Source organism: Panicum virgatum, chromosome 9N, assembly GCF_016808335.1.
Source record: "Panicum virgatum strain AP13 chromosome 9N, P.virgatum_v5, whole genome shotgun sequence".
In the NCBI taxonomy this organism is placed as follows: Eukaryota; Viridiplantae; Streptophyta; class Magnoliopsida; order Poales; family Poaceae; genus Panicum; species Panicum virgatum.
In genome coordinates, this window is record NC_053153.1 from 64713702 (window position 1) to 64783356 (window position 69655).

General features: G+C 45.7%; 5 protein-coding genes, 3 long non-coding RNA genes and 2 other non-coding genes across 20 annotated transcripts in view; 6 read left to right on the forward strand and 4 right to left on the reverse strand.

Annotated features, from left to right (window-relative positions):
• Positions 1-1534: 1534 nt before the first annotated feature.
• TRNAG-CCC lies at positions 1535-1605 on the forward strand. Its single transcript has one exon. It is a non-coding gene; the product is annotated as a tRNA-Gly (tRNA).
• Positions 1606-1826: 221 nt separating this feature from the next.
• Positions 1827-3932, forward strand: LOC120693272. 6 transcript variants are annotated; one of them, XR_005682946.1, is made up of 4 exons: positions 1828-2155; positions 2283-2389; positions 3285-3407; positions 3611-3932. It is a non-coding gene; the product is annotated as an uncharacterized LOC120693272 (long non-coding RNA). The 6 variants fall into 6 exon arrangements; XR_005682950.1 differs by having other exon boundaries at positions 1829-2155; positions 2283-2331; XR_005682947.1 differs by lacking the exon at positions 3611-3932 and having other exon boundaries at positions 1827-2155; positions 3282-3604.
• Positions 3933-15605: 11673 nt separating this feature from the next.
• LOC120692485 lies at positions 15606-17577 on the forward strand. Its single transcript, XM_039975798.1, has 4 exons — positions 15606-15825; positions 16048-16179; positions 16633-16815; positions 16927-17577. The coding sequence occupies exons 1-4, from the start codon at positions 15739-15741 to the stop codon at positions 17026-17028; spliced, it is 504 nt and encodes a 167-aa protein (XP_039831732.1). The 5' UTR covers positions 15606-15738; the 3' UTR covers positions 17029-17577.
• A 1787-nt stretch (positions 17578-19364) lies between these two features.
• LOC120690160 (putative tRNA pseudouridine synthase) lies at positions 19365-23731 on the reverse strand. Of its 2 annotated transcripts, XM_039972700.1 has the most exons (7): positions 23425-23731; positions 23309-23344; positions 22691-22803; positions 22442-22590; positions 22199-22343; positions 20666-21082; positions 19365-20253 (listed from the first exon to the last, which is right to left on the reverse strand). In XM_039972700.1, exons 1-7 carry the CDS (start codon positions 23681-23683, stop codon positions 19807-19809), a joined length of 1566 nt encoding a protein of 521 aa, XP_039828634.1. In that variant the 5' UTR covers positions 23684-23731; the 3' UTR covers positions 19365-19806. The 2 variants fall into 2 exon arrangements, with proteins under 2 accessions (XP_039828634.1, XP_039828635.1); XM_039972701.1 differs by lacking the exons at positions 23309-23344; positions 23425-23731 and adding an exon at positions 22949-23295.
• Positions 23732-24285: 554 nt separating this feature from the next.
• On the reverse strand, positions 24286-25878 carry LOC120690161 (peroxidase P7-like). The gene is made up of 3 exons (XM_039972702.1): positions 25527-25878; positions 25210-25404; positions 24286-25110 (listed from the first exon to the last, which is right to left on the reverse strand). Exons 1-3 carry the CDS (start codon positions 25752-25754, stop codon positions 24541-24543), a joined length of 993 nt encoding a protein of 330 aa, XP_039828636.1. The 5' UTR covers positions 25755-25878; the 3' UTR covers positions 24286-24540.
• Positions 25879-29552: 3674 nt separating this feature from the next.
• Positions 29553-43094, forward strand: LOC120687991. 3 transcript variants are annotated; one of them, XR_005680937.1, is made up of 6 exons: positions 29561-29807; positions 30139-31859; positions 39135-39188; positions 39292-39459; positions 40456-40510; positions 42776-43094. It is a non-coding gene; the product is annotated as an uncharacterized LOC120687991 (long non-coding RNA). The 3 variants fall into 3 exon arrangements; XR_005680936.1 differs by lacking the exon at positions 42776-43094 and having other exon boundaries at positions 40456-40738; XR_005680935.1 differs by lacking the exon at positions 42776-43094 and having other exon boundaries at positions 29553-29807; positions 30139-39459; positions 40456-40738.
• A 2825-nt stretch (positions 43095-45919) lies between these two features.
• LOC120690770 (WEB family protein At2g38370-like) lies at positions 45920-48642 on the forward strand. The gene is made up of 2 exons (XM_039973573.1): positions 45920-46208; positions 46783-48642. The coding sequence occupies exons 1-2, from the start codon at positions 46065-46067 to the stop codon at positions 48322-48324; spliced, it is 1686 nt and encodes a 561-aa protein (XP_039829507.1). The 5' UTR covers positions 45920-46064; the 3' UTR covers positions 48325-48642.
• A 2545-nt stretch (positions 48643-51187) lies between these two features.
• Positions 51188-51269, forward strand: TRNAS-UGA. Its single transcript has one exon. It is a non-coding gene; the product is annotated as a tRNA-Ser (tRNA).
• Positions 51270-53196: 1927 nt separating this feature from the next.
• On the reverse strand, positions 53197-56981 carry LOC120687796 (CBL-interacting protein kinase 10-like). 2 transcript variants are annotated; one of them, XM_039969812.1, is made up of 3 exons: positions 56753-56978; positions 55663-55698; positions 53197-55044 (listed from the first exon to the last, which is right to left on the reverse strand). In XM_039969812.1, exon 3 carries the CDS (start codon positions 54696-54698, stop codon positions 53355-53357), a length of 1344 nt encoding a protein of 447 aa, XP_039825746.1. In that variant the 5' UTR covers positions 54699-55044; positions 55663-55698; positions 56753-56978; the 3' UTR covers positions 53197-53354. The 2 variants fall into 2 exon arrangements, with proteins under 2 accessions (XP_039825746.1, XP_039825745.1); XM_039969811.1 differs by lacking the exon at positions 55663-55698 and having other exon boundaries at positions 56753-56981.
• An 11875-nt stretch (positions 56982-68856) lies between these two features.
• LOC120690311 overlaps positions 68857-69655 on the reverse strand; it is a 2235-nt gene continuing 1436 nt past the window's right edge. Inside the window, exons 1-2 of one of the 2 annotated variants that reach the window (XR_005681701.1) lie at positions 69462-69655; positions 68857-69150 (exon numbers count right to left, since the gene is read on the reverse strand). The exon at positions 69462-69655 is cut by the window's right edge and continues 1436 nt beyond it. This is a non-coding gene — a long non-coding RNA (uncharacterized LOC120690311). The remainder of the gene's footprint in view (positions 69151-69461) is intronic. The other variant, XR_005681700.1, reaches the window with a different exon arrangement.

The window sequence follows — 69655 nt, forward strand, 5'->3', positions numbered from 1 at the left end:
CTCCGGTCCCAGCTGCCCTTCACCGCCGTCCACCGCACGGTCCATCGGCCACAGCACCTCCACTGCAGCTCACCGTCGACACTTGACGCCCGTGTACCTGCAATCCAAAGACCAAGCACACGATCACACCGCACGGTTGACAATTCGCTCATCACAAGCAGGATAGAGTACTCTCATTCCTCATTAGCATTATTGGTTCAGGGGGTGGTGCATTATTTGGTTCTGGCGTCAGGACTCAAGAGTAGTGTCTAGTGTGTGCTTGCTTCCTAGTTGACTTCACTACAATATGAAGTCCTTTATCTGATGACAGAGTAGCTGGTAAGCATTCTTTGTATAATCTTTCCTTGGAGATGTGATCAAGAAAACAACCACATTGCTTGCTCAGACATCACTAGCCTTTTCCTAACATGTCAGTTTGCATCACTAGTCACAAACACACCCACACCCACACCCACACACACACCACTTCCCTTCCTCCCACTCTCAGACCCTGGCATAGAACCAAAGTACATTGAATGTGGACGCAATACACATTATATGCATCCCGTTCATCTAAGGCAAAAGGCAATGCTCATAAGCTAGGCTTATCACCTACTACTAAAGCCAGGATCGTCACGTCATCATCGGTCATCGACACCTCCATAATCATATCAAATATATCTAGGCGCGGCGAGACGACAGCAGAACCGGGCAGCAGCTGCACCCGTGTCTACCGTCTAGTCGCCGTCTTCCATTTCCCTTTCCTTGGACGCTGTCCGACCCAGTACTACTTGATGAGCTAAGATAAGTTATTAGAAAGAGAAGGCCACATCAATTGGGTATTTGGCCGGCTTGTGCTGTCCACGGCGCCGCTGCGTATAGATGATTAGCAGATCTGAACGCCGCTTTAAGCCGGCGTCAGTTGATGGTGACAATCAAGGAGCAAGTTTAATCAGCATGCTGTCAGCCTGTCAGGTGTGTGGGTGATTAATCTTTTTTTAGGAGCAAGTTTAATCAGCACGCTGTCAGGTGTGTGTGTGATTAATCTTCTTTTTTTCTCCTGCTCCTCGTAGTAGGCCGTGATGATAAGGACGCACTAGCGCAAAGTTAGCGTGGCCATTTATTTAGCATGTATGTGCGTGATGATGCGGAGGTGTTTACTTGGGTTAGTCGACAGGGGATTGGTGCTTGTTGGCAAATGTCGATCGAGCAGGGAGAGATCAGTACTGACAAGCTGATGATCAAGGAGGTTTGGTGGTACGGTGCTCCTCGCTTTCTTTCGTGGTCATCAGTTGTTGGTGAAGGAGATGGGATCCTAATGTTAGGCCAGGATGGGATGGGATCACTCATTCTCAACAAATGGAAGCACGGCGTAGGGGCTCCTGATGAGGATCTCCACATACTAACGCAAAGCGCCAATTACATATGATTAAAGTGGCAGTGCAAGAGCTGGGACATTTCCGATCAAACTTTTGGCAACGGTACTGGTTGAGATGAGCTAGTTAGATGTTCTGATCGTTACGAATAAAGATATCTGTTGAATCCGAAACGTCAAGCGCATCTGGTGTAGTGGTATCATAGTACCCTCCCACGGTACTGACCGGGGTTCGATTCCCCGGATGCGCAAATGTTTTGTTTTGCAACTCAATCTACATAGTTTCGAACGGTTGAGTTCCAATCATCTCTATCTCTACTACTAAAAAAAGAATGATTGGGAGAAAAAATCTTGGTGCGACCCTAGCCCCCTTCCGGTGGTGGCTCTGCCATGCGACAGGCTCGGCCGTCCGACCGGAAACAACCCAAATCCGTGCGTCCGTCGCCCACGCGCTCCGCGTAACCCGCCCGAGTCGTCGCACTCGCCCCGCCCCCGCCCTCCGCCCCCGCTGTGTCAGACGGCGCCTCCCCAACTCTGGTCCGCTGCGCGTGCGGCTGGATTCCTCGGACTTCTGGGCGCGCGCCCTCTAGGCCCGTCCCCGCGCAGCCGTCCGATTCCGTGTCCGCCGCACTGAGTCCACCCCTTCCCCCTGCTCGCACCATGAAGCAGCGTGTGCAGGAGGTCGCGGTGTAGATCTTCGACGCCGCCGCAGCCAAGATCTCCTTGGTGACGTCGTGGGATGGGACGCGAAGCTGATGCCCTCCTTTTCTGCCGCTGATCCATCAAGGGCGCCGTCACCAGGTGATTTTTTTTGTTTCTCTCATTTTCCCCTGCCGTTGATAAGAGCCATGCTTGCACCGTTGCACGTACTCGTTGCATCACACCAGTCGCATGTTTAGACCTTGCGTCACTCTTGTCCTTCCTGCAGTCAATACATATCTGCGTCCTACATGCATATGGAATCAAATCAAACCAAGGTGATTCCGATTCTTTAAAGGAAAATGATCTCAGTTGTATCTGTGCTGGCATAATCAGGTTTCAACTGAGCATTTTCTTGTCCCATGTTGATCTTTTCAGATACAATGTGATATGTCTCTTCACCTTCTTTACAGTAGTCGAATCATTCACAACATGCCTTAGTTTCTAATTTCACCGATCAGGTATTCAAGTTAGCTTCATAAATAACACAACGTAAAATAAATTAAGCTTAGCAGACTGAGCTTCATCTACAGTTGTGAAACTGTGGACTTCATTCTCAACTCATTGATATTGGATTTGCATTACCTTAGTTGTGAATTACTTACTTTAATGTAGTCTCAACCTTACATCCACTGGAGTCTATGTTTTTTTTCTATAACTTGTAGCTATCTGTTGGCTAAACCACTTTTAAGATTAAGGAATTTGTTTGGTTAACATTTCAAGATATCAGGTTACTTTGGTCTGATCCTTGATATAGAATCATGTATATTTCTCACTCCAAAATGCCTGCATTTAATAATAACAATGCCAGCCATAAGCATTGGGTCGGTCTTCCATGTATGCCACTTTTACATTTTATATAGAAATTCCAAGGTCTAATAAAATATCGTCAAGGTCAACTGAAGAATTATTTCATGCATCTGGCATGTTATTATTCTTGTTAAAATACCATGAACTTGCTACTGTACATCAACTACAATATATATATATATATATATATATAACAATTTTACATCATTCCGCCATATTCAAAATAAATTAGGTCAATTTATTTTCTACTTACCTTGTCACAAGCATTGCGTTGATGATTTCTGAGCTGAATAATTTTCTGACCGCCTGAACCTTGTAACTAGGATTTTCTTGTAGTAGCTTCTTGGTTGTAGATGATTGGACACTATGGGATGGAAGTAGGAGTACCGTAAACATGATATATTCCATTGTTCCTCAGCAGGGACCATTGTTCCTCAGCAGGGAGGCAGAATTCGGAAAGATTGAACCCATACTTATTCCATTGTTCAAAATGCAGTATGGTTCAATTGGATGGTTCAATACATTGATGATGCAAAGCTTCCAGGTAACTTCATTGCCTGATTAAATATCTGTTGCGCTTTCTACAATTTGAGGGATGATGGCTTGATTATGATGTGATCCTGGTAATTGATGCACGATGGCTTGATTCTAATGTGACACCTGATTAGATTCTAATAATTTGTGAAAGCTCTATAATGGTTATACAGTCTGATGATTTGTAGTTTGATACTTTCCCACGTCTTTCAGGTTTTAGTATAGTGCCCAAGGAGGACTAGCGGAGCTGTACAGTGTTTCTTGTCATGTTGAATGATTAAGAAGTTAAGAAATTCCATTCGTAATTTTTTGGGCAGCATTAATCGATTGTTGCCATATATTTTTTCAGCAAGCAAATAATAGAGGATCAAATTTTGTGGGGCCAGATATATTAAGAAATAAATTTAAATAGGATTTCTTTTAGGATTTTCCTTGAGTAGATAAAATTAAGGACTTGTGGTAAACATGGATCATGTGACTAACATATATGGCGTGTTCAAAAAAGCAGATATGCACTTAGGTGCTTTGTGTTTGAGCTCATTTTGTTTGTTATATCACCGCCATATCGCTCATGTTCTGTGTATTGCTTTGAAATTTTTTTCTTCCCGTAGCAACGTACGGGCACGGACCTAGTAATCTACACAGTTTTGAGGGCTTCAACAACCATATTCTTTTTCTGTGTCGCCGACGTGTTCAGAAACTCTTAGGTGCAGTGTCCGTTCTTTCTGGTCACTGTACGCTTGGCCAAAGCGAACGGCCGAACCAGGTTTCCGCTCCTATGTTGTACTTCTGCACCAGCCTGAAGGAAATGGAGGGAATACCCAGGAATTATGAATTCGTCTTGTGTTGATCGGTGGTCTGCCAAAAACTTCTTCCACGTGATGCATCTCTGCTTCTTCTTCTTTTTCTTTTTGTCTGCTGGGCTGTTGCGTCAACGGGGAGGGGTTAAAAGAAAAGAGATCAGCATGTTTTTTTTTGAGGGGGAAAAGGTCAGCATGTTTTTTTTTTTCTGAGGGTGAAGAGATCAGCATGCTTGGGCCGATATACCCGTGGGCCTTCTGTCACACTGCTTTACTCCGTATGGGCCTGGGCTCCTCTCTTTTCGTGCTTGGGCCTTGGGGAGACAGTAGGCCCGTAGCATACCCCTAAACCAAAAGGTAAGCCCGTAGCATTGCCGTTATCCTTCACTATCATTCATGGAGGGAAGTATGCAGAGAGAGTCCAGTGCCAATGTACTCAGTAGTAGCATCGTAAGTCCCCTAAAAAAAGTAGTCGCATCGTAAGTTCCTAATAGATTTTTTTCCTTAAAAACTGTGCACGCGTATATATATGCTCATAGTCATATATATATATATATATATATATATATATATATATATATATATATATATATATATATATATATATATATATTGTGTATATATATGTATATGTATATATATGTATATGTATATATATGTATATGTATATATATGTGTATATATATGTATATATATATATATATGCATGTCATGTATATCCAATTGCCAAACCGTACCAACGCACGTAACGAACACCTACCACTATAAGCATGCAGCATGTATAGCCATTCCCACACGTACGTACCCATACGCTGTATGCGTAGAGAGAGATCAGCCAGTCCAGCACACAGCAGCTGGTAGCTTATTATTAGCTACTACACCTATAGGAAAGCAGCAGACCGAGGCAGTGCATGTCATCAGTCATCACACCCTACGGGAAAAGCCAACGCAGGCTAGTTACCAGCACCTCTAGCTAGATCATATGCGCGCGGGCGACGCACGGCAGCAGCAGGCTCCCGTCCAAAACAACCCCTGCCGCCGCTTGTCCCCGGGCGAGCGCCTGCACGCTGCTGCCATGCACATATCGCGTCACTGATCTCATCAGCCAGCCGCCATGCGACCCACGAGATATTTCACCGGCCCGCCCCTGCCTGCCGCCTGCGTGATCCAGCTCCAGCAGGTAGCTAGCGCTCCAAGCATCCAGGCATGCACGAGACGGGAGGCACGCAGAGACCGGCCGGGGGTCGGTGCAGATAGCTAGACGGATGGACGCCGACGTGTCGCCTGTGCCTAATGTCTCCAGCTCGCTGGCCACGCGCGCACACCCAGCACGGGCACATCCCTCGGCCACTGATCGATCTGAGCTTACGCGCTTGAGCTTTGACGCCTTGACGTACACCATCGATCGTCCATCAGCGGCAGCAGCATGCATGCATGCATGCATGCATGCGTCTACGTTCTGCCAATGGCATGTGAGTGTACTTCCCGAAGCAAGCAAGCGCGAGACCTCACTTGCGTTGGGCATGCATGCAGAGGGGCGGCTCGGCCTCGGCTGATCGCCGGCGTCACGTGAGGTTTGGGAGCTAGCTTCTTGCCGGCCCGGCCTGCGGAATCCTAGACGACCACCGTAACGTACAGTACAACGCCGCGCGTGCACGTACGTGACGCCGGCCTCGATCCTGATCGTGTGTGTACAGTGGTGGTGGTGGTATATGTCGTCGTGCCGTGGCCAAAGACCAAAGACGACGGCGTTGCCATACAGATACTGACATACATACACCGAACGAACGTTAGAGCATGGCTCGAAAAGAAGCCGGGGACGTTTCTACTTTGGACAGGGCGGGCACGCGCGCGTATGCGTACACGAGATGCGTTGGCCCAAGAAGACAGTACTGTATGTTGGGGTGGGCCTAGTTTTATGATCAGGTAGCAGCTATAGGGTGCCCTAGGCGCCTCGCCACCATACAGTAGTAGTTCAATTATTCAAGAGGACGATGACGGGCTCTCTGGTTATTACTGGTGGTGAGAGGATAATTAAGGATCATGAAAGGAAACTTCAGCTGCCTTTGCCTTAATAAGCACGCATGCGGCAATGCAGCATAGGCTACACATGTATGTACTTATTAGCGAATAGATTATCACGTAATTAAACTAGTAATTTTTCTGCAATATAATGTGACCTTATCAGCTTATCAAGAGTTCGTTCGTTCCTGCAGGTGACTGCATCGCAAATCACAAGAAACCAATAGTATAGATCGATATATAAAAACAAGACAACAAAGCAAGTCCATTTCATGCAAGGCAGTGCAAGACAAAAGGTCAGGCTTGCGGAGATATGGGCCAAATGCGAGTAATTGCCAATCTGTGCGCATACACAACAAAAGCCCCAGCAACAGTCCGAGTTCACGAGATGTTTGTCAAAATTCCATGCGGCCAAACATCAGGCCAGAACCCTGCTAGCTTCGTTCTCTGCCACGGCCTGCGCGCCTGCCCCGACTCTGTCCACAAAGGTGTTGCATGCCACAGTGTCCGCACTGTAACCGAATTGGATACCACCAATAGCGACCTTCTCTTTGGGAGACAGTTATCGCCAATGCATTTACATTGTACAGGGCTATGACGCATTTCTACCGCCAGCTGATTACTGATGATCCACACGCGCTTGGTCGAAGCATCTCTAATAATGATCCAATGATTTTTTTTTTAAAGCAAACAAGGCTCCAATTTCTACGATCGACTCTTGGATGCACAAGAGCTCATTAGTCTATTACTACCTCTGATGTTAGCCTAAACATTAAACGGCGAACGGTCGGTCACCCATCGTTTAGCAAATAGTCGGAATACACGGTCGTTTAAACGGTCGCTACGGTTTTACACGACCTTACACGGCTAATCGGCCTACACGGTTACCCATCGAGTAGTGTTTACATGCCGTGTAAACGACCTTGTAGGCAAACAGTGCCTCTGATAATCGCTTATAAGTATTTCAGGACACAGGCAACATGCATGGTTGAAGGTTCATTTGTCAGACAATTTTAATCACATATAATTTAGGGGATGATCAAATATATACTAATAGGCCATAGGTATTCATATACCCTCCATTTCTTTTTATAAGGTGACTTCAGAAACTCGCGCAAATATATACACACCGATGAGATTCATATTAGTTGCTATGAACCAATACCCTACTGAAAGATATGTTGCATCTATTCTACACACAGCTAGAAAATAGCTTATTAGTACCGGTCATGGGGATGGCTTTGTACCGGTTGTTTCAACCGGTACTGGCCGGCCGGTACTATCCATTTAGTACCGGTCGCACCAACCGGTACTAAAGACAGACAATAAAGACGAAAAAATGCATGCAATTTTGAGGAATCGAACCCACAACTTCAGTCTTCACGCGGAGCTTCTTTTACCATCCCACCTATGCATCACATGTGACTATGTGCGAGATGCTTTCCTTTTGAAGTATCCGTGGAGGCCTATTTAGTACCGGGCCAAAACCATCGACCGGTACTAAATGTCACCCTTTAGTACCGGTCCGTGTCATTGGCCGGTACTAAATGGCCGCGCCATTTTAGTACCGGACCAAAACGGCTCCGGGGGCTCTTAAATTTGGAACCGGTACTAAAATAGCTCCGTGCCAACTTTAGTACCGGACGAAATTACGACCGGTACTAAATATACTAAATTTGGTTACAGTTTGAATAGTTAATATTAATAGGCCCCATATTTATATTATTAAAAAATGAAGGATGTATGTATCTTATTATGACAGTACCTACTAATAAACTGCTTCAAAGTTGATAGAAGATGCTCAAGATAACAAAATCAAGTTGCAAACTGCTCACAACCTCATCTGTAATGGTCCATATATAGCTGAACATCATGTTGGTACCGTTACTTGCATATTCATTCAGAGGTGATAAGGTTTATTAATCAGGATTATATATATATATTATTTCTGCTTGAGAGTTTTGATTAACCTGCTGTGACCACTGCATGCATGATGGTCCACTTAACGGACTGCATGCTGATCAGTAATAACTAACAAACTCCAATATGCTGTACGTGGGAGACTAGGAAGAAGCTTATAATCGAGCTAGCATGCATATATCTAGGCGGGCTTCTTAGAGTGGGACCAAAGCAGCATATCACAGCTCAGCGCGCGGCAACACACATTATTCCCTGCACTAGCAAGAGGAGGATACATGACGTTTGCCCAATAAACTAGGGGGAATGTGTGGAATGTTGCCGTCACTAGAGACAGATCGATAGGGGAAAATAAAGTCAGGTTGATGGATGTGAAATCTCTCTCTCTCTCTCTCTCTCTCTCTCTCTCTCTCTCTCTCTCTCTCTCTCTCTCTCTCTCTCTCTGTGTGCGTGCGTGTGTGTGTGTGTGGAGGAGAGGGAAAGGGAAGGTGGAGCTCAGGAGCTGCTACTATCACATTCTCTCTTCTATCTCCCCTACACAAACTTTCCGGCACGTAGGACAGCGTCCTCATTGTCCACTTATGCGACGAGGGCAGCAGTCAAATCAGGCAATGGAATCTTCTGTGAGCCCGTAGTAGCTACATAGTTACAATGTAATTCAGTCAAGACTTTAGGCCTTGTTTAGTTTTCTTCAAAATTCTAAAATTTTACAAGATTCCACGGCACATCAAATCTTTGAATGCATGCACGAAGTATTAAATGTAGCTAAATAAAATAATTAATTACACAGTTTGTCTATAATTTGTGAAACGAATTTTTTGAGCCTAGTTAATCCATGACGGGATAATAATTATCAAATACAAACGAAAGTGCTACAGTGTTTTACAGGCTCACTTTTATGCACCTAAACAAGGCCTTACACGGTAAAGAACTCACTTTATTTATGCTACAATTATTACATTCTTCTTAATTTGTGCATTTTTATTAGCAGCAGCAACAAAACACAACTAGGCAGCTTAATTTGCGTGTATTATTATATTATTATATGGGTTGAGTGCATAATATATATGGATCAGAGTCACGTACGTATATCTATATGGACTTGTGCGTGGTACACATGGCTACCGATTTTGCATGGTTTGTGATTGAGTACTCGCCAGCATTATCAGCACCAATGCAATCATCCGGCCGGGAGGCTACGTGCACGTACGTACACGGACGTGTAATAGTCCGGCCAATTAACGACGACGACCGCGCGCGGCGGCCATGCATGACTAGACGACTAGAGGTCGTACGTACGTAGCGCGCATGCGTGTGAATACTACATGGATTGTACGAAAGGTCGGTACGCGGTACGTGACACGCTCCCGGCCGGCATCCATGGCGACAAGCCAAGGCAACAAGCAGGCCCCGGCCTGGCACGCTAGCTGCTGATCAGTCATAACAGGCGCCATGGTGGGACGCCCACGGCTTGGCAGCGCGCGCCGGGTCGACCGCCGCATGCACCCCGCGCGAGTGTGATGTATAGTTGCGGAACTTGCATTACTATTGTCTATCCCGGTTTGAGTTTCAGCTTAGCACAAGGTGCTCGTATATTTTTCTCGTAACCTTTTCTTTCAGCAGCAAGCGACGTAACCATTAACAACAAGACGTACACATAAATTAAACTAATTCGGGATATGGTACGGTACGTGGTCCGGTTTTTGGAGCTGGCGTTGGAAAGAGTACTAGGATGTACATGCTTCATAGGTGTGACCACGTGTGTCGATCGTAGTCTCAGCAAGTGTGATGTGTTTTTAGAAAAACATAGTTGTACAGCATATCTCGATTTGAAATATTAAAAAGGTTACCAACAATCAGTCAAATTATATTCTTGCTTAGCATGCAAAAGTTGCATCAGTAGATTTTTGTTCTCTAGTATGCATGTTTATGTCTAATTTATTATATAGAGTTAAATCTTTAAACGTTTGATCATTATTAATAGCCAAAAGATTATGTAGGTTGACAAAGGATCATTTATGTAACTAGTTTTATAAAAAAACTTTCATAGTGGTATTTAAAAGGAAAAGGTTCAATTTACTCGCTTCAAGTATAGCCAAAGTATGAATAACCCCCTAAACTATAACTTGGTTCAATTTACCTCATAAACTATGCCATTTAGTTCATTTAACCCCATAATATAACTTTTCTTTTTCATTTCTCCATACAAAGTTGAATTTTAGTTCAAACTTTGCAGGGTAGTAGTGGACATCACAATGCATATTAAAAATATTATAATTTTTCCATCGTTATTTTTTATATAATTTTGAAATCTAATAATTAATTTATTATTAATTATCCTAATCTATCAAAATAATGATAACAAATTTATGATGTATTTTTTATACATGTGTTATAATCTTGTAGAATTTTAATTTAAACTTCACCTATGCATAGAGAAATGAAAAAGGCAAATTGTATTAGAGGGTCATTTGAACCAAAGGGCATATAGTTTGGGTATAAAATGAACCGAACCATAGTTTAGGTAGTCATCTAAAATTTGGCTATAGTAGAGGGGAGTAATTTAGACAAATTACTTTTGGAAAATATAAATATTTGTTACGAGTTATATCTTTTAGCTCTGATCACTACTACATATCAGGTCATTGAAAGTACCCCATCATCGCTGGTTCATTTCGAACCAACAGTGATAGTCTACCATCCCCGATTAGCTTTGAAACCAGCGGTGATAGTAGGTAATAGGTATCACCGTCGATTCGCAATACGAACCGACAGTGATGGGTATAATGGGCATCACCGCTGTGTCGTAACACGAACCGATGGCAATTGCCAATTATCATTGCCGGGTCATTACGACCCGGCGGTGATCCCTATACCACTCAACAGATATTTTTCCCATCCTTGGTCCTTCTCTCCCTCTCATTTTTTATCTTCCCCGCTGCCCCTCGTCTCACTCCCACCACACCTCCCTCCCTCTCCCCGCCGACGCCTCCTAGCTCCCTCTCCCCCGCCGCCACCCCTTCTCCCCTCTCCCCGCCGACACCTCCCACGCCACACCTCCCTTCCCGGGCCCCTTCCTTCCCCTCCTTTCCCCCCGCCCCTCCATCTCTCCCTAGCAGCAGCACGGGGCCGGGGTGAGGGCAGCGCCGAGCAGCAACAATGCGGAGCTCGACCACGGGCGGAGGCCACCGGCTGGCTCGGGACCTCGACCCTAGGCCGAGGCGGGCCACCGACGTGGGAGCTCCACGCGCTGGCGCTGGAGCTCGAGGCGGGGTGGAGGCGGCCCGCTAGTGATGGGAACTCGAGGTGGGAGCCCGTGGCATGGGGCGGCCGGCCGGTGATGGGAGTAGAGGCCACGCGCGGTGTATCGGCAGCCAGCGTGGCGGGCATAGGCGTGTGGGGAGCAGCACTGCCGATTCTTGATCCGGCGGTGATGGACTCTCCCATCATCAACGAGTTAAATGAGAAGGCAAACAATCACCGCAAGTATTTTCATTTTCAAGAAAATTTGTGTCCACAGACATTCAATCTGATTAGACTGCCAGTTCAATTAATCGGCTGTCCCCCATCGCAACACAACAAATGGGCGCTAACTCATGAACAACACCAGTACATTTTTCTTCTGTTCTGCCAGCCATACTCATTGCGATTGGCACGTGTGGGCTGGCGCCAACACGAGGGAAACGGACAAGGCGCGGCGGCAAAATCTCCCCCCGTGAAAGCATTTCCCTTGGAGCCTTGTGTGCTACGAGCCGCTGCATGCACACAGGCCTCATCGCTTGCAAAAGCGAACAAAAGTTTCCCGACTAGTATTATCGAGCTATATGTGTTGAACTCCCATGCTGTTTCCATGGAGTGACAAAAAAGCCAGCTAGCCAAGCATCGATCGAATTCTCTAGAAATAGACCACGGCGACTGGAAAAAAAAAGTCCGAACATAAATAATGCAACAAGATCCTCCAAAATAAAAGCGCATCAAGAATCAGACATGTACTCATACAGTATAATCTCCTCAAAGAAAACTATCTATCATTGGCGTTGGAGCTCCTGAGTCCGGCAAATTCGGACTAAATTAAAGAGTGCTTATATCCATCAAAAGAAATCAAGAGGTGCCACTGATTATGTAACATTTATGAGAGGTACTAGATTAAAATTATTGGGTACTATGAAAAAAAAAGGATGTGTGCTCCAATAGTTTTCCAATACATCTCTTTTTCCCAATAACTATTGGGTTGTTCCAATCCCCAACCTTCTCAAATAAAGGGAGGGTTCATGCTCTCCCAATATATATATTGTTGTATTGGGACAAAATTATTGGGAGACTGCAAAAGTAACTCCCTCAATAATCCTAGAACTGCTATTGAGACATCTTCCAATACCACTTATTGTAAAAAGATTATTAGAGAACTGCTCGAGATGCTCTAACAGACACTGCATCACTTCTCTTTGGGTCAAAGGCCATTCGGTTCCATCTTATATATAGAAAAACACAGTCGTGTATATATAATATTTTATTTCAGCTGCTACATATACATATATTAACCAGAGAACCGAAATCTCGAATCTGATACTCCATGGAATGCTGCCTCAATGTGCCGTGCGTGAGTTGGTCTGGCCCGCACGCCAGCAGAGACTGAGAGCCCCGGTCGATCTGCCTTTGTCGCGCGCGCTCCGATGCTAGCTGCCGCTGCCACTCGGCAACAAGGCGCCGGCGTCGTCGCCCCCCTGCGCGCGCGCGCCCTCCCTCCGGCCGTTCACGAGCAGATTCCTCTTCTCCACGCGATGCCCCACCACCACCACTACCGGATCGACCCGGCCGGCCGGCTGCTCTCTCCTCGCTCGTGCGCGCGCGCGACGACGACGACGTCAGAGATCACAAGCCCGCGCGCGCTCTCGCTCGCTAGCGCTTAGCAGGCAGCCACCACCCACCAGAGCCAGGCCAGGCCGGCCTCAGGGCAAGCTTTTGATCATATCGCCCCACCGGTGACCGTGGCAGATGCATGAGGCGGCGGCGGTCTCACTCGCGGCACCAAATTTTAAGGTTATCTCGCCACGCCCGGCTAGCTCCAAGTTGCAAGGAGCGAACAAGGCCGGCTCGATGCAATGCATGTTCGCGTCCGCGCGTGACCAAAGCACGCAGGGGCAGCTCGCGAGAGCCGGGGCTCTGTAACGCGTGAAGTATACTAGTGCAGTCCGTACACTCGATCGCAAGCTAGCAGCAGTGGTATCCGGCTAGTGTGATAAATGCCGTGGGGCTTCTTCCATTCCTTTCGAGCGCTGCGTGGGGTGAATGTTTGGTGAACGGTGCAGGCAGCATGTTGGTGGTGAATCTACTAGTATCTATCTATCCCTGAGACCCTGACCGGCTACGTCGAGCTAGTTAGCTAGGAAATAATAGTTGGGGCTTATTTAAACGAGCTAGCTACTAGGACCACCCACTGGCGACACGTACTCCCTCATGTCGAAGATAAATATAAGTCGTTTTGTAAATTATTAAAAGGTACTACGGTACAGCCTAATTAAGAGATGAACTGTTTTCAAGTATCGTCCGAGTACGTGTCCATATAAGAATAGTACTCCCTCCATTCTTTTTTGATAGATATATTTCATATTGACACAATGATCGAAACAATTACCTTATTACTTATAGTATCATATAATAGATGCAACACAGACTTTTTTGTTGCTCCTCTAATATTTTAATTGGGAAATACTCGTTACCAGCGCTATTTATTGTCATAGCCCATGCCAATAACAAATATAGTTATCATTTATGAACATTTGATTTTTTGAAATATAGCTATCAAAAGATAATGAAGGGAGTATAAGATTTTGTTGAAACTCTTTTGTTGTAAAACTGGTAACTCCAAGCCGGGCAAAATGGTCTCTGGTCTGAAAACTAAGAGATGAACTTTGACTAACGTTATTATGTGGAAAAAAATTGAGCATGGGAGCTCCTCAAAATGCTGGAGTACGATTTAGCATTATGAAAACATAAGCGGTTACATGCTGTGGGTTTATAAATCTACCATGCATGAATTCTATGTTGCCACACTGAACATGCATGCAGTGACCTAATAAATTCATTATGTATTGATGGTTAAAGTCGAAAATGATTTTGGTGGGTAGGAGCACGATCACTAAAACGACTTACATTCATATGACCATATATGGGAGTATTATTGCAAAGCAATAGGGACTGTTTGAAACAAAGCGCGTTGTCTTGTACCTCGGCTCTTTTCCATTACGGTGAGCATCCGAGGTGTGTCTCTATCTGTCTGTGTGTGTGCCAATCTATATACCATCCACCACCTCAAGTTGCTCCATCTAGTGGTCAGAGCTAGGATAATGATATCGGTTCTTTTATATGGAATGTGAAACGTACGGGATCTTGGCGCGCATGCAGATTCCTTTAACCCAAGCAATGCGAGCACGGCGGATGACGCACACGGGATGCGCTGGGTTGGACTGGCCGAATTATAACCACGTCGATCCGTCATCTCGCTAGCTACAAGCAGAATGACCTTGTCGCCAAACTCTCCTTTCCATCTGCCTTATCTCGATCTCTTGTACCGCAAATAGCAAAACTTCATTGCCAGCTTGCAATAGAATTCTACATATTGGTGGTATATATACAGGCGACCAACTAACACATGAACCTTTTACCGACTAAACAATTGGTTTTTATGGCCGGAAAATAATCACGGAAGAGTAGAAGAGCATGCATGTAATTAATACACGCAATGTCTATATTCATTATTTATTTCTAGCTAGGAAGCATGAGATAAAAAAAACACACTCTAGTGGTTATAAGAGTCTCAGTAGCACTTCCGATTTTAAGTTTGACTCTCCGTGTGAGCGAATATTCCAAGATTTAACGAGTGGTAGGTGATGTTCCTGTCCGGCTCAGTCTTCGAAGATACTTATTAGGGTAGAGTTTGCGTATGTGCATTTTATAGGGGTGAGTGTGCGTGCGTCGTGAGTGCCTGAGTTGTACTATGTAATTGCAAAAAAAATCACAACTTATTACAAAAATCCTTCTCTAATTATTTACAGGATATACACACACATCGTCAGCATATATAGTGATGGCTATATATAATTGAGGCATGCCATAGGGTGGGCAGCTGCCCACTGCCCCTATGCCCATAAAATCCACTCCCTTCGCTCCAACACATCTCGAGTCTTAATTATTTAGGCCTTGATAAATGATGAAATCTGATGACAAATTAAAGCGCGTCCATATATTATTGTCCCAAATATTCTCTTGAATTCTTTTGGCTTTCCATTGTTCCCATTTTTCAAATATACTCCAATCATCCATTCTTCTCAGAGATCAGGAGGAATATACATATGTGCACGAAGCAGCAGGATGGCAACAGAAGAACAATAAGTCACGTGAGTGCCCACTGCCCGTCGTCGGGACCGGGAGACCACCGCTATATAGATATGGGGGGATCGAGTCCTTCGTTCTCGGTCCTCCATTTAAGCTCCACACCTACAACTTCTCTCTCCCTGTCTCTCTCCTGCCTCCATTGGGCAAAGCGCTGCCAGGCCGCGTGGCTAGCCCCGTGGTGTGTGCGCCGGTGAGAGGCATAGAGGGATGATGTCGAGGGAACGCAAGAAGCAGGCGGCAGCCGTTCTTCAGGAGAAGCTGAAGATCCTCCGCTCCATCACCCACTCCCACGCTGTAATCTTCTCTCCTTGCTCAACCTGCTGCTTGGCTCCATCTTCATCTCTTGTTCTTCCAACTCTTTCATTTCACAGCATGCTCTTCAGAATTCTGGATCGATCACTTCTGCACTCTGCTTCTCTCTCATACTTGCCTAGCTTGCCTGCTTTCTGAATCAATAGCTCATGCTCATCGAAAGAAAGTATTCACTTACCATGGCATTAATTAATACACATGCAGCTGAGCGACGCATCCATAATCATGGACGCGTCGGCGTACATCAAGGAGCTGAAGCAGAAGGTGGTGAGGCTGAACCAGGAGATCGCCTGCGCGCAGCAGGACGCGCTGAGACACGGCTCCTCCTACCCGACGGTACCTACCTATCTTGCTCGCATACACTCGATCCGTGCCATGTCATCATGTAGTCCTTGTACTTAGCTAGAGATAGAGACGATGATGCGCGTGCTGGCATGCACAGAACTACACAAGCTAGTTAGGACCCCATACACATGATGCTAATTTGTTCCGTGGCATTAGTACCGGTAGAGAAGGGAAGCGGCTACAGAGGTAGTACTGCACCAGTTCACATGCCTGCCAATCGCCCGGGATTATTCAGTCAGTACTACTCATCAGTATAGTAGGGCCGTATGGTTCACATGCGTCAAGGCTTGTTGTTTCTTCTTCAATCCCATGCCATGCCTGCTGCATGCATTATTCAGCTGAGGCTGAGCTGAGCAGCGCTGATTGATCAATGATGAACGAACGGGTGTCGGGTGGACCGGCCGGATAGATCATTCATTATTTGATTAATTTGTTCGGGTGCAGGTGACCGTGGAAACCCTAGTGGGCGGGCACGGCGGGTTCCTCATCAACGTCTTCTCCGACAAGAGCTGCCCGGGGCTGCTCGTCTCCGTGCTCGAGGCCTTCGACGAGCTGGGGCTCAGCGTCCTCCAGGCCACCGCGTCCTGCGCCGACGACTCCTTCCGCCTCGAGGCCGTGGGTGGGGAGGTAGGAAAATCTTCTTCCCTCCTCTCCGAACACAATCCAGCTGCGGCTTACATATATAGCATGCCGGCCGGCGATCGACGTGCTTGCTAATAATCCTGTTCGGTCCTGCAGAACGTGGCGGAGAACGTGGACGAGCACGTCGTGAAGCAGGCCGTGCTGCAGGCCATCAGGAGCTGCTCCGAGGGCGGCAGCGAGCACGACGACGAGGAGTAGGCGGAGCTATAGCTAGCGCGTAGCGCACACGCCGCCTCGTCGCCCTCCCGTCCTGAAGATGAGCGTCTCATGAAGCCGGGATCGCTTTGCCCGCCCCGTTTCCCTGCTTCCCACTCTACCAGCTGTATTTTTTGGCTTCTACGTTTCGCTGGCGAAACGAGTAGTAGCTAGCTCCCTATCTACTAGTGCTGATGGTCTCGGTGAATAATCCGTAGCAGCAGCACCATTTCCATCCTGTGTGATATAGTATTAATTAGCGCCTTAATTATTTATATTATAAATCTGCCTGTGACGACAATAAGATGATCGATCAGGCATGTAAGAATGGTGGGAGGTTGGAAGCAAAGCTGAACGGAGCTAGCATTCGACCGCCCTTCTTCCATAGTATTAGTATGTATTAATTTGATGCAGGCTGCTGTATGTCCATGCGTATGCATGTCCTCCCTGGCCTCTGCTGAACAATAGATCAGCATCACGAGAGAGAAAAAATCAGTATCCAATGGACTTGTAAAATACACTGATCGTTCATGAAAGGCATGCAGCTGCTAATTAACAGTGTTCCAAGTTTCTAACCAAAGCGTGCCAGTAAACTCTTTTGGCCTTGTTTGGTTTGGTTCTTTCAATGGAATAGTAACACTTTGATCGGTAATTACGGTGTCAAACAAAGTCAGTTTACAAAACTAACTTCAGAACCCTGTGTTAGGAACCCTGAAGATTGAAATGAGGCATTTGACCGCTTGATTTGAGGATGGTCACTGTAGCACCACTGTAGCTAATCATCGATTAATTACCGTCATTAGATTCGTCGCTAAAAATTATACCCATCCTGAAGAGGTTTTGCAAATAGACTTCATTTAGTCCTTCATGCGAAGGCTAGAGTATCCGTTCTAGAAAATCTAGAATGGAACCAAACGGGGCCTTTGTTCCCGGATGAGATTGCTAATTTCAATCAAATCTTATGCACGGGTGCGTTGCTAGGTACAGGTACACCGGCAGCTCTAGCTATCCAGCGAGGCCTGAAACAGTGTGGCACAGTGCCTTTGAAGATGAACATCGGATAGGTGAGATATTTTACAAGCAAGCTGATCCGCCCAGACGCGTGCACGCCGCGTTCAAAACCGGCCGGCAGCAGTCACGGGTTCCCAAAACGCAGGAAGGGCAGCCAATGGGAAGCCCCCATTTCCAGGCGCGGTCATTCCCCGCCCGCCCGCCCGCCCGCCCGCCTTTCCCAACAGACACCGTACCGCGTGCCGGCCGCCGAGGTGGAGCTCGCTACTCGCGACGCGCCCACCGCCACGCCGTCCCAACGATCGCGTCCACCCACCGTGCGGGACGCCGGGACGAGACGGCCGGGGAGATCCAAGCAAGGGGGGAGAATTGAAGCGGTTATTTAAAAGCTGCCGTGCCATTTCTTTAGGGAGCAGCAGGAGCACGGCTCCCCGGCCGCGAGGATCATCAGCGGCAGCAGCAGCCAGCAGGCAGGCGGGGCATCCGTCCATGCCTGATCCCTGGCGGTGGCAGCCGCATCGATCGCTACAACGCGCTCGTGACAGACGCCTCCGCGTCGCCTGTGACCCGCGCGCGCGCCCGGGAGGCCAAGCTAAGGGACAACCTGGCGACGTGGGCGGGGGGCACGGATGGATCGATGGGTGCCCGGGCGCGGCAGCCGGCCGGCAGGCGTCGCGGCGCGCGGGAGGCGGCAGGGGCGTCGTGCCATCCCGCGGCGGCCCGCTAGCCTGCTCGCCTACTACGCCTACGCGGCCTTCGTGGCGACCACAGCCAGCCAGCCAGCCGCCTGCTCGGCGCTCGCTCGCCCCGGGCCAGGGCGCCGTACGCGGCTGGCTTTGTCGCCTCCCCACACGGGCGGGGCGCGCCATGCCCTTGCTTTCACCTGGCCCTGACGAGCGAGCGAACAGAACCAGCAGCGCCGCGCCGCGCAGGCACAGGCTGACAAGGCAGCTAGGCCCGGCAGGTCGCCGCTGCTCCTCCCCCCGGTCCGCCCCTCCTGCGCCTCACGAGAGGGATTCGCGCGCGGGCCGCGCCAGGCTTCAAGTCCGGACGTGCAGCGCGGTCTCTCTGGCAGCTCCGGCCAGGACGCGGGGGAGGATTTGGCCGCACGCAGGCGGCTGCTGCTCGTGAGGCGACAATTAGGGAGCGGCGCGCTGCCGCGCCGGGGTCTCTGCACTAGCCATTGCCCCCGGCCCAAGCCCGGGTAGGATCGGTGCCAGCGGGCATCGTCCGTCCACGTGAAACCGGAGCAGGGAGGGTGCATGTGGGATGGAATTGGAATGGCTCCATGTGAGCACTGAATACTCATCGAGTGAAGAACAGCAAACTGCTTGACGGACGACTGCGTGTATGAATGGATACTATGAAGTGAAGCAGTACAATCCATTGTTCAAAGAAGGTTAAGTGGACCAAAATGGCTTCACAGAAGTGGAGATCAGAGGAAGTGTAGTACTTGCTCACTTTGATAGGTAAGTCTGCAATTCAGCGAAGACAATCTCGCTGTTTTTCAATCCGCGAATTGTCCTGGTAGGGTCAATCAACACTTCAGCCTCTTGCCCATGTTGTCCTGGATTAGAAATGCAACAACGAGGACCTGCTTGGATCGGATTAAACTCAGAGCAGTCTCTAGGAATTATTTAAGATTTGGATTAAACCCCCTCATCAAAACAGGTGGTGACATTGCCAACCTAAAACTCACGTAGATCCAGTATAAGGAACTGCCTGCACAGGAGAAAAATGGTATTCTCTTCAGTGAACGATTCAATTCGATTATTTGTCGACCTTATGAGCAGCTTCAGCACTCTTTCTAGCCATCTTCACTCGGTCATAATCAGCCTTCCATATTCTGTAGGCCTCCCTAACTTCATCCAGCTGTGAATCTTGTATGCTGGCGAACCGGTCCAAGTTCTCAACCCATTCTTTCCACGGCGGCATAGTTGGATCCAAGAATTTCGCTAGCTCAGGCAGAAGAGCCGCCTTGTAGAATTCCTCAACCCCCTTCCTGATTTCTGCCGAATTGTTAATTGACTGGATCCCAGGGCGAACAATTCTCCCTTCCTTATTTTTCGTGCAGAAACTATTATCTCTAAGGATCAGGACTTCTGACGGAGCTATCGGTAGAACGATTCTAGAAAACTTTGCTAGAGACAATTCTATGATATCTTTGGGAAGTAATCCACGCTTCACTGCCACCGCAGTTCCAACCATCTTCCGGATCTGAGGTCAAGAAAAAGAACAGCACAACTACAATCATAACTCCATGTGCTCGTAATATTCAGTGATTGGGTACTAAAAGTTAATTGTGCACATTGAATACTGAGCATTACAGTTCAGGAATAAAAAAAATACTAGTTAATGAACTGCTTAGTTCATGCATACTTCTTCCTTCTCAAGGGACTAGTTCCTTGGCGTGATGTCAACTATCATAATTCAGAAATAGTAATAACATTTAGTGAGCTGGTTTGTAAAGAGTAGTAGATTTGAAAAATCAAGCATATTATTTACAGTTCCCTTGACAATCCCCCAAAATAAACCATAACCCTAGCAAGAAAGTAGAATTTACTTATCCCTGATCGGTTTGGAAAGGGAGTATCACATTAATAATTATTTTGTAATAGATAATACATACCTGATGTAGCATGAAGGATACTCCGCATATGGTCAATTCCACAAATTGAATTCCTGATGAACTCTGCAATTCTCCACAGGAACAGGTGATAATATCTCTGAAATGTGAAGCATTTAGTCTATCACTCTCATCAGGCTCATATAGCCACCTAGCCTGAATCTGCACCCGATTCTCAGAACCTTTGGCAATATCACTCATACAACTGTCTTCACATACACCAGAATCAATCATTGATGAAATATTCAGGTCTTCATCATGTTCTGAAGGGGTGTTCTCTTCAGAAGAGCTTTCTTTCATACCCATTTCAGAGGACATGGACTTCAGTGTCGAACCTGCACCTTTCACCCTTCGCTGTCTTCCCGCAAGAACTTTTCTGTACTTGGCACGAGCAGTGTAATTATGAAATGGATGGTTTCCCTACAAGTTGAGAAAGTTGTGCAAGTGAAGTTTCTGTGCATGAAAAGTAATTGGATAAGCAAAAATATTCTAATAAGCCAGTGTTGCCCTGCCAAAACAAGAAAGGAAGGCTCTCTCCCTAATGTGTTGAATAAATTAATACTCCCTCTGTCCCAAAAAGACTGTTCTTACAGAAAATTTCAGACACAGTACTCATCCTAAGAAATGACCTTATTGCCCCTAATTACTATAGAAATTGTGATTGAAAACATGCTTTTTTTTGTTTTTTAGACCCTCAATAAATGCATATGCATTGGAACTAGAAAAGTAAAATCTACTAAGCATTTGATTGGCTCTATGCGCTTTTCTCTACAATTTTTTCTTTAGTACTTGGCATTGCTTTAATTAGATAGATCTTACTACAAGCTAAACAAACACTCTTTGTGAGACAAATTTTAATAAAGGCTAAAACAACAGCCTTTTTGGGACGGAGGGAGTACTACATAAGCAATAATTTGGTGGTAATTTAGGAACATGTCCGTGTTAGGACTATGTTCGAGATGTATCTTGGGGTGAAAGAGGGTATACATGAAAATTAAATATCTTTAGGATTTAGTTGGGCCGGTTTCGACAAGTTGTCTCTACTTCTTCAGTTCTGTTAGTCCCACCAAGTTCATACTCTGAACCTTCAAATTTAGTGCGACAACTTAAGTTGTTTAACTTCCCACCGAAGCCATCGAGTAGTAAAGTAATTGGAAAAGGACCAACAAAGGAACATGCTTAATTATGCTACTTGCCTAGCTAAGCTTCTTAAGTGTTCCACTAATATGTTCCCAAGTTTCTCTTTTCTATCATCTAATTGAGAGATCACAGACAGACCTAAGCAATTCAGGTATATGCCAGACTAGAATTCAAGATAAGGTTTGCTGGCCAACTGGACGAATTTGGTGACCTCTCATGTAATATACTTATTGAATAAAAACTCATGCTGTCATGCCTCATTCTTAATCAAACATATACGTATGTCCCCCCTAAACACATGAATGTTATTGTACGACTCATAGAAGATGTATCCTACTGTTTTGCAGATACTGCAGAGTTACAAAATGAACGAGATGCATTTAATCAGGCGCATACCTCGAAACCTTTAAGTATGCTGTTGAACTCTGATAAGTGCTGTTGCACTTCTTCAGAGCTACAACCATCTTTAATTCCAATAGTTTCAGCAGGAAGAAGATAGAAGTACTCACGGTATAAGCACTCCCTCCTTACATCAAAACTCCTATAAATCAATGCACCCCAAAACAAACATGGTTATTTAGGTATAATCCTATGAATTATCAGACAGATTATTTCTGTAAAAATAAACGACCCCACTACCTTTGTGCAGGCAAGATACTAAAAACCCTGACATTGCTTGGCAAATTTGAGTTAATAAAACTGGCAAGACATATGCCATCAGGATCATTCTCCCACGCTCTATCAGGGATTTCCATTTTAAGGGAGATCATTGTAGCCAGCGAGTGTACCTGAAATTAGTCCATTCTAAGCATGCATACAAGCCTTTGTTAGCTGAAAAAAGGGGAGAAATCCTTCATAAATTGAAGAGATTATGTGGTTAATGCCTACCCCTTTATCAGTTCGGCTACTCCTCTCCCACCCAACCTTTTGCAGTTTTCCATAATTACTCTCAAGAATGCCCCCCGCCTTGAATATGGCAGATTCCAAGACTGACTCGATGGCTGCAGAACAAGATAGAGGGATTAATCCACATCTCATACTGCTAACCCATCATGCCGATACTTGACAAAAAAGAACCAGGGCAACTACAGAACATCTGTGATTTATTATCCACGTCATACAAGCTCGTGACACAGACAATTATACCCGTACAGTCATAAATGGCATTTTCTCCATGGGTGTGTCCTCTCAGAATCATGCTATTGGATTACAAAGCATTGCTCTGAAAGTTTGAATCCTTCATGGATACACTAAAAGTAACAGCTAGGGACTACGATTGCTCCATGTGTGCTTTCACAACAAATGAACCGGTATTAGAGCTCGAATGAACAGAACGACTAGCAAAAATGCCATGCAACTAGCACGAAAAAAGGTATCCAGTTCTACCAGCCAGCAACGGAGCACCAAATGAAGCTACACTGAGCAACCATCAAACCAGAAAAACTATTTAGTCAAGCAGTAAGAGTTCAAAATACACAAGTGCCAGCATAGAAACTGAAAGCTCACTCGAGTCCACGCTAAGCTCCCGCTGCTTCTGAAGGCCTGCCATGAAAGCACACATCGCGTTCAATCACAACACCACCACTTCCCCTACGGGAAATTAAGAAGGTGACAGGTAAAACCTCGGTACTCGGTGCCGACGTAGCCGACGCGGAGCACCACCCTCTTCTTCCGCGCCGACTCCCATCTCATCCCGCCGCCTCCATCGCTGGCGGATGTGGCAGGCGGAGGCGGAGACGGCGGTGGTGCGGCGGGGGCGGATGCGAAGGAGGAATAGCAGATGGTGTTGCGCAGGATCCTAGGGGTAGCGCGCCTCGCTAGAAGGACGCAGGAGATAGGTCTCCGGAGAAGCCACGACGACGTTGCGGCGGCGGCGGCCATCGGTGGCGGGCGGGACAGCAGGACAGGGCGGCCGACGGGGATGGGCTTGCTAATTGCAGCACTGGGGGATAAGAAGACGACAACCGGTGACCGTGGGCTTCTGGGCCGAACATTGTGATGGGCTTTCTCGTGTTGGGCTACTAAGACTATAAGCCCGGAGGCTCAAAAAAAAAAAGACTATAAGCCCGAACTTCAAACATGGGAAAAAGAAAAATCTTGTCTTGCCTGTCAATATGAACGGCCTTGAAAAAATATACGGTACAGTATGCACTTTTTTTCGAGAGTACAAGGATCATGTGTGTGAACTTATGAAGGTTTGGTTCTGCCGTTGTGCTTACCAGACGATGAACGAGCCAATATGAACGTTTTCTGCTGAAGCACTGATCCTTTGGTCACAAAAAGGAGAGCAAAAACGGAGTCAGAGGCTCATGGCAGAGGTTGTAAAGCTAAGCGACTCGCAGCAACCGCAAAATGCTAGTAGGTCTTTCTTTAAAAAAAAAAAGAAGCTAGTAGGTCCACCAACTGAACACACAAGCAGAAATCCCGTGCAGTTGCTGCAAAAAGGGGGAAAAAGATGATTTCGGCACACCACGACACCAGCATTACCAATAAGATGCAGATCATCCTCCATCTGTCTTAGAAACACCCATGTTTCATCAACCAATGTAACTGAAAAGGCGTAGTACAACACATGATGAAACAAAAATAACCAAAAAAAAAGTTACTAATATCAGGACGTGAATGTAGAAAATGTAACTGAACTTTAACCACTCCGTTTGACGCGACGACAGTTCTGGACTGAACAGTACACTACCGCAAGCTCATCGTGCGCGCGCGCGCGAACGAACACCACTCGCTCAGGAGTAGTTCACCTTCCTGCAGTCGTAGCGGATCTCGCCGCTGGCCCCGGTGAGCGGGCCGAGGCTCGCCATCCTCACCATGGCCTCCGCGAAGTCCCTCCTGAACGCGTCGGGGTTCGCGGCGTAGAACTGCACGAGCGCGTCGGTGGCGCCAAGGCCGCCGGCGAACAGCTGCTGGTCCGAGTGCAGCACGCCCCTGCGCCGCAGCAGCGCGGCGAAGTAGGCGCCGTCGAACCGTGCGGGCGTCGGGTCGAGCGGGGCCAGGTTGTCGTCGCCGCTGCCGGCGGGGCGCGGGCACACGGCCCGGAGCGACGCCGCGAGGGGGCCGTCCAGCGCGGCGGTCTCGTTGTAGAGGCGGCCCCGGAAGTTGGCGCAGCGGGAGAAGCCCAGCGTGTGGCCGCCCGAGAGCACGACGAGGTCCTGGAGGGAGAGGCCGTGCGAGGCGAAGCTGGAGGCGAGGCGGTCGAGGTCGAAGGTCGGCGCCGGGATGCTGTTGTTCGCCGCCGCCTGGCTCGCCGTGCGCGCGTCCCGGCGGCCCAGCGGCACGTTGTACGACGGCCCTCCCAGCTGCACGCACAAGACGAGGATGCATGGACAACCACCTAGTTAGCTGCTGCGTCTGGTGCACGGTTATACGTAAAGGTCAATGGAGGCGCTCGAACGGACCGCGACGACGGAGTCACGTGCCGCGACGGCGACGATGTCGGCGCAGGAGACGACGTTGCCCCTGCAGGCGGCGTTGACGGCGGCCTTGATGCGGTCGATCACGTCGAAGCCGCGGGCCGAGTTGACGTTCGGCGAGGCCTTCTTCTCGCCGGTGAAGAAGGGCGTGTCGTCCAGCAGGATCGACCCGTCGCACCCCTAATCGAGCACAAAACATCAGAACAAACACTGGCGCACAAAAAACACCGGGGAGAGATCCCAAACGCATCCACGGAATTGGAAATTGTAAATGCAAGCGCGCGGCGAAGCGGGGTGCGCACGTTGACGAAGCAGTCGTGGAAGTGGAGGCGCAGGAGCGAGGCGCCCATGCGAGGCTCCGCCGCCACGGCCTCCTCCACCACCCTCCTGATGGTGGGGAGCGCCGCCGGGCACGCCTTGTCGTAGAAGCGCGGGTCCAGCTGCCCGCTGCTGGGCGCTGCCAAGAGCGCGAACGCCACGGCCGCGACGCACGCCGCCGCCACGAATCGGCGAGCCATCGAGGTTGCCATCGCTAGCTAGCTCAATTGCTCGACGGCTCCTGCAACGAGCAGCACGTTAATCAGCTAACTAACTGAGCTATCACTCAACTAATTCACTGATCGATCAAGCTAGCTCGATGGAGTGGACACGGCGCTGCAGGGAGCCCTTTATATAGCCCGTGGAGTTGACCCCGTCGACTGTATTCCACACAAGCAGCTAGCTAGCGAAGCTAATTAACCTAGCGTCGAGCAAAAAGCGTCATCAAAAGCGAGATAGGTTGACTTGGCATGGAAACGCTCAGGGTTTTCAGGCGGTGGGCAGGAAAAATGGGGGCCGATCGACGGGTGGATTGCGGTTAGGCGATGCTGCTCAACGATTTAACTAACCGAGATCGATCTCGTGATGATCCCGTAGTGCATGACGATCGCCGGCAGCTGATCGCGGCGGCGGGGAAGCTGCCTGGATTTGCTCGGCAGGCGGGGCGGGGCGAGATGAGATGAAGGTGATCTAATGGACCTACCCGAACCTAACCGACAGCTGTTAAGCTCGGTTGATCGTACTTGCAGCTTCGTTAGGCGATTTTTTGTAGTCGATCTAGCACCAGGACGATAGCGACAACCACAGGCAAACTCTGTACTGTACTACCCCTGCTACTTGTACCATGCAGCCTCTACTACAATATAATTCTGTCATCTCCTTTCACTTTGGAGTTTGAGAATTTTTTTTTTGACGGTCACGGGGGAGAGCATCCCCACCTGAATATTCTGATAGGTTTTTCGCAAGCCAAAATGTCAGTACATCAGTTACATTTTCAGAGGTTGAGGTTTAAACCTGAGGGTGAAACAACCTTTTGATGCAAGATTTACATTGAAGAGAACGTGGAACACCAGACATCCGCTAAGACACGGTCCGCCACTGGCCACTGTTGGCACCACAGCTGTGCATCCTCTTTGCAAACGGACCAGAACCGCGAGATGGAGGGCGGCACACCATTGAAGACAAGGTTGTTTCGCTGCTTCCACAGTTGCCAACACACCAGGAGGATGTAAACCGAGGAGTGCTTGGCTGGCAGCGTTGCCGGGCAAGGGACAGTCCACAGCCGGGCCACACTGCACCCGCCTGTGTTCACCCCAAGCGCGGACCAGACATCAGCAGCAGCAGGGCAGGTGAAGATGATATGGTCGCAGGCTTCATCCCCTTGGTTGCATAGCTCGCATCGCGCATCGTCGACGATGTTCTTTAGCAGGAGGTTCGTCTTGCACTGAATCTTTTCTTGAACAAGGAGCCAAGCGAAGAATTGAATCCGCGGCGGCGCGTGGTTTTGCCAGACAAAGGTGGAGAACGCACACAGAGGGGGCACCTGTCATCTTCATCAGCATCTTGTAGATGGGGCCGGCGCGCAGCGCGTTCTCCGGCCCGGAGAGTGGCGAGGTTCGCCGGTCGTCCTCCTCGGAGAGCAGTACATCATCAAGGAGCGGGGAGAGCTTGGCAAGCTCCTCCCGCGCGCCGGCAGTCAGGCGCAGCATGAGGTGTGCCCGGATGCCATCACGCAGCACACATGCCACCGACACCTCCGAGCTGATGGCATGGCTGTGGAGTAGGGGAAACACCTCCTTCAACCTCCCGCAATCCAGCCATCGATCTTCCCAGAAGCAGGTTGAGGCCCCATCCCCGACCACGCATGAAGTGACGGCACGGTACAGAGGTAGCAGTTCCGCCAGGTCCCTCCAGTGCGGACCGGCGACATCGCCGGTCAATGTTGCCAAGTCGACGCGCTCCCGCACCCACCGAGCCCACGCAGAGTCGCCGGGGTTGTGCAGCCGGTGTAGGAGTTTGAGCAGCAGACATTTGTTTTCCGCCGCGATGTCCTTAATCCCCATGCCGCCCTGCTCCTTTTCTTGGCACACTTTCTCCCACGCAACCAGGCACTGCGCACCATGCACTTGCTCATCTCCCGACCAGAGGAACGCGCGTCGGTGACGATCCAGGGCGTCCAGTGTCCCTTGCGGCGGGTGCAACACCGACATTGCATAGATCAACTGGCTGTCCAGCACGGTGTTCACCAGCACCGCCCTGCCCATGGGAGTTTGAGAATTATCTAGAGTTTGAGAATTATCTGGAACGTTTAGGGTCGGTTTGAATCTAAGTGTTAATAGGTGAAAGTGATAAATTTGAGCACTAATGTATCCAAAACAAGAGTGTTAATGGGGGTGGGCTATACTTTAGCCAAAACTTAAAAACTATAGCAAAAGTACAGTGCTACTAGGTTCTAAAGTTTAGCACTCACCTTTAGATCCTCCAATCAGACCCTTAGTTTTCTATGCTTGTTTAGTGGAGCTCCTCCTGCTAAAATAATTTTATAGGTCAAATCTTAAATATGAAGTGGTCATGAGCGGAAAGTTAATTAGGAGAAACTACTTTTTTAGCCACCCGTTAGTTAGGACTTGAAGCTAAAAAAATAATTTCTCCTAATTAACTTGAAGCTAAAAAAGTAGTCCTAGCTCGCGAAGCCTGATTTGGAGACTAACTCGTTCGCATTGGCTGAAACAGGTGGCATTGTGCATGAGTTCTAGTGCATGATGGTCTTCGTTTACTGAGTTCAAAATTTTATTTTCTCCTAAAACTTGTAATAGAATTACATATGCTGTTGTAGCGCTTAGTTGTAAATATCCTCAAGGTACTTCCTTGCAGGGGCGGAGCCTATGGTGGGTGGGAGGGACTCTAGCCCTCCTACCATTGCTGAATCTATAAAGCTCCTCTAAATTTTCCCTATTATTTTTCAGATTTCTCCTCCTCAATCGATTGAGGTTTTGTTTTTAGAAAAAGTTTACTTAACCCCCTGAACTATCAGTGGTAGTCTACTTCACCCTCCAACTTTAAAACCATCTATTTTAGCCCCCAAACTATCCAAAACCGGCTAAATAACCCCTCAGGTGGTTTCGGATGGCGGTTCGCTACAGTAACACAATTTTATCTTTTTCTTTTTTATTTATTTTCACTAAATCTTTGAAAAATCATAGTAAATCACAGAAAAATCATAAAATAAAAAATCTAATTTTGTTGGACTCCACATGAGTAGATCTACACAGTGAGCATATAATATGGTATAGTTTTGTACAAAATTTTTGATGTAGCTTTAGATCTATACTTTTCTGTAATTAATTGGAATAATTCATATGTGCAGCTTCTATGGTCCGGGTAAAATTTTTATGGTAGAAAAATTATTGTATGCTTGAACTGTAGTAAAAATTTCATACTCATTAGATCAATTATAAATTAGTTATAGATTTAATAGATTTGGAGCATAGATTTAATGAGCATAAAACTAAATAAATCTATAACTAGATTATACATGGTCCAATGAGTATGAAATTTTTATTACAGTTCAAGCATATAATAATTTTCTTACCATAAAAATTTCACCCCAATTGGACCATAGAAGCTGCACATATGAATTATTCCAATTAATTATAGAAAAATATATATCTAAAGCTACATAAAAAAATTTGTACAAAACTATACCATATTATATGCTCACTGTGTAGATCTACTCATGTAGAGTCCAACAAAATTAGATTTTTCATTTTATGATTTTTCTATAATTTACTATAATTTTTCAAAGATTTAGTAGAAATAAATAAAAAAGATAAAACCGTGCTAATGTAGCAAAACCGCTCTGATAGTTCAGGGATTAAGTAGACTTTTTCCTTTTGTTTTTCCGTGACGACGTGGTGCGTTGGATCTAATAGCGACGGTTGTGAGTGTTTTGTGTGTAATTGTGGAATCGGTTCCGCCAGGTGTACCCGTTTTACTAACATCGGGCTCGTTTGTGTCGCCCGGTTATTTTCCTTCCCTTTCACTTCTCTCTCTTTCGTCTCCCTCTAGCGAGTTCAGCGCGGCGGCGGAGAGCTCCTGTGGCACGTCGGCGCTGGGTTGCGCGGGCTGCAGCATGGATCCTCCATCTGTTCTCCCTCGGCTGGTGATTTGGAGCTATAGCCTGGCTCCAGCTCCTTGCCGGCAACCTGCTCAATGCCCCTTTAGTTCTGTTCTAGGCTGGGTGCTGAGTGTCGTGTCCTCTCCAGGTGAGCATTTTCAGTTTCCTCCTTCCTGGATCTCGTGCGCCCCATATGGATTCCGTGGTTGCATCATATTCCCCCTCTATCTTCTGGAGTTAACACTTTCATTTTCCCTCCTAGATCTCGATTTTTGTTGTTCTAGTGTTTCTGTTGTTACCCCCCTGATAGATGTGTAGTGTGTCTCTGTATGCACTTTTCTAGGATTTCCTCTTGTGTTTAGCTGTGATTTGCACCTGTGCCATGTTGATTTATATAATTAGGCTTCTGAAAATTTAATGATGGCATCTGATGATTGTGATAGAATCGTTGCTTCAATTTTCTTGTGTCATCATGTTAGCTTTTGGCGCACGAGACAAGCAGAGCTGGGCGCTAGTGCAGGGGGTGCCTAGGCAGCGCGCGTACACCAAGGCAACAAGCAGCAGGCATCTAGCGCCAGGTGCAGGAGCAGGCAAGATTTGGTTTTCCCTGTGTTGTCGTTCCTTCCCTTCCCTCTCTGTTCTTGCAGAGCACAAAGGATCTACCGAAACAGCAAGCAGAGCAAGGCAGCCAGCGACACAGCAGGCACGCAGCAGCACCGTGGCGATTTGCAGGATTTGTGGAGCACACAGCCCAGCAGGAGCAGCGAGCGACTAACAGCACCACCTCCACCGTGTAGACAAGGTGTTCGACGGTTTGCCCCAGCAGGTCGAGAAACAAGGTAACAAGCCAGCAGCTGGCAGGTGGCCAACAGGCCTTGCACGGGGACCAAAGAGAGAGCGGGCACGATCAGCCTGGAGAAGCTGTGCAGATCAGGAGCTGTGCAGCCAGGAGAAGGCTCGGTTTGCATTTTTCTCTTTGCTCACATGATTAGACTTGTCAATTAGCTTGTGTTAATTAATCTTTGCTTTTGCTAATGCTTGTTAGCCTTTGCATGCTTTTTAGTAGTAAGCTAATTAACTGAGGTTGCTAGCTCTATTCCTTTTGGAAAAGCTCCATCGGCACTTTAGTAAATCTCTTCCTTTTGGAAAAGCTCGATCGGCACTTTAGTAAATCTCAACTTCCCCTTTGTGCCAAGCTTTCGGTGTTTTGGTCAACCTCGGCTTCTGCTTTGTATTGTGCCTTTCTTGAGTGAATCGCTATCTGCTTACATGCGCTTTGCGTCGAGATTTTCCTAACCGTTCCTAGGGTGAACTCGTCATGTGTTGGCGTGTGTCGCTTTGGCGGTTAGAAGAGAGGTGTGTCGGGTTGAAATCGGGACATAGGCCTCGTTTTCTCGGAGAATTTTTATTGGCTCTCATTCACCCCCCCTCCCCCCTTTTGGTCGCCTGTCCGGTCCTTCAGCTTTTCAGGCAGCCCCCTGTTGCAACCAGCCAGCTAGAAAGTCTGAAAATGAAATATAATCCTAGGAACACTACACCATATCCGTAATGTAAAATCACTATCCCTATTTAAGTAGAAGTTAATGTGAGGTTGAACTTTATAAGCTATTACGTGAGGCAATTTCCAATGAAATATAACCATTTTGACTTTTGTTAGCACGTCTATGCAAAATGTACTGTTAGAGGTTTGAAGTAGGACTGGTTTCTAAATCGTATGATCCCTTTTATGTTGTACATTGCATATGGTGCCTCTATGTAGTGCTTCTACTTTGTCTTATCTTTCTTATCTAAAATTGGGTGTCCATATATTTAGCTAAAATTGACACTGCCTAAAATTTAATTCATAATCTTAATCATAATGAATTCTATCTCTTACCATCTGAGTTTTACTGTCATTTGTGCATAAGAGAACTATGAGATCCTTGATCTGTATTTTTCACAGTATTTATAGTGTTATTTTTTCATTTGTAATTTCAAAGATAATGTATGTGGCCCATTTGCCTGTGCTTCTACTTTCACTATTATTTTTGTGTTGGTGCTGGAAGGGTGTTCGTTTATCCTGCTGGTTCTTATTATAGTTATTATATGTGCCCTTACTTATTGTATTGTGTGTTCCTTTGTTCCTTTTTCACCTAAGTGGAGATACAAAAATCACTCCACCTCCAATGCAAGGGCCAGGTTACTTTCTTTTGCAAGCAAGGTATTTTTCAATTTTGTTTCTTGATTATAGTTTAAACATGTTATAGTTACACATAATTATTTTGTTGTAACTTATGTTCATGCTCGTTGTAAATTTTTATATTGAGGGGTATAATCAATCCTCTTTTATTCAGTATTGGGTAGCATATGTTCATATATGCATCTATGTGGACTTTATGTTTGGTATATAACTCATGCCTTTTCTTAGGATGTGACGATGTGTTGCTCTTTTTTTGGACATTTATCTGTTATTTGTTGTGTGACGCTACTTTGTGGTAGTTGAACTTCTTTTTTATTTCAATTAGAGCTGCTTAATACTATACTTACAACATAGATTTTAGCCTATCTTGTGTATGGTCACTGTAATTTAAAAAAACATGTGTACAACTTATAACAATCCTTTTTATTCATTTTGCAGCAACCATTTCTTGCTACTATGCATCTCTATTGCCACTTCTATGTGGTTTTTCTTTTATACAAATCTGATTTCATATGTCTGTCTTCATGTGTCACATTGGGCTAACTCTGAATATTTTTTTTAAAAAACTCTGAGCATGTTGTTAATTGATTTAGTTCTGAGTTTCTAGTTTCTCCATTTGTTTGTTTGATTAAGTTGAACTCTTGTTTTTGTAGCAACGATAGCCTGCAAGTTAACTTTGTACTAACTACTAAAAATGAGTGGCCAATTGATAAAGCTATTTACAAGGATATGAAACTCATGTTTATCGGCTGGGAATATCTTTGAACCAGTAATGTCAGTTTCAGTTAATAAAGTTGGTAGACCTTTTTTACTTCTCTAGATCTTGGTATTTCTTATAGTCTAAAACAGTAACTGAGCTGGCTCTCAAACATTTGCACTGAACTTTATGCATTAGTTTTCCACCCTACTTTGATTGAGTAGCTCTCTGATAGTCAGTACTCGTGTCGTCAAGAAGTGGGTCTCATGAGGTCACTTAAAAGGCTCAATCTACATGGATCTCCTTCACAGGAGGTCTGTCTCTGATTATTTGGTAACTTGGTTCCGCTAGGCGCTAGGCGGATTCTAGGCGGTGACCTGCAGCCTAGAGCCTAGTCGGGATTAATCGAGCCTAGGCGTTCCTAGGCGTTTTTCTAGGCGTTTTGCCAATTTAGGCAAAACTGATATATATTATGTATATATAGCCAAAAATAGCAAAAAATGCTGAATATATAGGTTGCAGTAAATAACTAAAATACTAAATATAAAAAAATGACCACTGGACATACCTGATTCCTTCCAATGGGCTTAGTCTTGCATATTCCTTCCTCCTACAACACATTTGAATAATTTCAGCAAGCAGTTCATAAGAAAAAAAGAAAGCAGTAAGATGTCACTTCCTCTGTTTCATTTTCAGGTGCAGCTGCAGCTTCTGTAGACATCCTATACATTTAGGCAATGCAAACAACCAATGCAAACAGATTCATACATGCATATTCATATTCAAACAATCAGACAATGAAATCAGATTCACTAATCATTCATTCAGATTCAGTTTATCAGCAGAGTAGAGGAACAGAGGAGGGGACAGTGGAGCAGAGGAGGGGACAGTGGAGCAGGGGAGGGTAGCAGGTGGACGGGGATGAGAGGGGAGCTCTGAGGGGAGCAGCCGCAAATCGGCAGGGGAGGGGGATGGGAGGGGAGCTCTGAGGGGAGCAGCCGCAAATCGGCAGGGGAGGGGGAGAGGAGAGGAGAGGAGCAGGTAGGGGGGCGAGCAGCCGCCGGGATAGGGGAGACGAGCAGGGAAGTGGAACTCACCTTGAGGACGAGCAGAGGTGTAACATCCCAGTTTTCATCACGATTAAGGGGGAGTGTTGAAATATATAATGCAAACTCCTAGAAGGTTCTATAAAAATAAGAATAAACCATGGCATAATTTTATTCACCATGACAAGGTTCTAGAATGTTCCACAAGAATCATAAGAAGACATGAAGCTTGGATATTTTCTTGTCATGGTAAAATTTAGAATTTTTTAGAAATAGATATTTGTAGGGAACTTAGATATTTGTAGAGAACTTCCTACAGTGTGACATGTGTCACTCATTCAAGAGGGTATGGGTGCCTATATAAGGAGGGTGACACCCCTTGCCCTGCCATACTACTCCACTCCATCCCACACATCCAAGGGCATGGTAGAAGTGAGCATAGGTAGAGTGTGCTAGGTGTGTGTTCCTTTGTTGCTCCAATAAGGTAAGCGTCTTTATAAGTGTTAGTCTCCCGGTTAAGCTTAGCACTTAGTGTATAAGTTGTGATCCATCGAAGGTTGGCTCTGTCACTCGGGATCACAAAAGGGTCTGGGCTTCATCGAAGGTTGGCTCTGCCACCCGGAAGCCAGCTTCATCTGTTGGTAGGCTCTGCCTCCCGGAAGCAAAAGGCGGCTTTCCGTCAAAAGGACCCGGTACACTAAGTAACTAGAAGCTAACCGACTCTGAAGTGAGTTGGTGTAGATCCTCAACTTAGTAGGGCCACCTCAATTTCCAACAATCACTAAAATAAAACTTATGTTGCAATTAAACTAGTAACATAAAATAATACTAACGTTATACGAAGTATTACATAACTACTAGGTAAACTGTTTTATACTCTTGCCTTGCGTTAGTACATTCGTTCCCTCCAATAACCAGCATATGCATGCTTGCACCTACGACAAAAATCATCTCGTCTCTTTCCATAAAAGCCTCTCGAGTCACCGTACCATGCCATAATTCACAGACAATCATGACAGCGCCTATCTCCTTTGCCATAACTTCATCATTCCCTGGAAGCCACAGAATACCCACACCATTACACCATTGACCTTGAAATGACCCGTCATGGCAGCACCCACCTCGCTATAAATCGGGGTCGCCACGCACAGTGCCGGCCGAGATTTTTTCCGCCGAACCGCCTCACCCGCTCACTCTCGCTGCGCACGCGCGACACGCCGGCCCCACGACGAGACCGCGCACTGCCGCCGGCACCACGCCGTGCCGCCCACCTCCGCGTCCCCACCTCGCCCACGCCGCTGCAGCGTCCTCGCCGGCTTTGCCGCCTCGACGCTCGCGCCTTCAGCGCTGCCACTGTTCGCGTTGACGACGAGCTGCCGCAGCCCACGCCGTCGCCCGTCCCTGCGCGACACCGCTGCTGCTCTCCTCGCCTATAAAAGGAGCGAGGCCGTGACGAGCCCCGTCACCAGCCCAAGCACACCAAGCCGCTTCGCTCCGCCAGCTGAACCACTCCTCCCGAGCCCAGCTCACTAACGAGACGAAGCTCCAACAATTGGCTCTCTTCCTCGAGCTGTTCCGCGCCAAGGTGAGATGGCAGGCAGCTCCCCCGACCATTAACTCCACAACACTAATAATGGCCCAAAACACCCACCAGGCCGTGAGCACTTAATCCAAATCATTCTACCAATCAATACTGTAAACTCAATATCTCCTTCATATCAACTCCTTTTCACGTAACTCTTTTTCCTTAACTCTCCTCAAATCATATACTATCTATTCCTCCTATTTTCATCTCCATTTGAGCTTATTTTATTGATTGCTTGTGTTTGTTTACCGGTTGTGCCGTTTTCGCCCGTAGATCACGGAGTGACCGAGGAGGAGCCTGAAGACCCGTACCACGAGCAGGAAGCCGCCGCCGCCGACGCGTACGCAAGCGAAGGCAAGTTTCATCGACCCCTACGTGAGCGGTTGCATCCATGTGAGGACGTTTAGCTGTAGCCTGGGTCTAGGATCGATTACATATACCAGTACTTGAGTGATTGAGTGTGCTCATGCATGCATCTTAGTAGTCATGCATATCCAGAGCTGAGAATAGGATACGAAGGGATCTGGCTGAGACCAGGGCAGCTGGGTATGCTGGAGCCGGCGCTACCGTGGTGGTAGACTGGCAGGTGAGTGCTACCGTGGTGGTAGGCTCGAATTGACATGTTGAGGGATGGTTGCTGCCCTGTTGAACCATAAGGACCGAGTTGTTTTGACATCTCACCTAGCTTACTTTAGTACGACCACAGGTTCCGGTATGGGCCGGACTTAGCCTAATCCCACTGGTTAGCCTGACGGTCGCAGGGATGGTTTACGGGTATAGACCATTGGGGTCAGGGCCCGAGGGTTTGTGCGGCCGGGCTGGGGCGTGACCACGGCTGGGTGTCGGCTATGTCGGTTGTCCGTTCGGGCAGCCGAGCGTGTGGGTACAGTGTACGACCTCTGCAGAGTGTATAATCCATTCGAATGGTCCGTGCCCACGGTATGGGCAGGCTACGGTGTGCCATGTTTTCAAGTCGTCCGATTAATCGCGATTAATCGCGATTAATCGCCCAGGTCGGTTCTCCAAGTCCGACCAGCACCACCGACCCGACCAGAGCGACCAGAAACCTGGTCGTCCGATTAGTCGTCCACTAATCGCGATTAGTCGGTCGACCAGGGCATTTCTCGACCAGGGCAGCATGAAGGTTTCTCACTTTCTCCTAACAACTTCATTTTTTTGTTTCAGCAGCAGGGATTCAGCAAGAAGAATATGGAGTTTTGGACAAGAAGCTGGAGTTCTGGAGAGCAAATATCAAAAGTAAGTCACCAAAACCTGCAGAATTGCTTGCTGTATACTATATTGTATATATATATAATTATATATACACTATATAGTATATACTGAACATGTAGACATATGGACGATTAGGGAACGACCAGGCTCGACCAGGCTCGACCAGGTCGACCTGGTCGTCGACTAATCGCGATTAATCGCCTGGTCGGTCCCTAGGCGACCAGGACCGACCAGCCGATTTGAAAACATTGACGGTGTGGTCCTGACAACTAATGAGCTACCTAATGTGGGTTTTGTCGGGAAGAGTTGCATACCATTAGTTGCATTGCTAATGCATTGTGCTCAAAGTGCGTCGTTCATGTCATTTCCCCTCCCGTAGGGTGAGGTGGAGCTTGCTGAGTACTTTTGTACTCACCCCTGTTGATTTTTCTCCAGAGGATCCTGATTGTGCCAGAAGACTACGAGTAGATCGTGTCCGCACCCAAGCTGATCGAGTGAAGCCGTGATGGATGAAGAGCTAGTCCTCCATGCCGTCATGCTAGTCGTTATCCTATGGTTGTTCTGTGTTGTCGCTTTATCCCTCGTGTACATGTTGAATAAAGCTCTGTATGTCTCTGGACTCCACTTGATGTAACATGTATTATGCCGGAGACCCTATTCGGTAATTAATACATGGTTTAGCCTTGATCTTCGGGTCGGGGCGCTTCAAGAGGAAGCAGCCGGCGGTGGAAGGGAGAGGAGCAGCTAGCGCCATCGGGGACGAGGTGCTTCCAGGCGGGGAGGAGGTTGCCCTGCGGGAGGAGCTCGACCAGCAAGACCTCGTCCGGCGGCGTGATTCTTGGTGATGGTGCCGAGGTCGTCCGACCGGCAAATGGCAGGCCCGCTCGATTTCCCCTTCCCCTATTCTTTCCGCTCGATTTCGCACCGCTTAACTCTGTTGCGCGCGTGCGCCGGGCCGCCCCATCCGCTATCGCACGGGAAATCGAGCGCGCTCGCGCCGCGGGGCCAAATTTTGGCGGCAATCAGCAGCGTGTCCGCCTCAGCGCCACCTCTCCCGCCTCCGCGCCGCCTGCGCTCCGCCTAATCGCCGCCTAGCGCCCAGAATGGCGCCTACCCCCCTAGGCCAGGCGATGGGCTTCGCCTAGCGCCCAGAATGGCGCCTACCCCCCTAGGCCAGGCGATGGGCTTCGCCTAGCGATTAAGCGCGCTCAGGCGCCGTCTAGGCGCCGCCTAGCGGAACACGGTTTGGTAATGACAGATTTTATTTTGTGAACTATAAATGTGTAAAATCAGTGTGTTTTCCTACTTTTGGTTAATTGTGATTGAAATTCATCTGATGAACTACAAAAATTGAGTGCAAATTGTACCTGAACTTTTTATTGTTGCAATATAATTGATCATTTTTTCCTATAGAGGACTGAGACTCTCAATGACTCCCAAGTCCTAGGCCATATGTCATTGTGATTGTATAGCGGTAAATCCTCAAGTGCACCCATATTTTAAGTACAAGCTTAGAGCCTCGTAAATTTTTTTAATGGATGTGTGGATTTCCCAATTATGTTTACATGCCGATACTGGTTTAAATTGATTTGGCGAATCTAATGTATGGCACTGTATATGCAACCATCACCTGTAATTGTTTACCTTTTCCTTTTGCCCTTATATGATTTGTACCTTGCTAATTAAACTGCTAGCTATGTTTTCTGAAAATTTGGGGAATTATATTGTCAGAATATCCTTTTGCTGGGTATAAATCGGCCTTCCTTGAGTACTTTTGAAGTAATCAGAGTGCTTAACATCATTTCTATACTCACATGATTCCATTGATGCTGATCATATATGACATGATTAAATTGAGTAGGATACAGAACCTAGTGGTTTTTAGTGAAGCACGTAATAAACTGTAGCTTGGTTTATGTTGGTGTTATTAGAAATGGATGAAACCATTTCTTTTTAAACATGAATCAAGAATGGTCTTGTTGTATCTTCTTTTCTTTTCTCTGAAACAACAGGTTAGATATGCCTTGGGGTTGGGGTGGGAGGGAGGGAGATAGCATTTCTACTTCCTTTAGCATAGTGGCCAATATAAACTTGCATTTTGTACTGGCACACAAGTCTAAGCTATCTTTGGCTCCACTTTTTAGAACTGTATCATCAATCATTTCTCTACCACTCTTAACTTTTCTATCCTGTGTGTGCAATACCATTTTTGAACAATGCTACAACTATGAAAGCTTGCTGATGTATGTAATTTTTTTTTCCAAACTGGAACATAAAGTTGTTTTCCCAAAGCAGCATGTGTATATGAATTTTGACTAGTGTAAAAAATTCCATTGATTATACACAGTAAACATCACTTACATGGTTCCCACTACATTTTCAGCATGCATTACAGTGTTAATTTATTAGGATAAACTGTAATATTCAGGCTTATCAGTACTCCATTATTGTTGTTGCGGATGTGCCCCATTATAGTGTTTTGGCCGTGTTATTGGATATGTGTACAATTTTTTTACTATTGTTAGGTTTGTTAGCATTGTTTCCTGTACAACTTGGTCTGAATGTATATCTATGTGCTTCGCAGTTATCTTCAATTATTTTTAAACATAGATCCTTTTCAAATAACCTCTCTCACACACGCTCCCCCCCCCCCCCAACTCTATCTCTCTTGCACACTGCACACAATTTATATAACTATATAATTATTACCTAGTGCTAATAAGTTTCTTCAGCAGGATCAGGGGCATGGGCTCATCGTGGAAGGAGCTGAGTTAGGCCGTGCATCCATTGTAGGTTTTGATGCCAGTTGAGGAGATATATTTGTATATGAACTGGATAGCTTCTTTCCTCACTCTCATCTCTCGTTTCTCTCTCCTAAACCTCTTGCACAAGATGGCTCGACGCCCCGTGGACTCGCATGATGGTCCTCATCGATCTAGCGGCTACTGCTGAGTAACAGGCCAGATCTGGTGGCCGTCGAAGAAGAATAAGCCTGATCTGGTGTGTACAGCTGGCGTCCGCGTTCCCGGCAAGCAGCAGTATGAAGTTTCGTACAACTGGGTAGAGCTCCCATCACCATTTCTTTATATCCCAGTTTCTTTTTGGCCTTTTCCCCTTAAACTGATGTTCAAGAATCAAGATCTTACAACTTTTGTTGTTTTTTTTAAAAGGGTACTCTTTATTTGATCGTTGCTCCCCACTCTCTCCATTTTTCCTGTTTCTTCTTTTTATCTTTTATCTTGGACCGGTGTTCTTGATGGAGGCATATGCCACCAATCAGGTTTTAGGGCCTGCCTTGAGTGAATTTGGGGTTTGGTTTGTAGATTCTACATTCATCAGTTATTTTTGTTGTGCACTACAGTATGCTCATATATGTAGTTGGGGTGTGTACTGAAGAGCCAAACATGCTCATCTGTTCCAGTTGAAGTGTTTAGCCAAAAATTAGTTGCGGTTCAGTTCTTAGTTGTCATGTATCTCCCATCTTACTTCATTAGTACTAGCTACTAAGTAGTTTAAACTGCTCTTACAACATAGGGGTTCAAGTTTTTGTTATTCTTTAGATGACAAACAATACTATACTAAGAAAAAGAGAGGTTTATTTTTTTTTATTTGCATTCATTTAAGGTTAGTATTTATTTTTGCTTTGTCGGGATAATGTGCTTAATTTTTATATAGAGAAATATCTGTTGATTTCCACCCTTAGGTAGCATTACATTAGGTTTAGGACCACACAACCTTTTAAGGTTGAAACAAGCTCTTGATTAGTACAAACTGTTTTAGATTGTAGCACATGTCATTAGTTTAATTTGTAATCAGTTGATTACAATATTTAGATAACATAATTCACAACATTAAAATCGTGTAACTTAGGTTTAGTCTGGTGTAAGTTTTTCCAAATAAAGTTTAAAAAACTTTGTACATTCTGCCTTAAAAAGTTGTATCTTTTTGCAATTGTTGGTTCACTTGATATAGATTCATTCGGTTATTTAAGGAAAATTCAATGTAATGCACCATTGTCTCTTGCTTTCTCAGGTGTTTGTGTGCTCTGTTTTGCAGGTGAGCCAGGGGTCTAATACATTTTGTCTCCAAGTAATATAAAACCAGTAAGAAGGTGTTTGCAACTAAGCCTAAGATATGAAAGTGTTTTGTCTTCTCTGAGTGTCTAATTTGGGGTTTTCTTGTAGGTTTTGTCTGTTCATAATTGTCCGATTGAGTTTTATTGTGGCTTCATTTGTTGATTTTCCTGTAGGTTTCTATCTGATTTATTACAGCGTAAATATAGTGGTGTTTCAGTTAAATTTTTTTGTGGCAAAATTAATTATGGTCTATTTGTGTGTAATTATTCTGTCCCCATTATTTGTTTTAAATAAAAATCATGACCCTGTGTTAGTTGGCAGCAATACTTGGCTGTCATTTTCATCATTTGTAAATTATGTTAACCATCAATTAAAGTGCAAATAGTTAAGAAAAGGTTTTGTTTGTGCGAGAATATGCAAATGTTTTGATTCATTCAATGATGCTAATTATTTATTTTCACGACATTTATATCATTGTAATTTTTCTGTTATTAAAGTGTAGTTAAATATGCGTGTGCGCACTTTTCATCGCTAGTCCCTTTTTTCGTCGTTGTGCTTTTTGTAACTAAAATCCTAATGAGACAGCCTTGGTATCTTAAAGTTTGAGTTGACATGGTCTACTTTTCTTCAAAAAATGAATAACCTTATATGTATTCATTACTGTTTGTTTTCTATGTAACACAAATTTGCTAATTGTTAATTACTGTAATTATGGATTTTTTTTCTTTCAAATTTGCTCCTTGTAAGTTACCTTAGAATTATTTTTTTCAAACTTGGCTGCCATTGCCCCAAGATAGGCAGCTGTATTCCGTTGCCCCTTGGATTTGGACTTCCCTTGTGTAGTTTCACCTTGATCTCCATCTTCATTTGCATGTTGTTTCTTTCCTCCACGCCAATGCATTGTTACGCTGAGAAGTTTTTCTTGCATTCAAGCTTGACTACATTATTAATTTTCTTTACCCTTAAGGCAAGCTGAATCGCCCTTACAAATTACAGTTCTTAATTTATAGCAATAATTCATTTAAACCCTTTTGTGCATTAGCTAAACATATCCAAAGCATTAGCTACTATGTTCTTTGGAAACGAACAATTCTATCCGTTTGCTGTACATTAGTATGCACAAATAATTATATGAGAAACATTTAATCCAAGAGGGTGGTTGAACAGAAGCTAATGCAACGAGAGCTCCTTTTAATGGCTTAGGAGGTTTTCTTACTCCTGGGCGTAACCAGGGTTTACCTAACCGGTGGGAACCGGTCCGGTTTGACCGGCCCAAATTCAAAATTTAAATTTAAATTCAAAAAAATGAAAAATTCTCAAAAAATTCCTTAAAATACTTCAAGGTGCGACGAATCTAATGGTGTCAAATTTTCTCAAAAATTCGTTCATTTAGTATAGTTTGCGGGGATTTGAAGTTAAACAAAAAAACGTGCATACAAAAGTATACAAATATAATGTAAAAGTAGTACAAAAGAGGGTTGGAGGGTTCATTTAGACTAAAATATATTATACAAATATTTATTTAGTATACTTTGCGGGCATTTGAATTTAAACCAAAAAAGAAAAAAATTGAATTTGACCGGTTACCAGTCAAACCGGCCGGTAAACCGGTCTAACCGACCGGTATACCGGTACAAGCCGGTTGAACTGCGCCTTTTGAATTTAAATTTGAATTCCACCGGTTCCGACCGGTAACCGGTCAAACCGGTCCGGTAAACCGGAACCGGAGCCCGGCGGTTACCGGTTACCGGTCGGGAAATAAAACCCTGGGCGTAACATGCTTCATTAAGAACATACAGTGGACACACATACAAATGATTCTTTTAGATAAGTAGGGTACATATCAGATAAAGTTATCCAAATTATTTATTATCTTGTTCTATGTGTTCACCATATATGCAAAGGATGGTAATAAAGAAAATACATGCTTAATTAAGTTAACAATTTTATTTTCTTACGAACTTGGCTTCCTTAAGGTGTTAGCATGAATCAGAGTAGTAGCCTAGGAGCTTTATGGTAGTCCCTTCTTTCTGTCTCTTTCTGAAGACATTTGTATTTCCATTCTATGAAATAGAAATGGGAAATGACCTCATGTGGATAGAAAAGTATATGATCTTGAGACAAAATCATAAGAAATTTGTATTAGAGTTACTCATAACATGACATCATAATTTTTCTCTATTTCATTGTATTTTTTTTTGTGAATGCTTGACCAAATTGGTTAAATCTTTTTTTTATTTGCTATAATTCCTTGTGTTATTGATATCACTTTTGTTTCTTATGGTTTCATGCATTCACAGGTTCATCAATTATGCTCAGAATCTTTGTGGACATGCCATTACAGATTTACAGTTGCTCAAGATATAATCATGCTTGAACATCCTCGGCATTGATCTCCTTTTGTTATTGTTGTGGTCTATCATAGGTAGCTTTCTTCTGCCTGGTGTAAAGATCAATCTAGTAGTCTAGTAGTCCGATTCAACATCTTATACATGTACTTAATATCTCAATTTCCTTTCAGCAAAGCAGAGCATTTTTCCTGCATTTGTCTTTTTTCCTTTTGTTATATAACATGACACAAACTTAGGGAAATTATCTGTTTGATTTTGTTGAAAATTTCACCTATGCATGTACATTGTAGTTCCTGTCTGTTTGATTTTTTTCTGGAGTTTCACATTTGTAAAGTAATTTACTTCAAATACAACTATATAATGCATGTATTTTTTAGAAACATTCAAAACAAAACAAACAACAGTTGTGAGTGCCGATGGTTTAGAAATTCAAAAACCTGGACTCTTTAACAGACACAAAATATGTTAAAGCTCCAAAATGGTCAAAATAATAAAAACCAGACAATAAATCCAAAACACAACTGGCCTGTGTAACAGCGGAACAAACCTGTTAGTCAGCCAGGTCAAAAGACTTGCGTAGCCGCGAATTGGCTTGTAGTCCAATGGTAGGACGGTCCAATGGGACACTACCCATCAGGGTTCAAATCCTGGTGCTCGCATCTTTTCTTGGGATTTTTCTAGGATTTATCGGTGTTATACGTTAAGTGGTAAGCAACGTTCCCGTCGATATTAAGTGGTAAGCGACGTTCCCGTCGATGACGAGGCGCCAGTGGTGACTTCGGGAATCTTCAGATCTGTCGGTGCTCAGTCCTTCGAGGTGCTCACAGGGGTAGGGTTTGCGTACGTGTATTCATAGGGTGTGAGTGCTCGTGCGTGTTGTGGGCGTCTTCGTTGTACTGTGTGATTCTCAAAAAAAAAAACTTGCGTAGCCTAATAATGGGTCCAACAGGCATAATGGCGGACCCGTTAACTTGATGTGAGCAGAAGGATAAAAAAATCACGCACACAACACAATTGAAGCTGACAAAGGATCTGAGCTGTTGATCTAGAATCCAATGGTTGAAAGGAGTGACTGATGGATAAGCTAAAAATCAGTCGGTTGACAATGAGCATTATTTTTACCATGGATACATTGTGAGGAGATGCTGAATTTATTTTTTCCTAGTAATTATCCTATATCCGCTACTGCCTCCTTACACTAGGTTTGTACGCACGAGGGGCTCGAGCATCTGATGCCCTGTGATTCCGTGAGTCTATGAGTTAATGGAACGAAAAGTTCCGTTAAAAAAAAAGGAAAAAGAAAAGGAAAGTCGTGGGTCAGGCCTAGTCGCTGTCGGAGCCCATATAAACAACCATTTTTATTGGGCTTGAATCTAGGCGGTACATGGGCTTAAAAGTAGCCCACAACAAGTTCAGACCGCCATCAACAGCATTTCCCAGCACCAGTGTGACACAGCAGCAGATCTGTCCGTTTCGAACACAACATCCTATCCACACGCACGCCCACACCCCAAACCAAAAAGGAGCTCAGAAGGGTCACCGAGTCAGGATGAAAGACGGCATAATGTTTGTAACACTAGTAATTAATTCAAACCTTTTAGTTCATTTTATATTTTTATATTTTTGAAAGAGAATTTTTAATATTTAAAGTATTAAATGTAGACTAATCACAAAACTAATTACAGATCTCGTCTGTAAACTACGAGACGAATCTAATGAGCATAATTAATCCATCACTATAGCGTATTTACTGTAGCATTACTATAGTAATTTAGTGTCTAATTACGCCCTAATTAGGCTCATTAGATTCGTCTCGCGATTTACAATCTATTTGTGTAATGCGATTTATTTTTCAACTATATTTAGTACATCATGCAAGTGATTTACAAATTTTTTGTATTTTACGTTTTGGGATCTAAACAGGGCCTCAATGTTAATATACTCTACCATTTACTATAGGGATCAGCACCGCTTTTGTTTATCCCTTCCAGATCATCGCAACGGTCCAGACTCCAGAAGCCCTCGTTGTCCCCTTCCCTTTGGCAAACGTTCAGTTCCCATGTGCTTACTACTAGTACTCCGGATGCAAGTGTTTATGGCTTCACCGTCCAAAGGTGGAGTAGCCGAGCACGAGCAGGAGCTGGAGCAGGAGTATCCAAAGCAGAGGACGGCCGCGGCCACCGCTCCCGCATCCACCAGGGCGGCTGGTTTCTCGTGACCCGCGCGCGCCACTGCACGGGAGCGGCCGGGCCGGCCGGTCGCAGCTGCTGAGCTGCAGCGATGGGAATGGGACGCGTCGGCGTCGCCCGGCGGATCCTGCGTTCCTGCAGCTGCGATGTGCTGTGTCACGGACTCAGTGTGCAACGGGCCAACGGCAACCCGCATCCCTCGCGGCTAATCTTTCTCCTCCCTTTTCAGCGCCTCGCGCGGTGTCCGGTTGCAGGGCATCATCTCATCCCCGCCCCCACCAAGTCACCAACTCCTTGGTCGACCGTTAAATGCCACGCCAGTTTCCGCGGCGACCGCTGGTGGTCAGATGCAGGGAAACGGTAACATGCGGCAGCCACAGAACAGCAAACGGGAACCTGCTCTGCGTAGTCACAGACTCACGGTGGGGGGCGAGTGGCTGTTCCTGGTTGTGTCCAGGGACGGATACAGGAGGGGGGCTAGGGGGGCTCAAGCCTCCCCTAATTACACGTAAAACACTGTAGTAAAATCTTCAAATCGCTATTAAATCTTCACACAAATCAACATCTCTATTGTTTCAGCCCCCCTAGCCTCCAATCCTGCATCCGCCACTGGTTGTGTCGTGTCCGTGACCTGGCTCCAAACACTAGTACTGTTTCACACAACAATTTGCTGGTGGTTGCGACTCGGCGAGTGACACTATCATCTCAACGCCTGGTACAGTACATTGGATATTTTGATTGGCGTGGTTTTTGCAAACTTTTTGATTGGCGTGGTTTTTTCAAACTTTTTTCACCTAAAAAATAAAAGGGACGTCGACCAGGGGCGGCGGCACGGCTGTGCAAAAATATGCGGGCAACGGCTCCTATGTCAGGTGGAGCGGTCAACGTCTCGCTCGCCGGGACACTCGCCGCCCTCTTAAACCCAGCGGCAGCTTTCCCGTCCTCCCACACCTCCCCTCTCCTCGGCACTCTAGCTACTCCTACGGACAGCCACTCAGTCCTCTCCGCTCTCCACGCACCACCAACGAAGCTAATCTCGCCGTGCACGCATGGCCGACGGGGCGGCGGGCGGCGGCAGGGCGGAGATCGACACGTCGGCGCCGTTCGAGTCCGTGCGGGAGGCCGTCGACCGCTTCGGCGGCAGCGCCGCCTGGAGCTCCGACCTCGTCAGGCGCATGTTCGCGCCCTCCAAGGTGAGTTTGGACAGTAGGTGGCAGCGGCGTCTCTCCCTCCTCCAGTTCCCGGCTCCTCCTCCGCCGGCCGTTCAATCGTGCGCCGCATTCTCACGGAGATTTAGAAAGAGGCTGCTGATGGTTGCCGCTCGTCAGTGAGCGCAGCATCAATTTCATGTCAGTTTTGCTCAACTGCTTGCCCCCCGAGAGATTACCCCCAGCAACAGAGTGAACTAATGATGCGAATCTTTTACTCTAGTCTCTAGGCTGCTGCTACTAACAATATCGAGAGTGTTTCGGGTTGGGTTCCTAATTTGGGTGCTCGCTGTATGTCCACGGACAAATACTGCTCTCAATCGTGGTTCAGAACATGCAGTTTTTATTTCCGCGAAGCTTGAGTAGGGTAGATGACATGTGTGAATCGTAGTGCTGTTATGAATCGTGGTTCAGAACAAGTGACATGTCTTGCCTTCAAAATATCTAGCGAGGATTAGAGAGCATCTCCGCATTGTGAGATTTGTATCTTTTCCCCAGTCAACACACATCTATTATGATTTTGTTTATCATCATCTTTTTCCTCATTTGCAACCTGCAGAAACATGAAGACTCTGAACAAGCTGCAGAAACCATCAACGTACAAGAGCAGGCTGCACAGCTAGAAAATGAGGTTGCTGTCAAAGAGAGGGAGACTCTTGACGTGTTGAAGGAGCTGGAATCAACTAAGAAAATCATAGCAGACCTGACGCTGAAGATACAGAAAGAATCCACTGAAACATCCCCTGATGAAGCAGTGAAGTCCGAGGAAACTGATCAGGTTTCTATGGCAGAACCTGAAGATCAGCAACCTGAAAATGTTGCCGTGGATGTGGACATGGAAGGCGTAGAAGAAAACCTGCAGCAGCCTTCTGGTTCAGTTTTGGTGGAAGAAAACCTGAACAGAACTACAAAAGATCTGGCTGCAGTAAACCCGCAGCAGCCTTCTGATTCAGTTTTTGTGGAACTTGAGCAGACCAAAGAAAGGCTGAACAGAACTACAAATGATCTGGTTGCAGTGCGGGCTGCAGTTGAGTTACTGCGGAACAGCATAGCAAAAGAGAAAATGTTACTTGAAAGAGGCCGAGAAAAGCTTTCCTCTAACAATTCCTTGGTTTCTTCTTTGGAGGATGAGCTGGATCAGACAGCACAAAAGTTGGAAACTCTGAAGGATCTGCAGAAGAGACGTAAAGACCCCTCGGACATTTTTATCGAGATTAAGAAAATGACCTCTGAGGTTCAAGAGCTCAGGAGCATGGCAAATGGTTCAAAATCTGATGCGATGTTGTTGGCTGCAGAAATCGAGCAGGCAAAGGCCAGCATTAGCACTGCTGAGATCAGGTGCATTGCAGCCAAAAAGATGGAAGAAGCAGCTAGAGCAGCAGAAGCCCTTGCACTCGCTGAGATCAAAGCTCTACTTAGCAGTGAAAGTTCTTTGGAAGGTGAGAACTCTTCTGATGCAGTGACTCTCTCGATGGAGGAGTATTTCACACTGTGTTCCAAAGCTCTTGAAGCTGATGAAAACTCTAAGAAGAAAGTAGGAGATGCTATGCAGCAGGTAGATATAGCTAACAGTTCTGAGTCTGAGTTGGTTAAGAGGCTCGAGGATGCCAAATTAGAGGTTGAGGAATGCAAGAAGGCACTACAAGAGGCCCTAAAGTGGGTAGAGGCTGCAAACCATGGGAAGCTTGCAGTTGAAGAGATCCTTGGGAGATGGAAATCTGAGAGTGGACACAGAAAGCGGTCTATTGGTGGCTCTCCAAAGTTCAAAAACGCAACCCAGCGTCGTAAAGATTCGTACAGCATGGATATTGTTGACGATGTTTCAGATAGATCCTTCAAGCAAACTTTGTCAATTGGGCAGATACTGAGTATGAAGTTAATGGGGCCTGATGGGTATGACAAAAGTGTCTGGGATGACAAGACGAGCGAGACGCCAAATATCTCACTTGGTCAGATTCTGAACCGCAGTGGTGTTTTGTGTAGAGAAGATATGGCTTCTCGCAGAAGAATTTCAGGAAAGAGAAAGAAATTTGCATTGACAGGACTTTCTGTTCTACTGGCGAAGCAATCTAAGAGCAAGAAGAAGAGAGAATCTTTTTAAACTGATGTAAATTGCCCCAAAAAGATAATTCGGTGTGGTACTTTGTAGTATTGTACTATGTAGTGTAGCAGCTGTTCAACCTTGTCGCCACTCGCCACTAGCTAATTTTCATGCTATTCTATCCGATGTGATGTATTATGTAGCAGCAGTTCAACCTTGTCGCCAGTAGCCAATTTTCACGCTATTCTATCCGTGTTGTGCCCTCTTATTGAATGTAACCGGTAGCAATTTTTGCTGCTAACTAGAGTAGAGTTTGACAGTTCTCTACGCTGTATGCTACTGAGATCGATATAATTGGATGCAATGTTTTTACCTTTCTGGTTGAGGCACCTAGCAGATACATTAATTTTTACTGGACATATGATGGTTGTGCAAGCACCGTTTTCTTTCCTTTTTGCTGAAGTGCACAAAGCACTATTTGATGCACTTATCAAGCACTATTTAAGCGGTATTATCCTCCCGAAGCAGTATGGTATAGAAGAGATAAAAGCAAACATAGGGAGATTTCCGTATGGTATAGAAGAGATAAAAGCAAACATAGGGAGATTTCCTTTCTTTTTTAATTCATCATCATAAAAAACATGTCTTTTGCGAGTGGCCTATCAGAAGTAATTTCACATTAAAAAACTATTTTCATGCATAAACTAAAAGGTAATGACTTCTACGTGGCCGGCTGTAATTTTATTGAACCGTACGGGGTACACCTGTTCCTCTGTCGAGAGACTTCTTTTTTATCACCGCTCAGCCCATGTGTGGGTCCCACGAAACCTTAACTGCTCACCTCCTCGTTCTTCTCCCCTCACCCACCAACATTTTCCCCAATGCAACGCCGACCTCCATGGACGACGACCGCGACAAGGACCCTGACCTGCCGTTGCTAGCCGCCGCTGGGTGGTGCCCGTGCTCCTCCTACGCGCTCGCTCGTCAGCCGGAACTCCCGGGGCTCGACACAGTACACCTTGGGCCTGGGCCATGGGCGCAGCGGGCAGCTGCAGCTCCTCTGTGCCAGGGCTTGGCAGGCGGCTTTTGCTCGGCCACTCAACGCCGCCTCGTGGGCCGCCATCGGGCATCGCAGTTCTTGGACAACGTGAGTTTTCCTCCTCCCCCTCCTCCTGCTCCACGTTTTCTCTCTGATTAAGCTATGGCTGCCTGATTTGGGTTACGATTTTGGGGATTTGGGGATTTTGGCTAGCGGCTAGCCTCCTCGACTTCGACTTCGACTTCTCCTTGGGCTTCCCGTTGACCTCGGCGCCGCCATGTCGTACGCCGACGAGTTCTTCTACAACGACCAGATCCGCGCGCGGTTCGCCTCGCCACTGCATTGCTCCGGCCACAGCAGCCCAACGGGGACGCAGCGGCGGTGCCCGGCCCTATCACCGCTGCCAGGGAGGCGGACGACGGCGGCGACAGCGGCCTCAATGCCGTGCCCGACGAGCGCGGCCGCATCCGGCGTGGAGCAGGCTGCCGACGGCGAGGAGCAGGCTTCCACGGATGCGGTGACCCCTGCGGCGTCGCGCTCGTCCTCATCCTCCGCCTCGTCTCCTGTAAGCAGTACTACTAGACATAATAGAGTTTATTAAGCAATTTTGTTGAGTATCTCACAATTTTTCCAGTAAGCAATAATATTGTTCTATCTAAGTATAACAGTACAATTCATTAAGCAATTTGTTAATTTGGGTTTCATGAATAGAGCTTTAGTTTGCCCCCTGAACGTGAAATGGTTATCTCGTTCTTTTTTCACATCATCATAAGCATTTCAGTATTTTGCAATAGGTATTTTTGTCAATAAGTAGAAGCATTTTTCATGCAGACAACCTCATCATTTATTGGATATTATGTAAGCAACTTATTCTAAATGAACATGCAAATTATTCATTTTAGTTTAGCATTTTTTGTGTTATGATTTAGCATTTTCCATGTGTATATTTCTACAAGTGAAATGGACATCTCACTAGTATTACTAGAAGCATTTCAGCATTTTTCCAGTAGGCAAGTCAATGCATTTATCTAGATAATAATGGTTAAGAATATGGCAAACTCGGTGTATTTTATCTGGGCAATGCAGCTTCAACACAGAGGACCTTTTGGTGGGGTGATTGGTGGTGGACACAGACCGACAGCTTGCAGATGGAGTATGGTCGCATGATCAAGCAAGTTCTAGTTGGATAGATGACAACTATTTGTTGCAACATTGTAGCGGTTCGGATTCTATTTCTCTTGGGAGAAGGGGGAGTTGCTCGGGACTGGGGAGGAATCCTAAAACCACTGCAGATGAACACAAAAACTAGATCTGCAGAAGCATTTTTCTCTTTAGAAAGTAGTGAAAATGTATTTACTCCTGGTGTAGACAGTCAATTTTATGACACTATCTTCGTTTTCCTTCCGGCAGCGGCGGGTGCCAGGGAGCCAGCTAATTTATCTCGGGGGCAGGCTGATTCCGAGGGGAAGAAACAGAGCACGCAAGTTAGCGGGTCCCTGGCGGGGCCGGGCCTAGGTGGGAAAGCAACAGTTTTACTTTTTTTTCCAAAAATAGTGCGGCAGTACGGAAGACTAGTTTTACGGCCGGCCATAATATAGCCGGGTCCCTAAATCAGGTATATGTGTACCAAACCATGCTTGTGAGCACAAAGTATCTTACAAAAAAAAAAGAAAAAGCTTTTCAATCATCTTTGCAAATGCTTGGAGCATTCTCTCAAGGGCTAACAATATTTTTATATGAGTGCTTATTTCTCTATAATACAAAGATATGCAACTTTTTTGCGTACCCATGAACATAAATTTTCTATGTATGTCCAAATTCTTAGACAAATGGAAACTCTATTATATGTATAAATTAATTTAGTTACGACGTCTAATATGAAGCGTCGATATGTCCGAGTGGTTAAGGAGACAGACTTGAAATCTGTTGGGCTACGCCCGCGCAGGTTCGAACCCTGCTGTCGACGTTTCTTTTTCCTTCTTTTTTTTACTTCTCTCTCTCTCTTTCTCTCACACACACGTGATTAGTGATTTTCTGAGTGCTGTCGACGTTTCTTTTTCCTGCTTTTTTTTTTACTTCTCTCTCTCTCTCTTTCTCTCACACACACGTGATTAGTGATTTTCTGAGTGCTGTCGACGTTTCTTTTTCCTGCTTTTTTTTTTACTTCTCTCTCTCTCTCTTTCTCTCACACACACGTGATTAGTGATTTACTGAGTGCAGATGATACTTTACTAGTTTAGCCGCGACTCGGAGTCGGAAGCCAGTCGCATGGATACAATGCGTACTTTAAGTGTATAGTACTTCAATCAGAAGAGAAGGTGTTCTGTCTGGTTGGAAAGGCAGAGATGCTGCAAGAAACGATCGATCTACCGCTAAGCAAGTCGCATGAGATTCAGCAGTTCAGAAAGCAAGTTGCCCCAGCCCATCGAGCATTCTATCCTCGATGATCGATTGATCGCCGAGCACATTGCTTCTGGATATGCTCAGATATTCAAGGCTTGGATGGCCTTTCAGTTTCAGGGACTGCAGGTGTGCAGGATGGGTGAACAAAGATGCACGGAGCTCGGCTTGACCATCTGGATCGTTCACCGATAATTGTGTGTGACACCAAATTTAATTCCTGGAAACAGAATTGCAGTGAGAACAATAAGTTTTTTGTACTGATTCAGGTGGCAGGGACACTAAGCATCTGCTGAGGATGGATGGGCTGGCAGTAGGACAGATGAAGGATCAGAAAACGGTACTGTGCAGGATGAGCTGATTGAGCTTCCATTGTTGCCACTTGCCAGGGCCAGGCACTAGCTCTTGTTCCAAATTCAAATTTATTTTTTCTGAAAATGAACTTGAGGTGATGGCACGACACTGTTCCTTATGAAATAACTGTAAGATTGATATTTTCCCTGCATTGTACATGGATGATATATTCACGGATCATAAATACCATACGTCCATCGGCAATATATTCGACTCAAACAAGCCAATTCCTGTTAGTTCTGTATTCTCTGTTTTATCATCATCATTTTCAGCAGAGAAGATTGCTGTCAACTTATGATCCAAGTAGTGGGTTGTTCAGCCAATTGTAGAGTGCAACACATACAGCCTGAAAACTGTAACTGACACACTGATCAAAGTTCTTCAAGGGTTCTCTGAAACACATACAGATGGCTAAACACTGATATACCTGATTCTCTGGTTTACATATGCTATGGCACATTATAAAAGGCCATTCTTTCTTATTGGCGTAAAAAGCAGAAAAGTAAGAAAACTATATCTCAGAAGTTCTGAGATTGGAAACTGGCTAATAGTGAAACGAAGCTCAATGGCTAAACTGATGCCAACTTATGCCCTACCATAATATCAATACTAGAAACCTTGGCGTGGCTTAGCCACACCTTTTTGGTGATTGGGCCAATGTTTTTTTTCAAAGTAGTTTTAGTTGGTGGTATGTGAGGTTTAAAGCTGAGTTGCATGATCGATGTGTTGTTCTAGTTTCTCACAGTGGGGTACAATTGCAATGCTTTCATCTTTTGAGATGAACTATTTTTGTGCTTTTCATGCCAAATTTAACATAATAAACAACATGCCTTTTGTGACTGTGTTTTTTCATAAATACATAGCTTTGTAACTGAAAAATAATCTATTTTTTCATAGAAAAGAATAGTGGATAACTAACAAAAAAGCATCAGCCTAAACATCTTTCCCCCCACCATACTACACATATTTTGCTTATGAATTCACTAGCGCACCTTAACTTTGGAGCATGTCGCAAATTTGGATAAAATAAAGGAAAAGAAATATATGCTACAAGTGTATTTATAAATATGTAGAATCTTGTAAAATCGGTTTCCTTTAAATAATTTCTGAAATTTTCAAATAATCAACATCATTGGCTTAAAAAAAGCCTTCGCAAGATAGAAACCATTTCCAGTTGAGCAGCCAATAGAAATGTAAAATTCTACATTAAAAATATTAGGGTGCGAGAAAAAAATTAGAAGTGTGCATTATTGAGTCAACAATTGGAGTTTCTACTGTATTACACTTGTCACATCATCTAAGATTGTTGCTTCTCTTTTTCAGGTTGCTCACCTTGCCAAGCCCACACAATGTCTTTTAGTGCTGGCCTCATACCTTGTTTCATAACTTTTTGATACTCGAGAGTATCACCATTGGTTTTCTTGATCTCCACTAGATGAAAATTTTGTGTGATATGAAATACTTCAGCATCTATGGACATTACACCTTTTCTTCCTTGTTTGGAACTTTCCATGTTCAGTAACCCTCCACCTTTCTTTGCTACTTTTAGTCGTAAGCTCGTTGCAATTTCCTCGAGCTTTGTAACGATTGTCGAAGCTGTGCTGGTAGATGTGAATTTAGTCTCCGTCTTGTCTGAGTTCTCTTCAAAAATTCCAGAGAGATCAAATCCATCAGAAAGAGAGATGATATCAAAAACATTCAAATTAATAAGTTTTTCTATTGCTTGATTACTCTCAACTGTATTTGCATTTAAATAATCCAAAGCCAAATTCATGTCAACAGGCATAACATTTTCTGTTGAATTCACGGCATAATCAAACAATCTTTCATCAAGACCAGTTCTAAACCAAGGATGTTCCATGATTTCTGTAATAGAGATCCGTGCACTAGGGTTTGGATGAAGAAGACGTCGCAAAAGCTTCCGAATATCTGAAGAAAACCAACTTGGCCATTTGAGTTCCGCTCTGCAAATTTTCTTATACATGGCTACCAAGTTTTTATCTTGGAAAGGAAGATATCCTGCCAACAACACATAGAGAACCACTCCACAAGCCCATATGTCAGCCTTTGCACCATCGTAACCTTTTCTACTAATTACTTCTGGAGCAACATATGCAGGAGTACCACAACTTGTATGGAGTAATCCATCTTGTCTCTTGCAATCTGGAAGTGCACGTAAACCAAAGTCTGAGATCTTTAGATTGTGACTTTCATTAAGAAGAAGATTTTCAGGCTTCAAATCACGGTGATAAACCCCTCTACTATGACAAAAATCAATAGCACTAATTAGTTGCTGGAAATATTTACGAGCAGCATCTTCTTTTAGTCTTCCTCGTTGAATCTTCTTGAATAACTCTCCTCCCTTGACATACTCTAACAAAAAATATATTTTAGTTTTAGTAGCCATCACCTCATACAGTTGGACAATATTAGGATGTTTCACCAACTTCATCACTGAAATCTCTCGACTTATTTGATCCATAAGACCACACTTCAAAATCTTATCTTTGTCAATCACCTTGATAGCAACACTATGTGAAGTCTTAAGACAACGAGCATGATAAACTTTGGTAAAACTCCCTTTCCCAAGTAACTTTCCCATCTCATATCTTTGCATTAGAATATTTTCTTTCTCGGTCATCTTAATCCCAGTCTTAAAAACTAATATATATTTTTTTTGAAACTTATAAAGTTGATGATAAGTAACAAATGATGTAGAAGGGGTCTGTAACTGTAAATGACCAACAATTTTCACCCGACTCTTCCAAGAAAGTAACCTAACGTGATGGTTGAGGTGCCATGCCTAGCCCCATTGTCTGTGTGCACATGGAGCAACTGTTGTGCATATTGTACTCTGATATCATCAAAATCAAGTGAAATACGGATATGTGTGGCTATCCCTCCTGTTCTTAGCCAAACAACTCTACCATGCAAGCACATATTTCAGCATCCCTTGATATTTGTAATCTCTTACTGAAAGCCCAATGCTGCCAAGAGAAAGCATGTATAAAAGGTTAGTAAAAAAATCTTTTAGTGATGAGAAACGAGAATGTTGCCATGCAACTATCTATCTTCGATATTTATGATCTCTTACTGAAAGCTCAATGCTGCCAAGAGAAAGCATGTATAAAAGGTTAGTGAAAAAATCTTTTAGAGATGAAAAACGAGAATGTTGCCATGCAACTATCTATTTTTGATATTTATGACCTCTTACTGAGATCTCAATGCCCAAGAGAAATCATGTATATATAAAAGGTTAGTGAAAAATCTTTTAGAGATGAAAAATGAGAAAGTTTCCATGCAACTATCTGTTTTCAATAAATGTAATCTTTTATTGAAAGCTCAAAACTCAATGCTGCCAAAAGAAAAGCATGTATAAAAGGTTAGGGAAAAAATCTTTTAGAAATGAAGGCTCTGTTTGGCATGCTAGGCCACGCTAGGAATAGTAACATTTAACCGCTAATTACGGTGTCAAACAAGTCAGTTTATAAAATCAACTTCAGAACCCCCGCGCTAGTGACCCTGAAGAATCTAATGAGGCCTTTGACCGCACAATTAGAGGATGATCACTGTAGCATCACTGTAGCAAATCTTCGATTAATTACCATCATTAGATTCGTCGCGAAAAGTTACACTCATCCCTGAAAAGATTTTGCAAATAAATTTCATTTAGTACACCATGCATGTGAGATTCTCTTTTCGGAAAACGTGCGCGCTAGAATTTGTAGAATGCCAAACAAGGCCGAAAAACGAGGATGGCCATGCAACTATCTGTTTTCGATACTAATATGAAAGAGCAAATTTGTTGTTATTTTCACAACTGAATAGCACCGTACTAGTGCCAATTAACCCCAAATGATACAACAAGATAAGTGGATACCACATACTCCCTCCATACCCAAAAAACCTGACGTTTAGGACAGCGACAAATCTATTCATATAATTTTTATATTTTCAAACTCAATAACTTGAGAGTTATTCATGATTTATATTCTCAAGGTTTGACTCAAACCTTGTCCTAAACGTCAGGTTTTTTGGGTATGGAGGGAGTATGAGCTACCTTAATTATGCATTTATGATTCTCTTGTGATCCACATGTGGTTTGACAACCTGAGTTTATGTTCCTTCTTTAACCCGGATTAAGAAAGGTGTGGCTACATGATTAATCATACAAGCTAGGAAGAAATGAAAAAAAAACTATCGAGATAAGAAAGAGCCCCTGTATACAGAGAGCAGGATCCTATAGGTGACTAGTAGTAACTACGGTGTGGATTGTTCGTGACGAGGCCAACCATTAGTGCAGTTGCAGGTCTAGAAGAGAAAGTACTCATGATACTCTTATATGACGTGCATGTACGAGGCAGATTGATTTGAAATCACTGGGTAATGCAACTGCATGATCACAATAGGACACGGGCAAACCACCAACTGCATGCTGATGGGAATAATTCGTGCATATATATCTGTATAGACCAAGTCCAAAAAAAACAAGAGGGCTACCAGACTACATCAGTGCTTCACAACCAAGAGTAGGATTCACCAATCCAGCTAGCAATTCAACCGTTTTGACGTCTAATGACATGTGAGCGGCGTACATGCAGATCGCAGAAATAAAACAAAGATCCACAGCCATGTTCATAGGATAAATTCTTTAGCCGATGCAACAAGAGCTAGAGAGCGGAGAGTGATACGTGCCTGATCCCGGCGATCCGCGAAGGAGCTGCCCCCAAATCAGGCCTCCTTTGCGGAAAGATTCAGGTGGGTAAGATGAGCATGAGCAGAGGAGCCCCAGCGCGCGAGAAGAGAGCCCCTGGCCGTCGCCGAGATGCGGTTCCTCTGCCGGGTTCTGGTGGACTCTGTACAATATAAGCAACCGAAAAACTAGCAGCTGATTCGTTCAATCGGGCGAGCGGAACGGAACCACGCGAGACCTTACGTAATTTATAGACCTGCCCTGCTTCGTCGTTGGCCGGAAGAGATGGACGGTCGCGGTCTGCCTGGGACCTGGAAGAGTACGGAGTAGTAATCTACTCCCCCACTGACCGTGGGTCCAGCACTAGCAATATACGTACTCTATTTCTTCTCAGCTGGGCCCACCATTGGACTGTTGGAGCAGCAGGGCTGGTCGACTGGTAGTGGAGCGGAGCCCTTGTTTGTTTTGTTTATTCGGCCTCCTGCGCTGCATGGGCTGAACCGAATCATAGTGCTCCGTGATCCGGTAATGGCGTCCGGTGGTGGTGGTGCCGTGGTGGACAGCTCGCATCTTTCCACCGGCGGCGATGGCCAGATTACGTTCAAAAATTCAAATTGACGAGACCTGCAGGCTGCAGGTAGTTTGGACGAAAATCTCGAGACACTTCGAAGGGCCGCGAGCGCTAGTGTGAGCTAGTGGGTTATCGTATCGTTGGCCTCGGCCTGGTAATAGATTATGATCATAGTAATTTTTTCATGATACAAATTGATCTTTGTATATTTTTAGCTCAAAATTATATAAAATTAGAGTTTGATTTTTAGATAATCTAAACTAAAATTTTAAACCGTTTACCATCCCTACGTAAGCCAAGCACTATGTGTCCAGAGCGGCTAGCTCGATCGTTGGGCAACAAAGCAAAACTTCAGTAACTCATGGTATCGGAAGGTGCAAAATATCTGCGGAGTGACGTAGGCTTGGCCGATTGGAGGATGGGCACAATCACAAACCAAATTCCTTGGGCCAATCGGCAACAATGGAGGTGAGACGTAAGAAACGCTTGAGCAAGCATATCCCCTGTAAGGTCGCTGTAACCGTGGCACGAACGAACATGTACGCATCATCGACGCCGTAGAGTCCACATCGAGCACAGTTCGATTGGTCCAGTCCGATGTTCTGGAATTTTCCAGACAGAAATTAACTGGATTAGAACTTAGGGCACCATGCGAGGTTGGTGGCGGATCATTTCTGCGACAGAGATGTTCGAACACGTACGCCTGCCCCGGCCCGGCGTGGACTATGACACGGTACCAATCGAAGAGCCTTTTGGATGTCAATTTTTACCCAGTTAAAATCATGATTTGTTCTTACCCGGTCTTCGTTCACCGCGAGAGCTAAAATCATGATCGACGAACACTTTATACCCGGTCTTCGTTCACTGCGAGAGCGAAAAAAAGAAAAAGAAAAGTGGCGCGAAAGATTTGTTCTTGCCCACGGCACCAACGGATAGAGATGAAGCTGGCGGCCAGCTCCTCATCTCCTCCCATCGACGAAGATAGACATGCATGGAGAAAGCGTCCATACTTAAAAAAAAGAGTGACGCACGCAAGAACAAAACAAGAGCTCAAAGAGTAAATCCAAACGCTGCACGCAAAGAATTGCTTGCGAAGAAGCTAGGTAGAAAGGGAAAGCGGGGGATGGATGAGCCCGAGACCAGGGAGGTAGCAACCGCATCATCCCGTCACGCTCCCACCGGTGCCCAGATCAGCGCCCCGGCCGGCCGATGTCACGGCGGCGGCCGAGCGAGACCGAGAGATATTTCGCCGGAAAGCGACGCCGAAACCACCACCACCACCGCGCGTCTCGGTCCTCGGCCATGCCCTCTTTCCCCGCCTGCGCCAGCCGCCGCAGGCGCGACGTCGCGATCGGATCGGCGACCCACGCGAGACGAACAAAAGACGCGCCGGGCGCCGGGCGTCTGATACATAGTACGCCGGCGTCGCGCTCGATCTTTTGTTTGGCGGGGTAGGTTTCCCGTGGAGCCGAGCCACCACTGGGTCTCGACGTCCCGTCTTGTGGCAACATGTGACGGAACCGCCAAATTAAAACTCTAATTAAGCGTAATGGCCGTCATTTGAACACATCGGGCGCATTAGCTTAACGGCTTAATTTGGCGATCCTTTCTCAACCCACGGCCCGATCGAAACAACACCGGTAGTCCCACGCGAAGATGGGCGCAGATGGTACAAGCACGACCCATTACTTAAAAATACAAGAGCGGACACGATATGAAACATTAAGTTTTACAAACCAAGTTCAAATACATGAATAATTTACAAACATAACTTTACAATAGACACGACTGAAGTTCTAATATAAAAGATCCTACAACTACTCTATATTTCACCAGTTCTGATCTAACAAGACCGGTCAGACCGGTGCTCCTAACCGGTCGGACCGGTCGGCACTACCCGCCGACGCCACCGGTCAGACCGGTCACACTGACCGGTCAGACCGGTCTGCACAAAACAAACAGACTGCACACTCAACCCTTCAGCGTACAACCCGAACAATCCCTAACCTAGGGGTCTCGCTCCTCGACCTGCCACCCCTCTGCATCCCGGCGGATGAACTTGACACAACAGGGGCAGAAGTCAACGTCCGGGTGTCCTGTAATAAAAAGTGGTGGCAACAAACCCTGAGTATTCTAATACTCAGCAAGGCTTACCCGACCAGTGGGTATAACTTAGCCCACATAACTAGACATGCAAGGCTTTTGGCTGCTGGTTATTTTTGCAGAAAAAGGCTCTAGAAGTGAGTCCTTAATTTCCCTCTTTTAGCTCCAAATTCTATATTCATAAATCATTAACTATTATTTGCACCTGCTAAGCAATCATAACAACATGGAGTAATAATTCCTGGTAGACCTTACTACTCATCACTTAAAATCCATATAGTATCACTACGATGTGGTGCTGTGATCAAGGTGCTCATATCCGAGATGCGACGTACGGCGGATCGATCCGATTTAACCTTGCAAGGTGGACCTAACCAACACGGCGCGTATAGGCCCCGTCGGACCCCACACACCAACCATTCCCCTCCCCACCTCGAACTACAGGACCGCCCCACCATCATATGGTCAGCCGAGCTCAACGTAAGACCACCAAAAATAAACATGCATCCCCATTTCTCCGCGACTACTCGACTACCCCAGGAGGTGAGTTGAAGTCCTGTACTTTCGAAGCAAAGCAGTACTAGGCTTACCGGTTTCGACTACCTCCTACTCCCGGAATGCGGTTAGTACAATTCAAACTCGATCACAGGGCCAGGCAACGAACGGTCCTTAACCGACACAGGCGGGGCTAACCTCTCCCCGCCCGGTCTCCAACTTCCTTTCCTTCTTTATCTAATTTAACATTCCGTAATTTTTGATTGACTAAATGCCCTATATCTCGCGAGTGACCCGAAAATCACTCGACTTCTACCGAGTTCTCTTAAGCATAGCATTTCTATCGTCTTCTATATACTAGTATAACTCGAGGAAACCTAGGGATCATGCAACTAGGGTTCCAAACAATTCCTGAACCTAATGCACAAGTAATAGAAACATAATTATAGGTGTCATAATTTGAAATAAAAGGATGTGCACCGGGGCTTGCCTTGCGCCTGCTGCTCAACACTGGGGTGAGTGGGGCCTTGGGCCGACTCCCCGCGAACCTCCTCCTGCGGGGCTGGCCCCTGCGGCTCCTGTGGCTCCGCAACCACTGCGTATACGGCTCCCTCGGCAGCAGTGTCTACACGTATGCAATGACATGAGAATGTATGCAAATACGATATGCAACAACAATCCTTGAAATGCCCAAGTAGAAACACTACAAATTTACCCAATTCTACACCCAACAGTTCTATTAAAACCCGGAATATCCGGATTCATACCCGGAGTATCCGGATTCCGAAATCCGGAGTTTCCGGGCCTATACCCGGAGTTTCGCCCGGAGTGTCCCAAACCCGGAGTATCCGGGCCTATACCCGGAGTTTCGCCCGGAGTTTTCAAAACCCGGAGTTTCCGGGCTTATACCCGGAGTCTCCGGGCTTGACAGCATTTTCGCCCCAAAACTGGAATCTTGATTTGTGGCAAAACCACCCCACCAAATTTGAAACCCTCTTGAATCCTAATTGAAGGATGCATATAGAGATGATTGACCAAAGGAAATTACCTAGAACATCCTAAAACAACCAAATCGGCGAGCCCTAGCTTTTAGTACCTTGAACTAGTCCCTCTTGCAAGAACTCGAAAACGATGTCGCCCCAAGGTGGAATACTTGTAGAAGATGATTCCCCCACGCCGAATGAAGCTCCCTTGGCCTTGGAACTAAGTTGAAATGGAAGATTTCGGAATCTAGAGCTTAGGGGAGAGGGAGAGCTAGTGAGGGAGGTGAGGGGGAGAGAGGTAACGGGAGGGAGTGAGAGTGAGGGAGAGAGAGAGTGATAGTTTCCATTTAATTGATTGTGGGGTCCAGATGTCCAAATTATGGAAATAGAAACTCCACACCCGGAGTATCCGGGCCAATGGCCGGAGTATCCGGGTGTTACAATCCTTCTCCCTAAAAGAAATCTCGTCCCGAGATTTAATCAATGCGCTAAATGGAAAGTTAGGAATTGACGAGTACCTTGATAATCTTGTAGCAATTCTGGACATTTAGTCCGAACAAATTCCTCCGTCTCCCAAGTTGCTTCCCGCTCGGAGTGATTACTCCACTGCACCTTATAGAATTTGCTGGTTTGATTTCGAGTAACTCGGGTTTTGAAATCAACAATTTTCACCGGGTGCTCGGGGTACACAAGATCGGGCTCCAATTGTAACTCATCTATATCCACAATCTTGGCGGGAACACGGAGGCATTTTCTGAGCTGCGAGACATGGAATATATTATGGACCGCGGATAAGTGGGCGGGAAGTTCCAGGCGATACGCTACCGGCCCACATTGCTCAACAATAGGAAAAGACCCAACATAGCGAGGTGCAAGTTTTCCTTTGACCCCGAACCGCTGGACCCCCCTCATTGGAGATACCCGCAAATAGACATGATCCCCCACTTGGAATGAGATAGCTTGCCGCTTTTTGTCCGCGTAACTCTTTTGGCGGGATTGAGCCGCTTTCAAATTTTTTTGGATGAGCTGGACTTGATCTTCAGCTTCATTAACTATATCCGGCCCAAAGAAATTTCTCTCCCCAGCTTCCGACCAATTTAATGGTGTTCTACACCTCCGCCCATATAATGCCTCGAAAGGAGCCATTTGGATACTCTCTTGGTAGCTGTTGTTGTAAGAAAATTCTGCAAGCGGCAGACATTCATCCCACTTTTTACTGTAAGAGAGTACACAGGCTCGCAGCATATCCTCCAGAATTTGATTGATCCTCTCTGTCTGGCCGTCCATCTGAGGGTGATAAGCTGAACTACGAATGAGCTGAGTACCCAGAGCCGAGTGGAACTGCTCCCAGAAGCGTGCAACAAACTGGGCACCACGATCAGAAATAATAGTCCGGGGTACCCCATGCAAGCTAAGAATCCGACTGATATATAACTCTGCATAGTGCTGTGCCCTATAAATGGTCTTCACTGGAAGGAAATGGGCTGACTTCGTGAGACGGTCCACAATCACCCAAATAGAGTCATACCCCTTTGAGGTCTTGGGAAGCCCAACAATGAAATCCATACTAATATCTTCCCACTTCCACGAGGGTATATTCAGGGGCTGCAAGGGACCAGCTGTCCTCAAATGACTCGCCTTAGACCTGGGCAAACGTCGGGTCGGGTCGGGTTCGGGTCGGGTCAAGGTCGGGTCACGGGTCGCATAGGACGGCCCGCGCCCGACCCGTACCTATCACCGGGTCGGGTCGGGTTGGCCCGTGCACCCTGCGCGGGCGTGTCGGTCGGGTTTTTTTTCGGGTTGGGTCTGGTTTTTTGGCCTTTGGGTCGGGTTTTTCGGGTTGGGTCGGGTTTTGGGTCAAAAATCACGGCCCGTGCCCGGCCCGTTGATTGTTGCGGGTCAAAAAATACGGCCCGCGCCCACCCGCCACGTAGCTCGGGTCGGGTCGGGTCGGGTTTTTTTTCGGGCAGGTTGGGTCGGGTTGTTCGGGTCGGGTGACCCATGCCCAGGTCTAACTCGCCTTCACCCTTTTGCAAATATCACACTCAGATATATAATTTGCAATTTCCCGCTTCATCCTCGTCCACCAGAATCGCTGTTTTAGATCTTGATACATTTTATTACTGCCCGGGTGAATAGAATATCGAGAAAGATGAGCCTCATCCAGAATTTGTTTCCGAAGCTCAAAATTTTTAGGCACAACTAACCATTCTTGAAACCAAAGAACCCCCTCACTATCTTGCTGGAAGCATTGAACCCGATGATCATTCTCACTGAGCCGTTGTTTGATCTTATGCATTCCCGCATCATTTTTCTGAGCCTCCACAATCTGATCTCGGAGGGTAGGTGTGAGGGTAATGTTAGTAAGTGTGCCTTCAGATACAATGGCCAGATTTAATTTTTCCATTTCTTGGCACAAGGTTTCATGCACCATCGAGGCTGAGGTGCAACTGCAACTAGCCTTGCGACTCAGTGCATCAGCAACGACATTCGCCTTACCCGGGTTGAATCTCCAAATCATAATCCTTTATCAGCTCTAACCACCGCCTCTGGCGCAAGTTGAGCTCACTCTGGGTAAAAATATACTTCAGACTCTTGTGGTCTGAGTATATGTGCACTGGATTGCCCAGAAGATAATGGCGCCAGATCTTCAATGCATGCACCACTGCTGCTAATTCCAGATCATGTGTGGCATAATTCTCTTCATGCCGCTTGAGGGCTCTGGAGGCATAAGCAATCACACGCTGATCCTGCATAAGGACGCAGCCTAGGCCCATACCTGATGCATCACAATACACATCAAAAGGCCGGGTAATATCTGGCTGAGCGAGGACAGGGGCAGTCGTCAGAAGCTTTCTCAAAGTCTGGAAGGCCTGCTCGCATTTGTCGTCCCAAATGAATCTCACCCCCTTTCTTAAGTAACTCAATCATGGGTCTAGCAATCTTAGAGAACTCTGGTACAAACCGGCGATAATAGCCTGCTAGCCCAAGGAAACTCCGGATCTCTGGAACAGACTCTGGAGTCTTCCAATTCAGGACATCCTGAATCTTGATAGGATCAACTGAAATCCCCTTGTCTGAGATGATGTGACCCAAGAACTGGACTTCCTTGAGCCAGAAATCACATTTGCTGAATTTGGCATACAGCTTGTGGTCACGCAGGCGCTGAAGCACAATACGAAGATGCTCTGCATGCTCTTCTTCATTCTTGGAAAATATCAGGATGTCGTCAATGAAAATCACTGACAAACTTATCTAACTCGGGCATGAACACCGAGTTCATGAGATACATGAAATGAGCAGGGGCATTCGTTAACCCGAAAGACATGACCAGATATTCAAAAAGTCCATATCTGGTGGAAAAAGCCGTCTTCGGAATATCCTCACCTCTAATCTTTATCTGATAATAGCCAGAGCGGAGATCAATTTTTGAAAATACTTTAGCCCCGAATAGCTGATCAAACAGAATATCAATCCGGGGAAGTGGATACTTATTCTTGATGGTGACAGCATTCAAAAGTCTATAATCCACGCACAACCTGAGGCTTTCATCTTTCTTTTTCACAAAGAGTGCCGGACAGCCCCACGGTGACGTGCTAGGACGAATATAGCCTTTCTCTAGCAATTCTTGCAATTGTTTCTTTAACTCCGCTAACTCATTGGGTGGCATCTGGTAAGGCCTCCTAGAAATCGGTGCCGTACCCGGTTGCAGTTCAATAGCAAACTCCACGTCACGATCCGGCGGCATTCCAGGCAGATCATCCGGAAAAACATCTGGGTATTCACACACCACTGGTATATCAGCCACATTTTTGCCCTCGACCTGATTCAATGTTGTAGTTAAAGAAGTGCAATTCCTAAGATACACAGTCACAGGGCCATTGAGGGCAGATTTAATGTGCACCGTATGTGAAAGAGTGTCCAAAAGAACCTCTTGTTCTTCCATCCAGTTCATGCCCAATATAATATCTACCTTCTGGGTGGGCAAAACGATGAAACAGGTGGGATAAATTTTTCCTTGCACTAGTAGGGGTACTTGCCTGACTATCAAATTTGTAATTATTTGACCCCCAGGTGAATGAATGTTGTAATAACTTTTTAGACATTCCATTTCTAGCCCGGGTTTAGTAGCACACTCTTTACTAATAAAGGTGTGGGATGCACCCGAGTCAAACAACACCGTAACAGGTTGATCATTTATGGAGAACATACCCGTCATCACTGGAGCTCCCTGAGGAATACCCTCGAGGGTGGTGTAGTGCACCTGTCCTGGCTTGAAGTGAGCCACTTGCTGCTTCTGACCCTGCTGGCTCGATTGCTGGCCTTGCTTGGGTGGCATTGGACAACTCCGTGCAAAGTGATCCGGCTGCCCGCAGTTGTAGCACGGAAACACATTGGGGCGTACCCCCGGCTGCTGCACCCAGACCTTCTGCTCATTCTGCTGAGGAGCAGGAGGCCTGACTGTCCCATGTGGCTGAGTGTACTGAGGGGGCCTGTATCCCCACTGCTGCTGTGGCTGGTGCTGAAAAGGGGCTCGCTGTGGGCTCGACTGCACCAAGCGAAATCTCTGAGGAGCACTGCTAGAAGATCCCGCTGCCGGCGCCTTTCTCTTCTTTTCTGCCTTATGAGCTAAATGGGCGTCCTCCTGAATGATAGCCCCATTAACTAGCTCACTGAAAGTGTCAAACTTGATCATGGCCAGGCGATCCTGGAGCTTGCTACTAAGCCCCTGCCGGAAACATGCCTGCTTCTTCTCATCAGTGTCTACATGGTATCCAGCTGTGACGGAACCGCCAAATTAAAACTCTAATTAAGCGTAATGGCCGTCATTTGAACACATCGGGCGCATTAGCTTAACGGCTTAATTTGGCGATCCTTTCTCAACCCACGGCCCGATCGAAACAACACCGGTAGTCCCACGCGAAGATGGGCGCAGATGGTACAAGCACGACCCATTACTTAAAAATACAAGAGCGGACACGATATGAAACATTAAGTTTTACAAACCAAGTTCAAATACATGAATAATTTACAAACATAACTTTACAATAGACACGACTGAAGTTCTAATATAAAAGATCCTACAACTACTCTATATTTCACCAGTTCTGATCTAACAAGACCGGTCAGACCGGTGCTCCTAACCGGTCGGACCGGTCGGCACTACCCGCCGACGCCACCGGTCAGACCGGTCACACTGACCGGTCAGACCGGTCTGCACAAAACAAACAGACTGCACACTCAACCCTTCAGCGTACAACCCGAACAATCCCTAACCTAGGGGTCTCGCTCCTCGACCTGCCACCCCTCTGCATCCCGGCGGATGAACTTGACACAACAGGGGCAGAAGTCAACGTCCGGGTGTCCTGTAATAAAAAGTGGTGGCAACAAACCCTGAGTATTCTAATACTCAGCAAGGCTTACCCGACCAGTGGGTATAACTTAGCCCACATAACTAGACATGCAAGGCTTTTGGCTGCTGGTTATTTTTGCAGAAAAAGGCTCTAGAAGTGAGTCCTTAATTTCCCTCTTTTAGCTCCAAATTCTATATTCATAAATCATTAACTATTATTTGCACCTGCTAAGCAATCATAACAACATGGAGTAATAATTCCTGGTAGACCTTACTACTCATCACTTAAAATCCATATAGTATCACTACGATGTGGTGCTGTGATCAAGGTGCTCATATCCGAGATGCGACGTACGGCGGATCGATCCGATTTAACCTTGCAAGGTGGACCTAACCAACACGGCGCGTATAGGCCCCGTCGGACCCCACACATCAACCATTCCCCTCCCCACCTCGAACTACAGGACCGCCCCACCATCATATGGTCAGCCGAGCTCAACGTGAGACCACCAAAAATAAACATGCATCCCCATTTCTCCGCGACTACTCGACTACCCCAGGAGGTGAGTTGAAGTCTTGTACTTTCGAAGCAAAGCAGTACTAGGCTTACCGGTTTCGACTACCTCCTACTCCCGGCATGCGGTTAGTACAATTCAAACTCGATCACAGGGCCAGGCAACGAACGGTCCTTAACCGATACAGGCGGGGCTAACCTCTCCCCGCCCGGTCTCCAACTTCCTTTCCTTCTTTATCTAATTTAACATTCCGTAATTTTTGATTGACTAAATGCCCTATATCTCGCGAGTGACCCGAAAATCACTCGACTTCTACCGAGTTCTCTTAAGCATAGCATTTCTACCGTCTTCTATATACTAGTATAACTCGAGGAAACCTAGGGATCATGCAACTAGGGTTCCAAACAATTCCTGAACCTAATGCACAAGTAATAGAAACATAATTATAGGTGTCATAATTTGAAATAAAAGGATGTGCACCGGGGCTTGCCTTGCGCCTGCTGCTCAACACTGGGGTGAGTGGGGCCTTGGGCCGACTCCCCGCGAACCTCCTCCTGCGGGGCTGGCCCCTGCGGCTCCTGTGGCTCCGCAACCACTGCGTATACGGCTCCCTCGGCAGCAGCGTCTACACGTATGCAATGACATGAGAATGTATGCAAATACGATATGCAACAACAATTCTTGAAATGCCCAAATAGAAACACTACAAATTTACCCAATTCTACACCCAACAGTTCTATTAAAACCCGGAATATCCGGATTCATACCCGGAGTATCCGGATTCCGAAATCCGGAGTTTCCGGGCCTATACCCGGAGTTTCGCCCGGAGTGTCCCAAACCCGGAGTATCCGGGCCTATACCCGGAGTTTCGCCCGGAGTTTTCAAAACCCGGAGTTTCCGGGCTTATACCCGGAGTCTCCGGGCTTGACAGCATTTTCGCCCCAAAACTGGAATCTTGATTTGTGGCAAAACCACCCCACCAAATTTGAAACCCTCTTGAATCCTAGTTGAAGGATGCATATAGAGATGATTGACCAAAGGAAATTACCTAGAACATCCTAAAACAACCAAATCGGCGAGCCCTAGCTTTTAGTACCTTGAACTAGTCCCTCTTGCAAGAACTCGAAAACGATGTCGCCCCAAGGTGGAATACTTGTAGAAGATGATTCCCCCACGCCGAATGAAGCTCCCTTGGCCTTGGAACTAAGTTGAAATGGAAGATTTCGGAATCTAGAGCTTAGGGGAGAGGGAGAGCTAGTGAGGGAGGTGAGGGGGAGAGAGGTAACGGGAGGGAGTGAGAGTGAGGGAGAGAGAGAGTGATAGTTTCCATTTAATTGATTGTGGGGTCCAGATGTCCAAATTATGGAAATAGAAACTCCACACCCGGAGTATCCGGGCCAATGGCCGGAGTATCCGGGTGTTACACAACCTGCCGCTGCCGCTAACTCTTCCGAGGCACGAGAGGCCGCTGCTCCTCTCGCGGCAGTGACGGCCTGACGGGATCGGTTGTCTGCCTGCTCAACTTCAGATCTAGTCTAGCTACCTAAAAGCGAGACGCGAGTACGCGATTTGTTTGGCGCACGTACGGTAATCTTTGCGTTTACATCCGATTCGACCACATGCACTAGTACAGAACAGACATTTAGTAACACCAATATGTGTTATTATAGATTAAGAAAAGTGTTACTAAGCTCAACAGTAACACAATTGATATACGTTCCTAGTCTCAATGTTACTACATTAAGGTCTATTGGAGCACAATATATGTGTTCTTGTTTGCGAGAATATGTGTTACAACCAAGTTTTAGTAACACATTTTTTGTGTTCTTCTACATAAAGAAATGTGTTACACCATTCTGTAACACTTGTGAGTGTGTTCCTATGTGTGCCAATGTGTTACTGTAAAAAAATAACATGGACCGATATGCACTAGGAACACTATTTTGGCTGTAGCAACATTGATAGTGGTATGCTAGTAACACTTCTTTTATCTGTAAGAACGGAATTACACTGGCTCCTAGTAACACTATTAATCTATAATAACACAATGGTTGTAACCACCAAAACATTTTAATTAATATAAGCATTAGAGAATGAATTGCTTATATTAATGAATTAAATTTGGAGAAGCATCCCATATCACATTATTCAAACAATTAGAAGCAATATCTTTGGCGTACACCGAATTGTATCAATAAATATGACTAACTCCTAGCACTCCATAATTTGTAGTGTCAATGCATATACAAACATATCTGTACAACAAAGTGGCTTCATAATCTGACATATATAACTACTATCTTTTCCATGAAGTCCTTTGCCTCTTGATCCCCATGTACAGCAAACAACAAAAGATAAGCAAAAATTGGGATTGTGGCACCTGCAGGCAAGGGAAAATTCCATCATGAGCTCATAGAAAGTATGATCATTTTAGTACATAAAAATGGGTTCACTATACATTGGTTAAATTAGAGAAAGTAATAAAGTCCTAAAAGCATAAGTTATAGTATAAAATAATAGACTTCAAAGGCTGCTATAATTTTGCATTGTCCTAGTACCTAGTGAGTCCAGAATAATCTAGATGATGCCGAAAGCAAATTATTCGACTTTATTCTAGACCATACACCTATAATTGCAAGGCACAATGCAAATAGCTATGTTAACGAAATAATGAGTGGTAAAGAAAATCACCTTTAGGCCTCGTGTAGTCAACCAAATAATGATCTGACAACCTAAAGTTGGCAATGCTAGCATAGCACTAGGGTAGAGACTAGAAAGATGTTGATGGAACTATAACATGAAAGCAAATAAATAATCATTTTTACTATTAAATTAAGCACCCTTGGTTAAATAGTAATAAACCGCCATCTTGCAGTCTATGATTG

Bases quoted from the DNA above. Each gene is read 5' to 3' on its own strand.
- LOC120690160 (XM_039972700.1), bottom strand. From the start codon at position 23,683: ATGGCCGCCGCCGCCGCAACGTCGTCGTGGCTTCTCCGGAGACCTATC. The intron at 22,591-22,690 runs GTAGGCATTAAC...GACTAATTTCAG, and splicing joins GTAGCCGAACTGATAAAGGG to GTACACTCGCTGGCTACAAT. The intron at 20,254-20,665 runs GTATGTATTATC...TCTTGACCTCAG, and splicing joins TATCCTTCATGCTACATCAG to ATCCGGAAGATGGTTGGAAC.
- LOC120690161 (XM_039972702.1), bottom strand. From the start codon at position 25,754: ATGGCAACCTCGATGGCTCGCCGATTCGTGGCGGCGGCGTGCGTCGCG. The intron at 25,405-25,526 runs GTGCGCACCCCG...GTGCTCGATTAG, and splicing joins TCCACGACTGCTTCGTCAAC to GGGTGCGACGGGTCGATCCT. The intron at 25,111-25,209 runs GTCCGTTCGAGC...TTGTGCGTGCAG, and splicing joins CACGTGACTCCGTCGTCGCG to CTGGGAGGGCCGTCGTACAA.
- LOC120687796 (XM_039969811.1), bottom strand. From the start codon at position 54,698: ATGACCGAGAAAGAAAATATTCTAATGCAAAGATATGAGATGGGAAAG.
- LOC120692485 (XM_039975798.1), top strand. From the start codon at position 15,739: ATGATGTCGAGGGAACGCAAGAAGCAGGCGGCAGCCGTTCTTCAGGAG. The intron at 15,826-16,047 runs GTAATCTTCTCT...ATACACATGCAG, and splicing joins CCATCACCCACTCCCACGCT to CTGAGCGACGCATCCATAAT. The intron at 16,180-16,632 runs GTACCTACCTAT...GTTCGGGTGCAG, and splicing joins ACGGCTCCTCCTACCCGACG to GTGACCGTGGAAACCCTAGT.
- LOC120690770 (XM_039973573.1), top strand. From the start codon at position 46,065: ATGGCCGACGGGGCGGCGGGCGGCGGCAGGGCGGAGATCGACACGTCG. The intron at 46,209-46,782 runs GTGAGTTTGGAC...TGCAACCTGCAG, and splicing joins GCATGTTCGCGCCCTCCAAG to AAACATGAAGACTCTGAACA.